At 42.1% G+C, this 72,089-nt stretch overlaps 3 protein-coding genes across 4 annotated transcripts; all 3 read right to left on the bottom strand.

Annotated features, from left to right (window-relative positions):
• Positions 1–17,291: 17,291 nt before the first annotated feature.
• On the bottom strand, positions 17,292–31,619 carry LOC121926228 (acetylserotonin O-methyltransferase-like). Of its 2 annotated transcripts, XM_042459018.1 has the most exons (8): positions 31,440–31,619; positions 26,617–26,791; positions 26,350–26,479; positions 24,713–24,781; positions 24,201–24,319; positions 22,833–22,973; positions 22,293–22,415; positions 17,294–18,593 (listed from the first exon to the last, which is right to left on the bottom strand). In XM_042459018.1, exons 1-8 carry the CDS (start codon positions 31,509–31,511, stop codon positions 18,385–18,387), a joined length of 1,038 nt encoding a protein of 345 aa, XP_042314952.1. In that variant the 5' UTR covers positions 31,512–31,619; the 3' UTR covers positions 17,294–18,384. The 2 variants fall into 2 exon arrangements, with proteins under 2 accessions (XP_042314953.1, XP_042314952.1); XM_042459019.1 differs by lacking the exon at positions 22,833–22,973 and having other exon boundaries at positions 17,292–18,593.
• A 3,305-nt stretch (positions 31,620–34,924) lies between these two features.
• On the bottom strand, positions 34,925–48,527 carry LOC121925834 (acetylserotonin O-methyltransferase-like). Its single transcript, XM_042458410.1, is given in 8 exon segments — positions 34,925–35,133; positions 38,769–38,887; positions 39,977–40,111; positions 43,506–43,625; positions 44,705–44,773; positions 44,899–45,028; positions 46,226–46,353; positions 48,430–48,527. Coding segments are annotated over 8 exon segments (1,008 nt in total).
• Positions 48,528–52,295: 3,768 nt separating this feature from the next.
• Positions 52,296–65,599, bottom strand: LOC121924700 (acetylserotonin O-methyltransferase-like). The gene is made up of 8 exons (XM_042456038.1): positions 65,520–65,599; positions 63,228–63,402; positions 61,348–61,477; positions 60,304–60,372; positions 59,365–59,483; positions 58,026–58,167; positions 55,316–55,434; positions 52,296–53,115 (listed from the first exon to the last, which is right to left on the bottom strand). The coding sequence occupies exons 1-8, from the start codon at positions 65,583–65,585 to the stop codon at positions 52,907–52,909; spliced, it is 1,029 nt and encodes a 342-aa protein (XP_042311972.1). The 5' UTR covers positions 65,586–65,599; the 3' UTR covers positions 52,296–52,906.
• Between the last annotated feature and the right edge of the window lie 6,490 nt (positions 65,600–72,089).

The following is a 72,089-nucleotide window of genomic DNA, read 5'->3' as shown; positions in this document are numbered from 1 at the left end:
CTGACACAAGAAACAGATGCTACAATTCTCTATGCAGTCATTGGTTTGACAGTCCCCTATTATTATTCTGTGCCTAATAAGAGTAGCCCATTTGTTAAAAATGAAATATCAGCTACGTAGCTAAGATGTTTAATGCACATGTCCCTAGTCCAGTGAGAGACTGCCTTTGTATTTGCAAAGATCCATTTAAATGACCCTTCGCACTCTGAATGAGTGAGATGGATGAATCTCAGAACAATTTGCTAGCATATATTAATACTTCTTGAGATCTGGCATGGTCCCCAGAACACTGGCAAATATAGCACCCGTCTTTGACAGAATGAGAAAAAATGGTTTGTAAAGTGAATGATAGGAAGATTTGCAGGGTGCTATGTGACCCCTGTGAACTACATGGATTCTAGCCTATATATTAATAGCATATCCACTCTCCAAATGTGGATCCCTGCACACCATCTGTGTGCAAGGAGGAGGGGGAGAGCTTTGCAGAAGCAGGAAGAGAAAACAGTGGTAGTTTGTGGCTCCCATTTTAGTGCTGTGGTGAATCCACACTGGGTTTTACTCTGAACTCTAAAGGGACTGTCCAAGATGTTGAACATATTTTAGGGAGGGGCTTAACACCTTGGATAACTCCTTTACAATAGACTAACACTTCTCTGCTTCACTAAACAGAAGTCACTAACTACTACCAGAACAAAACAAAGCAGGGAAACAAGATAAGGTAGCAACATAATGAGAAATAAATATGCTGAGTGGTCATAAAATGTTGACTGACTGCTTGAAGAAACAAAGGGTTAGGGGATAGGGTGGATAGGGTGGGGTGGGGATGGAACAGAACATTCTGCGAAAGACCCTGGCTGGCTGGTTTCCTGTCACCTTGAGCTGGAGCAACATTATACTGCAGATTCCACTTGCAAGGTTTGAATTATCAAAGTGTACAGTCATTATGGAAGAAACCTCTGAGTGGAAAAGCTTCACAAACTGGTTAATATTTTACATTACACTGTGGTATTTCAGAAAGGGAAATGATACGGCTGTCATTAAACCAGAATTTGGACTACTGTACAGTACTCAATATATCCTAAGCTTTCACAGCAGTGTTGAAAAGTACAGAAGTAACAGTGTGGCTAGGGAAGCTAGCTCTGCACCCCCCCCCCAACAATCACCACATTGCTCCCAATGGCACCTCAACATTAGTCATGAATGGAAGGCAATGACAGGAAGACCATGAAAGTATTACTTAACCAAGGAAAACGCAACTATCATGAGTGAGAGGGCCACATTTGACCCATCAAAGGCATCTTGGATGGCTTTACATCTCCTCAAAATGTTTCACTGCCCCCCTTATTATTATTATAGTTTATTTCTATAGCACTGTAAATGTACACAGCGCTGTACAGTATATACAAATGATCAAATCATTAAAAATAAAACCTGCCAGTGACGTACAGTCTACAAAATACGTATAAAACAATTGGTAATAATATAAATAGAATTGGTTAAAATGAGCAGGCAACAATTAAAAACTACAACATCAACTATTTTTTTCACCCAAATGCCTCCCAAACTCCCCAGTGGGTATGGGGATCAATTTTACCTTTTCGTCCGCTTCTGCTTCTTTGTCCTCTCTTGGACATTTTAGGCATGCTTTTTGTTCGACAGGAAATACCTAGAAGTCATTGTCCTTGTGCAATGTCTATGCACAAGACAAAGATATGTACAGTGCTAGATAACATTTAGTGTGTTGCCTCTAGTACACAAAGACCATAAGATGGTGGATTGGGAAAATGATACCCAGTGCCTTCGGCCACAAAGATTAGTGTTCCCACAGACAAGAGGACTGATTCCCTGGTAGCAAAAAGGCAGAGGGAAAATAACAGGGTGCATGGATTGTTAAGTCCAGTTATAACTGCTTCTCAACCCTTGGACTTTGAAGAGAAAAAAATGCATCCTCGTGTGAGACTAGTGCTTATATGACGGAAGGAAGCTTCTCACAAAGGGGAGAAAAGGGGAACCCCTTGGGCAAGGAAAAGGAAAAGTTTTGAGCCACCTGGTCCCTTACTGGAAAAAAATAAGGCTGCAGAAAAAATGCAGTTTGGTACATCACTTTAACCGCCATGGCTTTATTCTATGGAATCCTGGGGTTTATAGGGTTTTTTGGCACCAGAGCTCTCTGACAGAGAAGGCTAAATACCTTACAAAACTACAAATCTCAGGATTCCATAGCAATGACCCAAAACAGTGTCAAACTTCATTATTTTTGCAGTGCAGATGCTACCTAAGTCTCTCTCTGTGTGTGTGTGTGTGTGTGTGTGTGTTTTCCCAGCACTGATATTTCAGCTAGTAAAGTAAGTCCCACTACAAGTTGCCTTGACTGTAATGTCCAGAGCTTGGGAAAGTTATTTTTTAATTATAGTTCCTAGAAGAAACTGAATAGCCATGCTCATGGTGGTGTTCTGAGAACTATAATTCAATGTTGCCTTTGTATAGTAGAGCCTATTTTGCCTCTGTGTGTGTGTTTTCCCAACACTAATACTGTAAGATAAGAAAGGGGTACACAATGGGCATGGAACATATGCATGCCCTCTACTTGGAAAGGTGACTATGAAGGAACTAGGTAAGATCCTCAAGTCTAAAGATATGTCATTAAATGTCAAATTCAAGATCGTCTGTACCACAGTACTGACATTTTCTAGATATGGTTGTGAAAGCTGCACAGTGAAGGAAGCTTACAGGAACAAAATGAAGTCACTTTTAACGTGGTGCTGGAGGAAACTTCTACAGATCCCATGGATTTCCCAAAGGACAAATAAATGGATCCAAGAGTAAATCAAATCTGCACTCTCACTAGAAGCCAAAATGACTGAACTGAGGGTATTGTACTTTGGACACATCATGAGATGACATGAATCACTGGAAAGGACAATACCTTGTAAGAAGGCAGTAGGAAAAGAGGAAGACTGTACTACAGATGAACTGATTCAATAAAACAAACCATTGCCCTGAGCTTACAAGACCTGAGCAGGGCTGTTGATGACTGGAGCTTTTTTATTCATAGGATTGGCTTAATTAGTCACAGGAAGAGGCAGGAGATAAATTCATTATGAGCCCTTTGTGGTTTATGAGGAGCCTAACCTAGTGACATGCCCCTTTCTTATGCATGGGGAAATTGCATCTCTTGAGGCAGTATTAGCAAGTGCTCCTACACAGAGCTGTATAAGCACAGCAGTACACTCAGCACTCAGCAGTGAAGCCACTAGATCAGGCGCGTGAAAATTGCAGCCGCTGGGCCTCATGCAGTCTGTGAGAATTTGGGGGTAGCTTGAAACTGGTGTTGTCCCCAACACCAAAAAAATAATTGGGGGAAAAATCCTTTTAATGTTCCTGGAGGCCACAATTTTCAGACTGGCAAAGGCTGGAGGCTCCAAGGCCCAAAAGTGTCCACTCCCACAAACCAAAAAAATATTTCAATTGCTAATTCCAATGTTTGGGCCCAGTATGGCTGTCTCTCTTGTCAGATTTGGAATATTTGCATATACATGGGTCCAAAACACACTGCAGAAAAAATCCAGTTTGAGACTGATTTAACTGCCCTGGCTCAGTGTTAGAGAATCCTGGGAATTTTACTTTATTGTGTCACCAGAGCTCTCTGACAGAGAAGGCTAAAATGTCTCACAAAACTACATTTCCTAGCACTGAGCCAGAGCACAGTCTCAAACTGGATTATTTCTGCAGTGGACCAAAATGAGATACCTTGGGAATGGGACCGATATCAAATCATAAAATTCATTTATGTTTCATATACACCTTATACACATAGCCTTCATGTAATTTTATACATATTTTTAATAATTTTGTGCCTGAACAGTTTGTGCACATGGAACTATCAGAAAGCAAAGGTGTGACTATCTCAGCCATCCATATGGGCAGTTTTAGGTTTTGGAGTATTTTGGATTTTGGCATTCCAGATAAGGGATACTCAGCCTGTAGTAAATGTTGGAGAAGAAAATTGATCTGCATCCATAATTTTTTGTGGGTTTTTCAGGCTATGTGACCATATTCTAGAAGATTTTCGCCAGCATCTGTGGCTGGCATCTTCAGAGAATGCTTGCCTGGAAAAGTGGGTATATATATACTGTGTGAGCCGTATACCCACTTTTTCCAGGCAAGCATTCTCTGAAGATGCCAGCCACAGATGCTGGCGAAACGTCAGGAAGAAAACTTCTAGAACATGGCCATATAGCCCGAAAAACCCACAAAAAACTATGGATGCCAGCCATGAAAGCCTTCGACTTCACATTGATCTGCATCCCTCCAAGAATCTCCCACCTTTCTAAGATTGGAGATTGGAGGGTAAGATAAGGCACACATGCAGATTGGAGGGTAAGATAAGGCACACACTTGAGACAGTGTACCACTGTAACTGAAGTATCAAGTGGCCAATTCCCTTGTTTAGGGAAGGCTATATCAATTATCCCCATTCCCTTTGCTTAGTGTCTACAATACCTTTTTAGAAAAATTAAAATTTAAAGTTTTACCAAGGCTGAGATGGAAAATGCTGACAGAAACGAAGGGAAAAGGAGGATGTGGTCTCCCTGATGTGAGACTCTATCATTAAGTGAGTGCTCTAACATGGATTTCATAATGGCTAAAGTTGGATAATGAAAGAATTTTGAATGTGGAAGGATTTAATTTAAGGTCTGGGTGGCACGGTTACATTTGATACATGAAAGACAAGGAACATAAAGAATTTAATGGCCACTTTATAAGGAGAGCACTACTTAAAGTACAGAAAAGATTATAGACAAATTCGACTTTAGATATCAGCACAGAAAGTTTATTTGGAAGATGGCATAACTCCAACAAATCCTGGATTAGATATAAGGACTTACTATATATTGGTCAGACAAAAATTTTATAATGAGATCAAGAGAAGAATTAAAACCAGTTGGAATTAAATGTAACTGGTTCACTTATAAACAATAGCTGGAAAGATTCAAAATGGATGAAAAATTAGAAAATTTTAAAAAGAAGAATTAGAAATGGAAAAAATATTGTGCAAGAAAGATAAATATATAATGGCTAAATGTTATTAATATTATAAATATCTTTTGAAACATGAAGTAGAAAAGAAAACTATCAAAGAAACAATGATAAAATGGTCCCAGTATACAGGATGAGAGAGATATTTGGTCAATTGGGAGAAAACATGGCAAAAATCTACAGGATATGGTGCAAATGGATAGAATGATTTCTTGGTTTAATAACAAATCATCAGGAGGGAAACGATGATTGGAAGTCAGTCAGAGAATAGTGGAAAAGGTTTTGGACAAAGTTACGCATTTTATGAGAAGACAAAATTAGAGAAGAGGGGAGATAAATGGAGATAAAGAAATAAATAAGATAAAGAAAAGGTGAAATAAGTATATAGAAATAATGGAAGAGAGAATGGAATAAATGCACAGAAAGACAGAAAAATAAGAAAAATTAGGAATATATAGAAATCAATTAATGAATATTAATCAATGAGACTGAAGGAGACGTACATAGAGCATAAATGAATAACCAAGGGCCAAGTCAAATGAAACACAAAGATAATAATTTCAAGAAATGAGATATAGTACCTTTGGACTTAATTCGCATCTTAACTTGTTTGTAATTTTATTTGTATGTGATATGTTGGAAGGAGGGGATGGGTGCAGTGTAAGGTGGTATGGGAATGTTGGAGAGGATAGAGGGATGTGTGAGAAGATAGAAGGAAGTCTCGGATGGAAGAAGATGGAACTGGGAAAAGGGAGTGAAGTAGTGGTTGTGGGAGTGGTGGGAGAGGGTGGTATGAGAAGAAATCAGGTAGCGGAGTTGAACTGAAATCTAAGTAGATGATGAGAATAGGATGGTAATATGACAAACAAAAGGGATTGGTGAGGAGTATATGTATGTGTATAGAGTGTTATATTTAGGCACTGACAAATATTGTTTGTATCAATATTCTTTTCTTTCTTTTGTGTGTTGCATAAGTGTTATTTTTATTATCAATTATATTAAAATTTTGAAAAATAAAAAATAGAAATTTAAAATCTGAAACCTCTCCTTTCTCCTCCTGCCAAGCCTCACCCCACTCACCCCATCTCTTCAGCATTTTAATGGGACACAGGAGAGGGCCACAGCCTATTTTTGCCCAAAAGCAGATGTTAGAGAAGCAGTGGGGTCACCCCCTCTTAGGGTGTCACCAAATGCGCCCCATAGCCCCTGCACCCCCTCAGTCACACCAATGTTCTGGCCACTTCTGGTTGTAAGCTTGAAAACAAACAAGGCCTGTTGGTCTGATGCACTGTAGCTAAGCAGCAGTTACACATGCTTCTCTTTCCTGTACACTGTTTGCATACCCTCCAACATATGAAAAATGGGGCGCATGTGGTCAAGCAACATAAGAGTGTGATCAAGATAACAAAATTACTGTATTTATAATACCACACAAATTAGGAGAGGCCACAGTAGTATGTTTTTACCTGAGTCTGCAGGAACGGGCAAGATTCTGCCCTCTTCTCTCTGCGACAGAGTTAATAGAGTTCAAACTACAGTACTTTTGCACGCTGAATTCAGTTGGTAGCAACTGAAGTAAGCTGGGGGCAAAGAGACACAATGGGAGGAGAAAAGAGAAACCTCTACAGATTCCATCTCTTTCAAAAGCAGCTGAAAAAAAGTGGGATGACAGAGGATTAACCAAGACTGTCCCTACAAAATCAGGACACTTGGAGACACGTATTCGGTGGCAAAGCACATTTCTTTGCAATTAGGAATTTCCTTGTTCAGTCCTCAGCATCTTCAGGTAGGGTTGGAATAGGCTCTGTCTGAACAGTGATTCTTGAACTTTGGTTATCCAAATGTTTTGCATTTCACCACCCTGAATCCCTGGCCTCTGGCCAACGTTTTTGGAATTTTCTGGAAGATGAAATTCAAAACCTCTGGAGGAACAAAGGTTGAGAAGCACTGCTATAATTTTCCTAGCAGTAGCTACATCAGTGGTCTGATTCATTGTACGAAACCTTCCCATCCCTATTTTTAGCTATAGATCTAGTGCTACAAGAATAACTAACTCCCCCTATATAAGGGGGAGTTGAGGAACAAATTGTCCTCCAGATGTTCCCACTATCTATATTGTGTAGGGCTGGGAACAGAAGTCTGCTGTATCTAAAGGAGCCATGTCTGCTGTAGAAAATCAGTGGTCACTTTGATCTACCTTGCACTGGAACCAATATGAAATGAAAGTTCAGGCAAGGGAGATCCAATTGAACCATGACTTCTCAATCTGCATGGTTCAAGTACTATAACCTGTATTACAGGCCTTGCTGCTTTAAAGGATAGGAGCCATAAGAAATCTATACTAATAATGGTGGTAAGACAAGGCTACATTTTATCACAGTATTTGTTCAACTAGTATGCAGAAAATATAAGAAGAACAGGGTTAGACTCAGAAGAAGGAGGAGTGAAGACAAGAGGAAGGAACACCAACAGTCTAAGATAAGTGGATGACCAAATACAACTAGCTGAAAACATCACGGACCTGGAACAACTACTAAAGAAGGTCAAAGATGAAAGTGCAAAGACAGGCTTAATGCTGAATATAAAACAAAAATAATGACCACAGAACAAATACATAAATTCTATGTAAATAATGAAGAGAATGAAATAGTAAAAGAGTTCATGTACCTAGGACCAAACATTGACTAGAATGGCAAGTGCTGTCAAGCAATCAGAATAAGACTAGAATGGGAAGGGCAGCTATGAAAGAACTAGACAAGACCCTAAAGATTAAAGATATACAAATTAACACTAAAGTAGGAATCATTCAAGCCCTCATATTTCCTCATTATCATGTATGGATGAAAAAGCTGGACACTAAAGAAAGCAGTTAGGATGAATATAATCTCATTTGAGATGTGGAACTGGAGAAGAGTGCTGAGGATACCATGGATAGCCAAAAGGACAAACAAATGGGTTCTGGAACAGACCAAACCTAAAATTTCCTTGGAAGCCAAGATGTCCAAATTGAGGCTGTCATACTTGGCCACAACATGAGAAGGGATGGCTCATTAGAAAAGACAATAATGCTTTGTTTAAATGGAACATTTTCTAGCTGGATTGGTACAGAGAGGATGATGGAGGACTGGAGAAACAGAGACTTTCGTCATTGGGTTGTTGCAGTTATTCATTAATAATGTCAATTAATTGATACAGTTATTAAAGTAATAAAAGTTGAGCTAGGAGAGAATGGGATTCTGCTCCAGCCAGTACTACTGTAGTTGTACATTTGTACCTGCCTATTACTAGCAATATAAACAGCCGCTGCCTCCAAAACCCCTTACTAAGCATGCACGAACAGCAAACAAAGAGAAGTCGAAGGCTTTCATGGCTGGCATCCATAGTTTTTTGTGGGTTTTGGGGGCTATGTGGCCATGTTCTAGAAGAGTTTCTTCCTGACGTTTTGCCAGCATCTGTGGCTGGTATCTTCAGAGAATTACATTTTCAACCAGATCATCTTAAACCAAGCTTGTTGAAATTGTTCAAAGGATGTGCACACCCCTCTTTATGAATAAAATAATAATTGGGATGCAGTCTAGAGCCTCCACAGAGTGAATTTGATGTACATAGCATATATTTTAAACTAGAACTTCCCAAATATATTCTCCAGATTAGAAGAAAAACAATGAAAAGACTATTTGGCTGCTTTCAGCTGCTCTCCACCCCTGAATTTCATATACACTACACAGCCTATATTTTAAGACAGACCATTGCAAACATACCCTCCAAATCAGAAGAAAAACCAATGAAAAAATAATAATAGAGGTGCATCCAGGGGTGCATCCAGACTTCCTCAAATGAATTTCATGTACACCACATAGCCTATATTTTAGGTCAGCTAATCCTGACCATCCTCTCCAAATCTGGTGAAAATCCCTCCAGCTGTTTTTGTGTGATGTGATAACACAGAGAAACTTTATTTATATAGATGGGTGTTAAGCTCCTTCTGTTGCTAGAGATGATAGGCCTAAACCAATGGGTTCAAATATGACAGAGAAAAAGAGAAGAACAGTGTAGATTTCATTAGATTAAACTTTAGACATATAGAATATGTATGCAATTGAATTCCTGATTTAGGCTTGCATTGTTAATGAGTCTAAGGTTGCATCTACACTGCAGAATTAATGCAGTTTGACACCACTCTAACTGTGATGGTTCTGTGCTATGTAATTCTGGGATTTGTAGGTTTGTGAGGTATTTAGCTTTCTCTGTCAGGGTGCTCTGGTGTCACAACAAACTGCAAATCCGAAGATTCCATAGGATGGAGCCATGACAATTAAAGTGGTGTCAAGCTACATTAATTCTGCAGTGTGGCAGCAGCCTGTGTGTGTGCATGCACTTTCAAATCACCTGTTCAGTTATGGTGATTCCACAAATTTCATAGAGTTTTCTTGGGCAAGGAATACTCAGAGGTGGTTTTGCCAGTTCCTTTCTGCAACACAAAATGCTTTGAAGGCCAGGAAAACAGGTTGAAAAAGTTACTGCTTTGGACTACAGATCTCAAAATCCTATAAACAGTATATGGATACCGACTGTGGTGGCTAATAGAGTTGTAGTCCCAGAAACCCTATTTCTGGAATATGGCTCTAACAATCCCCAGCAATCCAGTTTACTATGGGATTTTGGAATCAGGCAGGGAAATTGCTCATACATGAGAAAGCAACGTGTGGTCAGAATAGTCCGTTGTCAATAACACCTAAGCCCTATGATTCCACTTTAACTGCCATAGCAACATACTATGGAAACCTGGGGTTTGTAGTTTGGTGAGAATCTAAAGTTCTCTGGCTGGGAATTCTAAATACTCCTCCCTAAACCAATCTCAGGTTTCATAAAAAGTTGCCATGACAATTAAAAGGGGATCGTAGTGCTATAATTCTGCATACAGAATCCATTTGTCATACACAGCATGACAAATGGTAAATATCTTCAAAACAAACACAATATTCCCATGCAGCTCATAGGATATTTCTTAGCAAAATGCACCTGGGATTGCACTAAAATTGGAAAGACAGGACAGAATGGATGCGGAGGGGCCAATGATCACAGAGGCTGTTCCAGCCCCATCCACATCACTTTAAAAAAATCACATCTAGTTGAGGTTTCTCTGCTGTTCTCTTCAGTCCACTGTTCTTCCAAATCCCCATACTTGTACTATCACAGAACTGAATATTGAGCACAGGTTAAATGCAGCCTGGTAGCTCCACCAAGTGGAGAGGAATGAACTTGCTTTGTACTTGTCTTAGCAGCAAATGTCAAAGGACAGAGTAAGTGGCAATGTACGTGTGTGTGAGTGTTTATGTTTTGTTATTGTGTGCCGTCAAGTTGTTTCTGACCTATGGCAACTCTAAGGTAAACCTATTATGGGGTTTTCTTAGCAAAATTTGAAATGAAATGAAAATAAATAAATAAAGATTTATAGTTTTGTGTGGGGTTTTTAGGCGATGTGACCATGCTCTAGAGTCGTTTATACCTGCTGTTTTGCAACAGATGCTGGTGAAACATCAGGAATAAACTCTTCCAGATCACAGCCACATAGCCTGAAAAACCCACAAAATACTATGGCTGCCGACCATGAAAGTCTTCTACTTCACAAATAAAGATGTGTTCAGAGAAGGTTTGCCATTGCCTTCCCCTGAGGCTGAAAGGATGTGACTTGCCCATGGTCACACATTGGGTTTCATGTCTGAGCCAGAATTCAAACTCTGGTCTCCAGAGTTGTAATCAAACACTCAAACCACAACACCAACAAAAAGACCCCAAAGGAACAGTGCTCCTGGACTTAATGTTCCAAATCTTATTGGTAGTACCAAGTAAACTAACTGAATCAAGAGAAGTTATAAATAAATACATTTACAACATTGGACAGCAATACTGATAAGGTCAAGTTGCTAGCAATGTGACAGTCTCTAAGAAGGACAGAATGGGGATGAAGACTATGGCCACACTGCAGAAGTAAAGCAATTTGACACCACTTTAACTGCCATGGCTCCATCCCATGGAATCTTGGGATTTGTAGTTAGGTTAGGGTTGTCATATTCCACTTCTTAAAATCCAGGTAACTAATTTACATATTATAAAACTATTCTAATTATGCAAACAACTCTAATTTACATTCTAAATATGCAAATTCATAATATTAATGTTTGCATCTTTTTTTCTTCCCCTACATTTAACCTTTGTAACATTTTAAAAGTTAGAACTGATCTGACAGAAAAACAGTACAGTGGACCCTTGTTATATGCTGGGGTTTGGTTCCAAGATCTCCTGTGTATAACAAAATCCGTATATGCTCAAGTCCCATTGAATATAATGACATAGCAAAATGGTGTCCCTTATAAAAAATGGAAAATCAAGGTAAATTTATACTTTTTTGGAACATTTTCAAACCGTGTATGCTTAAATCCGTGTATAAAAAATCCGTGTATAAGAAGGGCCAACTGTACAGTACATGTTTAAAATGCTGGAACAGAGAAATCCAAATCTCTATGATAAGTGAACCTATCATAGCGTTTTCTTGGCAGTCTACTGGGGGGGGGATGTTTGCCATTGCTATCCTCTGAGGCTAGTCCTAGCAAACCCAATGGATTTTGCTCCTGAGTAGACCTATTTAGGACTGTGGTGTATTTATTCATTTGTCATTCTGGAAGAAGGCAAACAGCAGATGACAGACCAGACCCTGAACCATTTCCCCCTTCTTGTCTCTATCTCCCTCTCTTGTTGTTGCTGTCGTTAGCTGGCCTCAAGTCAGTTCTGACTCATGGTGACCCATTGGATGAGACATCTCCAAGAATCCCTATCCTCCACTGCCTTGCCCAGATCCTGCAAGCCCTTGTCCATAACCCCCCTGATTGAGTCTATCCATCTGGTTTGTGGTCTTCCTCTCTTCCTTCTACCCTCTACCTTTCCTAACATGGTTGCTTTTTCCAGTGATCCATGCCTTCTCATGATGTGGCCAAAGTATAATAGTCTCAACTTGATCATCTTTGCTTCCAAGGAGAGCCCTGGTCTGATCTGTTCAAGAAGCCATCTGTTTGTTTTCTTGGCTGTCCATGATACCGTAAGTACTCTTCTCCAGCACTACATTCCAAATGAGTTGGTTTTCTTTCTGTCTGCTTCCGTCACTGTCCAGCTCTCAGATCCATACATGGTAACTGGGAATACAATGGCCTAAACGATTCTGACTTTAGTGTGCAGTTTAATGTCTTTGCTCTTCAGTATCTTTTCCAGTTCTTTCATAGCTGCCCTTCCCATTCCTAGTCTTCTTCTTATTTCTTGACTGCAGCCTTCATTCTGGTCAATGTTTGGTCCTAGATATGGGAATTCTTTAATTATTTCAATTTCCTCGTTGTCTATATTGAATTTGTGTATTTCTTCTGTGGTCATTATTTTTGTTTTCTTTATGTTCAGCATCAGACCTGCCTTTGCACCTTCATCTTTGACCTTCCTTATTAGCGGACCCAATTTCTGAATGTCTTCTGCTAATTATGGTGTTGTCTGCATATCTTAGGTTGTTAATGTTGCTTCCTCCTATCTTCACTCCTTTTTCTGATTCTAACTCTGGTTTTCTTATGATATTTTCAGCATATTATTATTATTATTATTATTAACCTTTATTTATGAAGCGCTGTAAATTTACACAGCGCTGTACATGCAATCTTTTTAGTTAGACGGTTCCCTGCCCTCAGGCTTACAATCTAAAAAGACATGACACAGAAGGAGAAGGGAGTGGTGGAGGGAAAGGGTAAGAGGTCCAGCAGTTCCTCTCAACCTCCGAGGTCTGGACCAAGGCAGATGGACTGGAGGGAGGGCAAGGCTTCATAATGGATGGTTAATCATTATCCATATAAATTCAACAAGTAAGGTGATAGGATGAAGCCTCGCCTGATCCCTTTTGCCTATTGGGAACCACTCTGTTTTTCCAAATTTTGTTCTCATGGTGGCCTTCTGTCCTTGGTACAGATTCCTCATCAGGACTATCAGATGTAGTGGCATGCCCATGTCTTTGAGTGCATTCCATAGCTTTACATGATCTATATAATCAAATGCTTTGCTGTAGTAAGTATTTTCAGGATTGTATCCCCACATCTTTAGTCCCTGCATGCCTCCCACCAACCTCACTCACCATCCCTGGCTGCTTATTCGTTCTCCAAAATTCAAACCACCATGCCATAAGTTAAGCTATCTGAATTGGAAACAATACAATGTATTTGCTTATACTGTGTAGTTACTTACACCTCTTTTTCCTTATTCTTTTTCTTTCCTCCCCCCCTTCTTCTCCCTCCTCCCCTCCTATCTCACCTGCCTTTATTTATTTTTAAACCCTCTCTTCTCTGTCTCTTTGAAGCAGAAAGAGTCCAACAGGAGAAGAGGAGAGAAGGCAAAAGTGTCTCTCAAACTCACTGCCCATTCAAGGTTTAAGCCATGACTGCTGGAGGCTATTCCTAACCCCCTTCCCTGACTCCCTTTGCCTCTCTGATGTTAATAGGAACATCATCACCTGCCTTTGATTTTAATGGTTTTATTCCGTTCAGACAAGAATAAGAGAAGGGGGAAGTTTCCTAGTCTCTGACAAAATGCAAAAGAATCTCCAATCTGTGGTTGTTCCAGATTTTAAGCACATATATGGTAAGCTTAAATTAGGTGAGGTAGCCTGGTCTGTCAGAGACTTGTGGTGGTTCAACAAACTACAAATTCTAGCATCCCAGAGGATAGAGCCACAATAGTTAAAGTGGTGTCAAACTGCTTTACTTCTGCAGGATGTCTACACTCTTAAGTTCCAAGTTGTAGCAGTATCTACAACATCTATTCACGCTGTACATTTATAGAATTATCATTCCACTTTAATTGCCATTTAAATGCTATGGAATCCTGGGGTTTGTAGTTTGGTCAGAGGCTCTAGAGCTCCCTGGCTGAGAATTTGCCAATCCCAGGATTACATGGGTTAATGTCATGGCAGTTAAAATAGAATAATAGTGCAATAATTCTGTGGTGTGAATGGGCTCCTGGAATAAATCCAATTTGATTGAGATTTACTTCTGGGCAGAAAAGCATCAGTTGGTGCTGTTTATCATCTTCTGTAATGTCCTGGACATTGGGGTGTAAAATGTTCTTTAATTTACTATTTATATTAAAGTAAGGACCTGTTGGGAGAGGGCGAGAGACTGAAATGTTGAGAATGGTGATTAGTGGAATGTCTGAGCTGGTTTGAATAAAGTGAGAATTGGGATGATGATGGATATAGACTGTTAGAGTAGTTAGTGAGAAAGAAGGATTAGAGTTAAGAGAGTTGGGGTGCTGCTACTACATTGTATAAATAATGCATGTTCGACACCACTTTAATTACCATCGTTCCATCCTACAGAAGCCTTGGATTTGTAGCTTTGTGAGGAAGACCACTCTTTGGCTAAAGACTTTGCAAAACTACAAATCACAGGATTCCATAGGATGTATTTTCTGTTAAGAGAAACGTATTGCCACATTTCACAGGAAAACATTTAACATTGCCTTATCTAAACCTTTTGATCCCACTTTATGTACGATCTGCCCTGAAAGCATTTTAAAGAGGAAAACCTACAGTGTCCACCTAGACTTTCTGGAGCCAGAAAAGTTGCAAATACTTTTGTCATAGTGGTGGTGGATTTTGATGTGTAGGCAGACAGTCCCCAAAGTCATTTCTGAAAAGACAGTCCAAAAATTGCAGCCAGCTGCATTGATCCATATGCATGTGGCTTGCTTTAATGCAGAGGTAGGCAACCTTTCTGAGCTGGGGGCCGGGTTGCTGTCCCTCAGACAACTGGGGGGCCGAAGCCAAAAAATAAATAATTAATTTTTTAAAAAAAAAATTAATTAAATAAATAAACCGGGACAAATGTAGGACAAAATTTTCAAATGGAGGGTACTTTTTAAATAAAAAATGGAGGACACGTGAAAAAAATTGCTGATTTTTTAAAAAATGTTAAGATAAATGAATGTTTCTGAGGCTTCTATAGACAATTGCCCCACCATGCCCCTTGTACGAGACGCCAAAGGCCCCAGCGGCAATCAGCGGCAGGACTGGGCTGGGGCTGGTCCCAAGGCCTCGCTGGGCCGCATCCGGCCCGCGGGCCACAGGTTGCCTACCCCTGCTTTAATGTATATGTGAATATTAAAAGGACATAAGGCAGGGAAAGAGAGCCACCCTGTACTTGGGAGTTAGAGCAGAAAGGAAAGAAAAGGATACATTGTGTTCTGAAATAGAATAGAACTAGTCATGTTGAAGAGGGAGCAAGCTTGTTTTCTGCTGCTCCAGAAAACAGGACCCGGAACAATGGATGCAAGCTTCAGGAAAAGAGATTCCACCTGAACATTAGGAGGAACTTCCTGACAGTTAGGGCTGTTCGACAATGGAATGCACTCCCTCGGAGGGTGATAGAGTCTCCTTCCTTGGAGGTCTTTAAACAGAGGCTGGATGGCCATCTGTCAGGGATGCTTTGATTTGGATTTCCTGCATGGCAGGGGGTTGGACTGGATGGCCCTAGTGGTCTCTTCCAACTCTACGATTCTATGATTCTATGATTCTAGTAGCACAAAGTTTTTGGGAGTTTCTTTTCCCAAAACTAGGGAGAAACATTTTTAGCTCAAAGTCAACAAAACAGTCCTAGAAAGTTATCTCAGCCCCACCATGCCTTTTGTAAACTTAATGAGTCTTAATTGCCTCTTGAAGACCAAGGCCGCATCTGCACTGCAGAAATAATGCAGTTTGACACTTTACCTGCCATAGCCTAATGCTATGGAATTCTGGGATTTGTAGTTTTGTGAGCGATTTAGCCTTCTCTATCAGAACTCTGGTGTGAAAACAAACTACAAATCCCAAGGTCTCATAGCACTGAGCCATGCCAATTAAAGTGGCATCAAATTGCTTTATTTCTGCAGTGCAGATATAGCCCAGATCGCCCCAGAACACTTTGCACTAGAACATGGAAGACTCCTAGCAACATATGGCTGATAGGAAAATTTATTCTCCTGCCACCTAACTACAGATAATCTCAGAGGAAAACAAAAAGCCTGTTCAGGGTGGAAGATGGCATTATCACTCCTGCAAATGCAGGTGTTCTAGCATTTTACCTTCTAAGCCTTACCTCCAATATTACTTGGAAAATCACCAAAATCTCTTCTCTCTCTGCCCCAGCCACATTGTTGCATGCAGCTGAGCATGAGAAGTCATCTATGGATAGGAAATTCCAGATGCTATTAGACTGCAACTCTCATCATCCATGGATATGAGCTGGATTCCAACCACAGTTGGAGGACCATGAGTTCGTCTGCACTGGTACACACTAATAACAAACTCATTCTCCAATTGGTAATCTTTATGGAGCACAAAGGGGAAACCGTGTGTAGAAATTAATGTAGCACTCCCCCCCCCACTCAGCAAGCTCTGTCCCTGTTTGAAACAAACCTAAGTGTGGAGAATGGATGACCAAAATGGATGAACAGGGACAGAGCTTGCTAAACGGGTGGAAAAAAAAGCTAAATTAATGTTCGGGCAAAACTGGGGAAGAGCATGAAGAAGACAAAACAGAATGGAGCAGCCTGGAAAAAGTATGGCAGCAGGCCAGAATCTTGAGCACTCTTTGCAGAAACTTTTTGTTGCAAATTCCGCTTATTAATAACAAAAGTGAATTCAATCTCACTTGCCTATATTTTGCAAACACACAAAAACAAGGCAACATGGGAATTTAGGCTGAAACAGAAATCTTCCTCAGGCTTCTTTCTCACTGGCACTCTTGAGCCTTGCCACATCAGGAGTGTTGAGTCACAACACTTGACATTCAAATTAGCCAGTTGACAATGATTAACCACTACCGGCACTTGGAAAAGTTACATCTTTGGTGTAAAAACTCCCACAATCCCTCAGCCAACATGGCTACTGGGAATTCGTGGAAAGGATACAGTCTGGTTTCCTGTATCAGCAACAAAGTGGTCCAGATCAGAGTGTCAAAGTGAAACTGCATATTCAGTACTGTGGCAACTACAAGAGGGATCATCATGTCAGACAGAGAGACAATTCTAACATATTCAGTCTCAGGCCCTATTCAGACATTGTTGTTTTTTAGCGTGACTATCCAAACAATCCCACTAACTCATTCTGGTTTTGTTGTTCACACTTTTTTTTTAAAAAATCAGAACTGCATCTCTGCACATCTCTGTGAATTCTGTTGCTCCCATGTGTCAGCACTCAAAGATGGAGCTGATGATGTGTATGTATTTGAAGCACATTCAAGGCGCGTAGAGTTTTGTCCCAAGTCTATTCACATCAGTGGTTCACACAGCCAACAATGTGAATCTTTTAGGAAAAACTCGGAGGAAAAACTGAGACCGAGTATCGCGGGTTAAGTGGGGTTTTTTGACAGTCCCCTCCCAATTCAACCCACATTCTACCAGGATTATTTAAACATCTAAACAACCCCTCAGTCAGCCTACTATCTGAGTGTGTTTTTTGTTAGAATAATGTGCATTTCTTTATATGACCTCAAGAGGGAAGTAATGCGCTATGCCTGAGTATCATTCCACATGGTAACAAAGATATTTACAATTTAAAGAATCTAAGGTGAATATATTTGCCTGCAGAGAAGAATAAACAAGAAGAAGAGTTAAAAGCAATTCAGACTCAAACAAGATAACTAAACTGTGTTTGCCCAGTTTCTCCAAAGGCTGACAAAGGATTTTTCAGGGACGTTGCCAGGATTTTGGGAAGGGGGGTCCAGACTAAGTGCCATCATTATAATGGGGCTTGGGTGCGGCAGCGCAGCAGCACACACCATTCATTTTTCTAATGGAAGGAGGGGGTCTGGACCCCAAGAACACCCCCCCCCTTGCCTACATCCCTGGATTTTTGGGAAATAAAGTCATAGCTTCTTAGTTAAAGTCAAATGGTACATAGTCTAAAACAGTGACAGTAATAGAAGGCTATATTATCCCCCTTCCCTCCTTCCCAAAAAAAACAACACTACTGTATGCAGTGATTCCATAGGAAGTGGAAGAAATAGCCAGAGAAATGTCTGAACAGAAATTATTGAGAACAAGAGCTATTTCCTCATCCCTGTACATCTTCAAAATCTACACAAATCTTCAAAAGATTTAGAAAAGTTACAGAGGCTTGTGGGCAGGCAACCTAAGGAATTCTACATGTTGATGAACTTATTTCTTTCATCATCTCTCATCAGGCAGGCTGAGACTGATAGGAACAGGAGTCCAACAACATACGGATAGACATATGTTTACCATCTGTTTTAGGTGCTGAACATGAATAGAGTAGAGACAAGATTATTTTCTTCCCAAAACAGCACTGTAAAAACTTCTTTTCTTGAACTGAATCTCCTTGAAGCCACCTGCACTGAGAAGTGCATTGTACTCAGAGAGAGTCCGTTCTCTTCCTGTAGTAAAAAGCAGCATCATGATGGAACGTATATGGGCTTCCAAAGGTCCACTTCTGTCTTCATTGAGAGCCACTTCCAGTAACAACAGTCCGCCACCTGTTTGAAAACATATTTTGTTGATTTACAAAAAAGAAGATAACCTTATTGTTCTAAGCATATAATCCCTTCCATGGGATGTGGAAATGTGGGTCATCTAAGGAGGCTAACTTGAATAATCCCTACTGGAAGAGTGCACATGTTTTTTAAGACCCAAAGTCTGTATCCCATTTTGGCTGCCCAGTGCACATGTACACACAAACAGTTTGCTACAACAGCCTCAACTGAACAGACAGTAATGGGAAAAAATTAACCTCTTCTCTCTTTCAGTCTCACCATCATTGCAGTGCGACAATGAGGAAAGCCTCTTCAACTACAGTGATCTCCACTCAGACTGCCATTTGTCCTCTGTGTCTAGTGGGCAACCACATTTTCCTGTTTCAGCACAGCTAAGTAACTGGGCTGTGAAGAAGAGTTAATGGAACCCCTCCAGCTTCATGGGCTATATAGGCAACAATTCTGTCCTAGAATAATATTTCAGAAAAAGTGCCCCAAGAGCACAGAGCATGGAAAAGTGACTTATTAGACTACAATTTGCACAGGTCTACAACACAGAGCCAGTGTGGTGTAGTGGCTTGAGTATTGGAATACGACTCTGGAAACCAGAGTTCAGTTCTTTGCTTGGCCATGGAAATCTAATGTGGCCTTAGGCAAGTCACAAACTCTCATCCCCAGAAAACCCCATTATAGGTTCATCTTAGGGACGCCATGAGTCAGAAATTACCTGAAGGCACGAAGAAGAAGAAGAAGAAGAAGAAGAAGAAGAAGAAGAAGAAGAAGATGATGATGATGATGATGATGATAATGGCCATGCTGAATGAGGGATTCAGAATATAACAGCCCCCCAAACCAATTTTTCAAAGCTTGAGATAAGGACTACAGCTCCCCATTCTTCTACATACTCCCCACCCTTACAGTTCAAGTTGTGCCAGTGAATGTATTTAGAACGCATCCATGGTAATGCCAGTGAGTAAATGTGGCATGCACTGCATACACTGCTGAGTTACCAAAGAAAGTCCTCAAATGTCAAACACTAAGAAGAAATGGTACTTCCAGTGGTGCTTCTAGATGAGGGAGGGGATGTTATTGTGTGATGCCTTCTTCATTCATAAGATTTTATAGCCGTTTCAGATATTATTGCTTCCTGTTTCTAACTGCACTATGTGTTTCTCACCAGAAACATTTCCCTGCTCGCTCTCTCTCTCTCACATACACACATACTCCATGATATGTACAACGTCTGTCTCACAGTAGCACCAAGAGCACATTTACACATTAACCAGTGCCAAGTTTTGCCCTTTCACCTCTGGTCGTTTTTCCCACTGTTTCTCTCAATGTATACTAGATATGCCCAGGTCTATCTGCTATAACTTCTCTTGGCCTCTTGGCCATGTCTTGCCAAATGCAGATGAGGAGCTCTGCATCAAATTCTTCATTTTTGGTCTCTCACACGCATTTGTCAATATCTCTTTGCCATTCAGTAAGAACATGGAAAGTTACACTTTTTGATCACAAGTGCCAGAATCCCCCAGCCAGCATGGCCACTTTCTTACAGGAGATCCAAAGAACAGAACATTCCCAGAAACTGCAGTGCCTAGCTGCTTGAGAAAATAACCAATAATATCCCCATAACAAAAAAAAAAGTATTCTGGTAATTAGCCTTTGTTGTTGATGTTAAGTGTCAAGAAGTCAGCAACCCTATGAATTGGAGACCCTGATCAGGGCAATCTAATGTCTAATTAACAATTTGTAAGCCTTTCTTATAGCCTTTTGGCTGAAGAGTGGATTATAAATTAATAATAATAATAATCCTGTGAATGACAATCCGCCGAATTGTCCTATCATCAGCAGCCTTGCTCAGACCTTGCAGACTCAAGGTTGTGGCTATTTATCTACTTGTAATGGGGTCTTCCTCTTCCTACTGCCTTCTATCTACCCAAGCATTATTGCCTTTTCTAGTGAGTTGTGTCTTCTCATGATATGACCAGAGTATGACAGTCTCAGTTTAGTCATCCTGGTTTCTAGGGAGAGTTCAGGTTTGATTTACTCTAGCGCCCATTTATTTGTCTTTTTAGCAGTCAACAGTATTCAAAGAAATCTTCTCCAGACCCACATTTCAAATGAGTTGATTTTCTTTCTATTTGCTTTCTTCACTGTCCAGTTTTCACAACTATACATAGAAATGCCATGGACAATCTTAACTTCAGAATTCAATGATATACCTTTACACTTCAGGATTTTATCTAGTTCCTTCATAGCTGCCCTTCCAAGTCCTAGTCTTCTTCTGATTTCTTGACTGATTCTTCTGATTTATTGACTGCAGTCTACTTTCTGGTTAATGACTGAGCCAAAGATTTCCATAATGTAGGGTAGGCAAGGTGCACCCCCTATGATGATAGATTGCAACTCATAGCATTCCCCACCATTGGCTATGCTGGTTGTAGCTGATGAGAACTGCCACCCAACAACATCTGGAGTGCTATAGTTTGCTCACTCTTATCTTAATTGATTCTCATTGTTAAGGAAAAAGCAACATGGGACATACAGTAAGAGAAATAAAACTTGTATGTGAAAGTCAGAATGACTCAGCAGAAGCCAATAGAGAACCACACAGGTGTGAATGGTAAAGCAATTAACAGGTCCTGAGTGCCAAGGACAAGAAATGCATAGTGGATAATTGGACACACCTGACAATTGTTAAGTGGTCAAGGCTGAGATGATGAAATCATTAATTGTGGGATGAACAAGGAGAACCAATGGGAATAATGTACACGCCTACTGGGTGGAAACAGACCACAGTAGGTGGTGCCATGCTTTGGTTATAATAATGACTATGGATCCCAGTGCATTTTGTGGGTTGTAGTTGTATTGGAGAGTGAGGAGTTGAGTATTGTTTGGAGCTGTGTATATAGTAGATTAAAGTAGATCTTTTATATAAGACTACTGAGTTGTCTGGTGTCTTGGGTGAAGCTACAAGAACCAGCAGGACCCTGGTGAAGAAGGGTGAAGACTTCTGTGGAAGCAAGAGTGAGAAGGCTTGGAGAGTTTGTTGGGGTCTTCAGCCTGATCTCTGCAACTCTTGCAAAGATACAACAACTGGCCAAAACTGGTCAGCGTGGTACACAACCAGGTGGTGAGTTCCAGGCCAGGTGAAGAGCCACAACTCCCATCATCCCTGACACTCATTACATAATAATCTGATCCCACCCCAATTTAGATGATGCAAACTTTCTTCCAAGTATGACTGATTAGCTGATATTGCTGAGACAAGAATGCCCATGACTTAATAATCATCTGACACAAAAAGTCTGAAGAGCCTTGTATTCACTCGAAGCATTAAATATATTAGAAAAATGGAAAGAAGCCTCTGGAGGACAACAACAAAAACAACAAATAATCTATTGGGGATGGAGTAGCTCAGTGGCAGAGTACATATTTGGAATGCAAAAGGTCCCAAGTTCAATTTCTGCTGCCTTCATGTAAGTTTGGGAAATAATTATGCCTAAAACTCTGGATTATTGCTGCTATTTCCGGTGGATACCAGTTTCAACAGAACCTTAATGCATGCTGTTTCTCAAACCTTTATAAGTCCCTTGATGTTCCTGTCAGCACTTTACAAGATAATGCATACAGTAAGCCCAAAAGTGCTTGCTTGTCCAGCTATAAAGACCATATCGCCTATCAACTAAGCACACATACCAGGTTTGCAGGCCTTGTGCACTTTAGTTAGCAGTTGCATACAGGTATTATCATCCCAGTCATGAAAGATCCTAGCCAAAATATAGAGGTCTGCTTCAGGAACTGGATCTTTAAAAAAGTCACCTGCAATGAAATAGGCAAAGATCTGTTTAATTAAGCATTTTGTCTTAATTTCTACCTTTTGGAAATTAGGGTGAGTCCAAACTTTCTTTATGCCTTAGAAGGATGGATCCCTCATGCCATTTCACATACAAAAGCTTGTTGTTTTGCCAAGTGAATGTTACATCAGCACTGTTGAAAGGATAGTGTCCACCTGTGCCCTTAGGGATTCACACAACATGCTATGTGGCACACATGGATTTGCTACTGTTTTCTCCCAGCACCTGTTGCCTCACTCTACCTAACTGGAAGATTTACCTAGGCTATAATAAAATATACATTGCTTTCTACTGGACCTTCATACAGTATTCATGGCTGTCTGGCTTCTGAAGGCAAACATTAACGAAAAAGGTTATGATTTTAGAACAAACCATGTTTTACCATCCTGGAAAGAAATCTTGCATTCTTCTGAACTCACAAACTGCTTCTTTGCTGTTTTCACTACTTTTGGTAAGTCAAAAATGGTCACAGTAGCATTTGGGTACAATGAAATATACTCTTTGGCTAAAGCACCACTTCCTCCTTAAAGAAAGAACAAAATGGAAATGAATACATATAGGAATACACACACACACACACACACTGCATTTGAAATGTTTTCCTAAACAATTTTTTTTGGTAGAAAATTTCAGCAATGCAGAGGAGGTGGTTGCTATGCAATCATTTCACAGTATTGTCAAACCGAGATGTTCACTGTGGCGGGATACAAACCGCCGCTTTGCGGCGCTTCCCCACCGCCGCCATTTGCTCTGTGCAGGAGCCGCAGCAGCCAAACCGCGCGGCTCCCGCGCGGAGCAAAAAAGAAGCTCCATTTCGGAGCTTCTTTTTGCGGCGCCTCTATGACGTCATGAGGCGCCTGGCGCAGACTCGCGACGTCATAGGCGCCGCGACACGTCTGGACGCTATGCGTCCAGTACGTAAAGATGGCGGCGCCCATGTAGAAGGGGCGCCACCATCTTTTACGTATAGGATACGTACTAGGGTTAGGGGGGTGCGGAAGCACCGCCCCTTCCTAACCCTAGTACGTATCCTATACGTACTATATGGCGGTTTGTATCCCGCCTGTGTTAGCATCTGAGGATTTAATAGTGCAAGACTTAGTTTATAGATGATTTGGAGTAAAAACATATAGCTCTACTAGCAGTAGTGACTCTTGAAAAATCCACTAAAGATCATGTTGAGTCTTTATTTCAAAGATCTGCTACCAAGGAATCCATATGCAAACTATCCATATGCAAACTATACCTAGTTGTTGTATACCTTCCAGCTTATGGAGACCCTAAAGTGATCCTATCACAAACCTTATAGCAACCATAAAGAAAACCTTAGAGTATAAACTTAAAAGCTTATTTCGGTTGCTTGTGTTAATTCCAAAAGATGTTTTCTCTTACTAGATTTAATATGGCTGGACTATATTGAAAAAAGTAGTGAAATGGTAAAAAGAAAGTAATTAATTTGTATTTCTCAATACAATCTCAATATTAATAGTGATAAATTAACTCTTTAATAAGATGTTCTAACATGATCACCCTTGAGGGCTTTTCCAGCTCTATGATTCTAGGATCTACCTGATCAATGGAATTTCCTCCATTAATATAATGGAAGAATTTAGAGTAATATTGGGGTGGGTGCATTTACTACTACTATTATGATCACAGAGATGAAAGGCAACCTGAGAGGCCATCCCTCTATTCCATAGGATTTCAAATTTCAAAGAAAGGAAGGTAGCTGAGAATTTCCGGTACATACCTCCCAGATCACAAACGACAGGGAAACAAGAAAGATCAAATGCAGACATCATTTCCTGACCATATAGACTCCAGGCAGAATCCATGGCATTGGAGAATCTTTGCACCCCTTCATCTGAACTAAGAATTAAACATTAAAATGGAAGACAAGCAGAAAGGACAGCTGTGTACAAAGTCTGAAATACAGCTGGCCTTTGCAAAACGGGAATACCATTGACAAATGAGCATGGTTGCTTGCAATCTCATTTCAGACATTAAAGGATGTTCTTTTTTTAAAAAAAGTAAAAAAATTAACTATGTTTGGCCAGTTTGGCATGTTCTAACCCCCCCCCCCCCCCCCCCGTGTCACCACAGAGATCATGGAAAGTGGGAAAACCACATCAAGGAGGGAACACATACTGGAAGTATGACTAAAAAGCATGTGTTTTCAACATCACACAAGAAGTATATCACCTGATAGGAAACATCTTGAGATATATTCAACAAATCCAAAAAATAATAATCCTACAGTACCTGTACATTGACGCAAAAATGTCTTTTGCTGGAGTGACATACGCTGGTTGAACCTGGGGTTTTCCTTCCCTGAAAAAGATCCATGGGCCTGTTACAGACTGCCAAAATAAAGCTGCTTCGGGTCTCTCTGGAGGTATGCTGTTTAAATGATGCATGCATCCTAAGAATCCAGAAGCTGCACCAAAGCTGCAGTCCAGTGCTTAGGAATGGAGTGTGGCTTTGGCACGACCTCCAGACTCTTAGGACCCATGCATCATTTAAATAGCATACCTCCAAAGAGACCTGAAGCAGCTTTATTTTGGCAGTCTGTAACAGGCCTTAGTTTAATTACATGAAAATTATGCCAAATTCCCTTCACCTCACTGATCCAGTAACAAACATGCACAACTATGTGAAAATTATGCAGTTATGTGATCCAGCATACTTCTACACTATTGTAATATTACAATGTACAACCAGTTGACAGGATCTGGGCCATTGTGTAATACTTTACTACTAAGTAGTGCTGAATACTAAGAAGTACAGTCGTCCCTCCACATTTGCAGGGGTTAGGGGAACAAGACCCCCACAAATGTGGAAAATCCACTAATAAGGTGAGATCCTCCAACCTTCCCTCTGATGCATGGGACAGCTGTCCAAAACATGGGAGGGGCCAGAAGGAGCTTGCTCAGTTCTTCCCCTGCTTTTAATTGGCTCTGGGGGACAGTTAAAGGCATGAGATGGGGGAGAAAGGAACTGGTGCACACCTGCTCCCCTCTTTCCCCTGCCCTCCCCTGCCTTTAACTGACTCTGGGGTACAGTTAACGTCATGGGACAGGGGGAAGGAACAGGTGCACACCTACTCTGCTCTTTCCCTTGCCCTTCCCTGCCTTTAACTGGCTTTGGGAAGCCAGCTAAAGGGACGGGAGAGCAGGAGAAAGAGGCACAAGTGCACACTCTTCCTGGCAGCTCCCTCCCTCCCGGGCCTTTTTTTCCCTACAGAGAAAAGCTGGAGGGAAAGGAGGAGGAGTGCATGCCTGTGAGCGTAACATTCATGAATGATCAAAACCGCGAATGTTAAGTCCACGAATGCAGAGGGAGAAGTATATTCCAATTATTTTTAGCATCAGCTTAAGCTAAATAAGGAAATGATTGGCATAAAAGTTAGGCCCCAAATCAGCAATGCTGGTTGTGAATTATGAATATTAGTCTCAGAATGTATGTATTAAAAACTACTTAACAGTACTGAAGGCACTGTTCACACAGAGAGAGCCAGAAAGTATTATTTCATTGATTAAATAATTAACTACAAATTGACTGATATAAAGGGACCCATCAGAGGATGATAGTGAAGATGTTTCCTTTCTTAGATGTTCATTGTTCAATATTTCAATGTCTTTTAGAAGAACAGAGTAGTGCTCAAAACAATTCACATCTGCAGAGACTATGCTACTATTCAGCTTCTTTGCTCACTGACATATTTTCAGTATTTTTTTTTAAAAAGCAGAAGAACCAAAAGATGGGGGACCCAGAAATACAACTTTTTTGATTGAACAAAGTGTGGCAGCTTTAAACCAAATGTGGCAAGACATCCATCTGTTTCAGAAAATAAAATCTACCAGTCCAATCTCCCTGATATGCTTTTGTTTATTCTTTACCTGACAGCATCAGCCAAGTATTGGAAATTTGGATAGGTGAACTCAGAGTAGAACTTCATGTAATAATACTGGGACTTTGGGCTTGATTTGGCAAGGCAGAGGTTGCCAAGATCTGTGTTTCCATAAAAGCCTTAAAATAAAGAAAACAAAACATTCTGTTGTAAAACTGTGAGAGAAATAGGATAACACATAGCTGACAAATCATAATTGAATGCAGCATATTGCTAAGAGGCAACCCAAGTTGTTTCCTCCTTCTGATATGGTTACCTTCATTGCTCTTCCTTTCCATTTTTAGTAACTTTAAACCCACACAGGCTTCCAGTAGCCTCTTCATTCCCATGTGGCTCGTGCCCAGGCGTGCAGCAATAGCTGCAGAGCTCAGAGTGTCTCTGGACTCCAAAAGGAGATCAAATATTCCCAACTCACAGGCAGTAAACATAATCTGGAAACAAAAGTGTAATGTGCAAAAGGTTCAGATAATTTGCAGTTAAGAATATTATTTTTGCTACACTGTAAGACTTAAGCCTGTACTATATCTTCTGCTTTGACTAAGCTATGCCATTTTTGCATTTAGGAACCAATTTTTAGTGTACTAGCTTCTGGAATGTGCTAACTGTTACTACTGTATTGTTAAATTCTGAAAGAGAAGAGGGATGTTACTGATTAGCCCCCCTGGGAGGGAGGAAGATGTGTAACCAGATGTTTCGACCACAAGGATACCTTGTTGTTGCAGGCTGAAGCATGTAAACGAGATAACCCCTTAAATATTAGCAAGTTTAGCAAGGTAAAAGGACCAAAAGTTGATAAGAACTGAAAATCTCTAGCAGAAAATTCTGTTAGGCGCATTACAGACCACCTGAAAGCGTCGGTCTGTCGGCACCGTCATTAGCGCCGCTGAGGAGCCCCAGCAGCTGCAAAAAAGAAGCGCTAAGCGTCCGCGACGTCAAAATGGTGGCGCCCATCTGTATAGGGCGCCGCCATTTTGTACGTGCTCCACGCGTACTAGGCTTAGGGGCGTCCGGAAGTGACGCTCCTTTCTAACCCTAGTATGCACAGAGCACGGACTTTATGCCCATTTGTAACGGGCCTAAGTTAAGGTATGCATAATTAGAATAGTTGTTGAGTAATACTTGGGCTTATATATACTGTATGTTTCTAATAAAGTTTGTCCAATGTCCATCCCTCCTTGCTATGAAGTGACTCAAGGGGCGCGTTCCCACTTGCCTATAAAGCGGATCATGAAGCGAATTAAGAGGTGTTGTTCCCACTGATGCCCGAATTAGTTCCTCAATGCCCGGAATCGTTTCCACTGCGATTCGATTTAAAATTGAATTATATCGTATAATTCGAATTAGACTCCTATAAACCGGTTTAAAAAAATAGTAGTTTATAACGCGGGTTATTTTTGAAAGCGGAGTACGATTCGCGGTATCCAAATGGGAACGAAAGGGTGTCTGATTCAGGAACCTGGAGATGGGAGGAGCAGCGCTTAAGGGGCTGGCCTGGGGGTGTCACCCTCTTTGTTCTCTTTCTGCATTGCCAGCGCCATTTTCATTTCGCATAGACTTTCCCCCAGTGGATTGCAACCTCCCCTCTGCTCCTCATTCATAGAACGATGTATGAGAAGAGCCATTGAACACCATTTTAAACTATTATTTTTTCTTTTTTCACCTCTGCCTGAGTGCCTGAGCAGCAGATGGGCTTTGCAGTACATACCTGCTTGATCGCCCCCCAGACATCCCAGGGAGCAATGGGGGAGGCAAAGCGATTTTGGGGAATGGAGAGCCTGGATGCCCAGGATCGGGGGGGGGATATCGAGCCTTATTTTCTCTCTTCCCCAAAGATTCTCTCCCCAATAATGAAGCCCACTGGCTTCTCCTCCTTGATCTGATTTGCCAAGCCTCCTTCTAGTCTGGGGATACACAACAGAAGAGCCTTGGATGCAGCCAATTTTCATTGGCTGCCCTAAAAATTAAAAAAACCTAGACTTGTGACGTCTGAAGCTTATGCGCTTCGTTGACAGCTTGTGGACACAAATGGGGACGGGGAACAAGTTAATCCATTTTAAAATAAAGCAATTTAAAATAAATGGGAACGAAAACAGGGTCTAAATGAATCGAGGTAATTTGCCCCTTTTGGTAATGGAAACGATGGAAAAAAATTGAATTATTCCCATAATCCGAATCAGAATTGCACCAATATAATCCGTTTTATCTGCCAAGTGGAAACGCCCCCAAAGGACAATGCCTCCTTTGATCCACATCCCTTGTATTTGTGTGTTTCCTTTCTGGCAGTTTCAGGATTTCCCTTATAGCTCCACACCTAAATGTATGTGTTGAGGGGCTAGTCTGAGTTTTCAGCTTCTGCCTTCATGCATTTAAAAATATATATTTTTGGCTTCAAGTGGCATGCAGGGCAAAAATAATCAAATAGGATATTGAAAATACATTTTTAAAGGGATACTTATGAGGCTCAAGAGACACAGAGTCTACAAACACTGCACAACTATTACAGTCTGATGCTACTTAACTATCATTGCTCTGTCTTATAGGATCCTGCTGTTTGTAGTTTGGAAAGTCCTAAGAAGTTTCTGCTAGAGATTTTTAATTCAGTTCTTATCAACTTTTGGTCCTCTAGATGTTTTGAACGTCAGCTCCTAGAAGGCCCATCCAGCATGGCCAATAGTCAGGAACTCTGGGAATTGAAGTCCCAAATATCTGAAGACCATCTTACAAGAAGAACAGCCTGGCCCACTGTCCTCCACAGGCGCTCTCTAATATAGAGTTCTAAGCTCACTTAAATGCAGATTTAAGGTTTCTGAAGAGTTAAGGTCAGAGTTAAGGCCAGAAAGGGACCATAAAGTAAGGTAAAGCCATGCCAAAGGGAAGTCTGCTTTACCATGGATAATGTTATAAGCTCTTAGAATCTCCCAAACTGCAAACAGCAGGGTCCTATTACAGAGAGCAATGGCAGTTAAGTAGTATCAAACATATACAGTGTATTCTGACCATGTCCTCAGATATCTTGACATGTAAGAAATAAGATATTGTTGACAAATCTGTGGGGGTTCCATTTCGCACCCTCACCTCTGCGGATGGCAAAATCCATGGGACCTGAGCCCAAGGAGAAATTACTGTACTGTTTGCTGCTGCTGCTGAAGATGCCAGTTAGAACACCAGTGAGAATTGCAAGGAACTAGTGTGACCTGTACAGTTTAGAAATAGTGCTTGCTCATTATGGGTCATTTTATATGATTGTCATAGCTTTAGGTAAGCCAGCATGGTATAGTGGTTTGAGTGTGACTCGGGGAGACCAGGGTTTGAACTCACTCACCCATGAAAACTCACTGGGTGATCTTGGGAAAGTTAAATCCTCTCTGCTCTAGAGGAAGGCAATGGCAAATTCCCTTGGAACAAATCATACCACAAAACCCTGTGAAAGTTTTGCCTTAGGATTGCCATAGGTTAGAAATGACTTGAAGTCACGCAACAAAGAACAACATAGCATTTTAATTGCTGCTGTATAGTTTTGTGATAATTCTAGGTAACCCTGGTTTCATTGACTGTTGGCTAGTCTGACCAGGAGGGCCAAACTCTGGTCTTGACAGAATCTGTCAGATATGCCTTTAAATGTACTGTCTTCATTCCATAATGTTCCTACTGACTGAGCTATAAAGGTAAAACAGGGTTTGAGGAGTCTTGAAGAGAGGTGGGCTATGTCACTCTGGGCTGTGCAACGGATTAATATCTCTTCTCACTCACTGTCATGTCACCTTCAAGATACTCCTTTAACCTGGACATTTTGTTGAACTTTATGAAAAGTTGACAGGAGAATGGCCAAAGGTGCAATATTAGTTTGAGATGCCCCTGAACCTTTCATTCACTACTATGCAGTGCACCCATCCATGAAGATACACTGGTTACTCCACACAGCTATTCTGGAATATGGGTTTTCTTCTTGCTGCCATATAAGTCAAATAAATAATGGGGACATCCAGAGCTCAATGGGTGTCATTATAGATGCCAAATTCTCCATTTTTATGATGGAGATTAACAACCATAACTCATTCTTATTTGTAGAATGCACACACCAATTTTACACATCCCAAGAATACACTTTTTCTCACTGGGAAGGAATGGGGCCTTTTCCCTGGCCACTCCCAACAGCTAGTTCTTCTCTCTGGAAGAACCAACTGTTCAAAGTTGGCAGGAATTGCATCTCATTTTCATTGATTGAATTTCTTTATCAGAATAGGAAAGGGGAAGCAATAGCCTTTAAATATGCCTATCATGAAGAAGTGAGAAAAATTTAAGTGGGATGCATATTTTGTAAAATCTTTATAAAGTGCAGTTTAATATAACTGGCTCATTTGTGATGTTGCTTGCATCATTCCCATATTACTTGTCAAAACAAAAACAGAGGCCCGTTACAGATGGGCTAGAAAGTACACGCAGAGCGCATACTAGGGTTAGAAAGGGGCGGTGCTTCTCTGCACGCACAAAATGGCGGCGGCCGTTCCACACGGCTGCCGCCATGAGGACATCACGGCCGCGCCGCCTTTATATATTTATATTTATATATTTATATTTAGTGCGCCCTTAGCGCGGAGCAGGAAGGAGCTCCGTTTCGGAGCTCCTTCCTGGTTTGGTCCACTGGGGGCAGCCTTCACACGGCTGCGCCCAGCAGACCAAAGAAGAAAGGGACCAATCGTCCCCTTCCTCCTCCTCCCTGCCGCCGCGGGGTGTCCTTGGGGCTTGAAGCCCCAGGGACACCCCTTTTCAGGCTGAGGGGAAGGGGCATTTTGCCACTTCCCCACAGCCCGAAAAGCAGTGGATCGGGGCCTCAGCAGCTGCCGCTCTGGACACTGAGGCCCCGATACAGCGGGGAAAGGGGTGGTTGCAGCCCACCCCAAACAGGCGATTTGTAACCTGCCATATTCAAAACTATCACAGATTACAATGAGAGATAATCTGCTATTAATGCAAACAAAAAAGACAGGCAATTTTGATACCACTTGTTCATTAGAAGGGTGAAGGTTTGAAAGTTGTTGAAGGTTTAATATTTGAATTAATATGATATATTGATCTCACCTTTGATATGATAAATCCATGCTGATACTGAAATAAGAGTTTAAGCATTTCATTCTCTTCTGCAGAATCCATTCTTCTTCACTACTCTAATAGGCAAATTCTCCTTTGCTGAATTTCAAGGATACTTCTAGAAGCAGAGGATTTCTCTTCAGTGCCCCAAGGAAGACTGATCTTATCCTATCACTAAGCAGTATTTGCGAAATGTTGCTTTTGCAACATTTTTAGTGACATTTTGCAAAACACAGAGGGCTTTTAAGTTAACTATTAACTATTTAATAGTGAGTTAACTATTTGATTTTGGATCTGCTAACTCATCCAAAGATAACTTATCAACACAAATAACTCATCCAAGCATTTCAGTAGTTTACCTGCTCAGACCTAATGAGATAGGGAGAGGGCAACAGCACACATTAACCCAGTACCATCCAATTCCGTCTCTTTCTTGCCCTTTTCTCTAAAGTTATATGAGATTATCGCACCTAGAAATCCCACTGGGATAGACGCAGGATTGAAAAGTCAAACATGGGTGTTATTGCACTCAGCCGCGGCTGGGGAGTGCAACCCATATGCAGCCTGGACCCCATCTGTGCTTATCCAGTGGCTTTTCAAAAATGGGATCTTGTCATAACTCTCTTTTCTTGAAGGGAGTAATGGAGAAAGAGAGCACAGGCCCACAAACCTGTCTGGGCAGGTTTCCTCTTCTTTCTTGGTTCTGCAGCTTCCAAGTCTATTCAGTCACTCTTAGCACCAACATGGAGCCAGGGGGAGGGAGTAAGAAAATGTTTTTCTTTTAAGTTCTTTAATTTTTCAGATCTTCCGCTATGCTATCCAAACAGCTCAGAACAATGTTTTAACATCACAAGAACCCAGTTTATATATAAATATATTTGCTATTAGCACAGCTTTAGAAGAAGACACCCACGGTAGATTGCTAATGAATAATTTCATATTCTAAGCAGCAGAACAGTAGTGCGTGTAAACTATTTTCTCTAAGTGCCCCTTCATAAAGAGATGAAAGAAAATGTACTGTATAGAATATAATGTTTTTAACTTTGCCTGTAATATACCCTCCAACTGTCCAAATTTGGCAGGGACAGTCCTAATTAATTTTTTCATCCCACTTTTTCATATGCTTTTAAAAATACCCAAGTTTTTCTCTCCTTGTCCACTTTCCCTCTTTGTGCTCAGGTTATTTCAGTTGCTGCAAACTCATAGAATCATAGAGTTGGAAGAGATGGCCATCCTGACAGATGGCCATCCAGCCTCTGTATAAAAACCTCCAAAGGAGGAGACTCCACCACAGACTGAAGGAGCTTGTTTCACTGTTGAACAGCTCTTGTCATCAGGAAGTTCTTCCTATTATTGAGGTGGAATCTCCTTTCCTGTAGTTTGCATCCATTGCTCCTGGTCCTAGTCTCTGGAGCAGCATAAAACAAGATTACTCCCTCCTCAACATGACATCCCTTCAAATATTTAAACAGGGCTATCATATTTATTTATTTATTTATTTACGGTATTTATACTCCATATATCACCTCATAGCCATCTCTTCTCCATGCTAAACCAACCCAGCTCCCTAAATCACTTTTTCTAGGGTATGGTTTCCAGACTGAATTCAAAGTGCCAGAGTAGATGGCACTGTATTACCTTAGCAGTGGGAGGGGAGAGAAGAGAAGAGAAGAGAAGAGAAGAGGAGGGAGAATCTTGCTCTTTCCCATAGACCCAGGCAATTGCAAACCTCTTCACTTGTGTATTTTTCCTCATGAGTAACTTTTGCCATCTTGACCACATTTTGATGTTGCCTGACACCACATGCCCAAGTTTTCATCTGTAAAATGTTGGCAGCTGAGCTATAGCTATTTTAAAAACATTGCAGGACATTCAAAACAGACTTTTGGTTGGAACAATATTCAGAATACCAGAACTTCAGGCACTGGATTCAAACCAAACGCATTTACAAACTTTTAATTGGAACACAACACACCAAATTTAATAGACTACAATAGTAAAATCACACTGATAGTAACAAGGCTCCATATATGAGAAAAGCACAAAAAATAGTTTGTTAAAGATGCAAACCTAAACATATTCTGTGTATATGCCTTCAAGTTATCTGTCGTATGGTGACCCCATGAATTTCATAAGCTTTTCTTAAGCAAAGACTAGTGAGAAGTGGTTTTTCCAGTTCCTTCCTCTGAAATATAGCCTGCAATATCTGGTATTCATTGGTGGGCTCCTTTCCAAATACTAAACAGGGGTGATCCTGCTTAGCTTCCAAGATCAGATGGGATCTGGTACCTTTAGGTTATTTGGACACCCCCTCACACTTAGTAAATCTGTTTCTATTGAGTAATACTTACTTATGCATCCATTTGTGCTGACTGTTGTCTTGCTACAGGTTTTAGGTTATACATCCTGGAAATACTACTACTACTACTACTACTAATATTTATTTATAGTTTTTTGTGGGTTTTTCGAGCTATGTGGCCATGTTCTAGAAGAGTTTCTTCCTGACATTTCGCCAACATCTAACATCAGGAAGAAACTCGAGAACATGCCCACATAGCCCGAAAAACCCACAAAAAACTATGGATGCCAGCCATGAAAGCCTTCGACTTCACAATTTTAATTTATATTTCCCACCTCTCCCAAGGATCAAAGCAGGATTACATCATTAAAATAATACAATACAAATACAAAGAGCCAATCTATAAAATACTAATACTGAATTACAGCATTCCTATTAGTTCTTTAAAATATCAAATCATCAGGTGATCATACAATCGAGGGTGGAGCATTTACCATAAGCTCTTATATGGAATCAGTTGGATAAGCCTGCCGGAAGAGATCTGTCTGAATGCCTTCTTAAAGGCATTTAAGGTGGTAATAAGACGGATCTCTTCCGGCAGACTATTCCACAATTTATGGGCCACAGCAGTGAATGCTCTATGGGAAGTTGTAGTTAGTCTAGTGTTATAATATTCCAGTAAATTCTTCCCAGATGTTCTGAGTGTGTGGGGCAGATTGTGTAAGGAGAGGTGTTCCTGCAAGTAACTTGGGCCTGAGCCATGTAGGGCTTTAAAGGTAATAACCAACACCTTGTACTGTGTCCAGAAGCTGATAATACTAGTACTGTACTCAGTGACAATAAAAAAAAAAAAAAACTAAGGTGATCTTTCCCCCTGGCCTTTTTTTGTGCTGACTATTTTGTTGCTATTGGGATTAGATTATACATCCTTGAAAAATGATTTGTTAAGAATAACTGGTATTTCGAGGTTGTGGGAGAGGCCACCATGCAATGTTGACTTCTCACAATCAATAATTCAATTCTTTATTATTCTAGTTTCCTGTAGGCTATGGGTCAGGAATCAATGATGATGAAGAAAGGGGGAGAATACGAGTAAAAGGAGTCCAACAACATCCAAAGAGCCAAGAGTTTCCCATCCCTCTTTAAGGGCATGAATAAGAATGAAGAAGAGATCACTTTATTTTCTTCCAAAAATAACATCAAATACTCTTCTTTTCTTGAACTGCATGTCCTTGAAGCCAGCTGCACCAAGGAGTGCATTGTATTCAGATGGGGTCCGTTCTTTTCCTTCAGCATGAAGCAGCATCAGTATGGAGTAGATGTGGGCTTCCCAAGGCCCACTTCTATCTTCATTGAGAACTGTGCCCACTACAAAGACACCACCACCTGTGAATTGATTTGGGAAAGAGAAATTTTAATTACTTATTTCTGTACCTTTGTTAAGAGTTTTGAGCATGGTCCTTTGCATGAGAAATACTTGGAAATGTGTGCCAGCATACAAAGAAAGAAGATATATTTACTGGAACATATTTACTGGAGGGATACACATGGTTTTTGCCCCACGCTTACTTTTACATATATACATGCACACCTCAGTACACATGAATGGGAAAGCTTAATTCTTCCATCTCAGTCTAGTGAGATCTACTGTATATACTCATGTATAAGTCTAGAAATTTTATTCAAAAAATTGACCCACAAATCCCAGGTCGACTTATCTATTGGTCAAATGTAAATATTATACTTTAACTCTTATTAAAAAGCTAACGATCCCCTGGTATAAGGCAAGAGTATAATCTGTCCTAGAAGCACTAACCTCCCTCTACTCTCTCTTCCATCCAGCCTTTAGTATGAGTTAAACAGTTATGCCTGCCATAATTTTTGCAGGTTCCTTGGCATTGTTTTCCTTTGCTTCATCATTTAGATCCTTTGTTACATGTCCCTAAGTTTTACCCTCGACTTATCCAAGGGTCATATCAAAATTCATAATTTTGCCTCCAAAACCTGACCTCGACTTATACATGAGGTTGACTTATAGTCGAGTATATACGTAATGATTATTTGGGGTGGGGGGGTGACTTGGAATTTGAGATGGGAACTGCAAGGAACTAGAGATTGCCATTTCCCATGGTGTCTAGTAGGCAGTGGTTTTTCTCTGCAGCCCAGGCCAGCGGGTTATCTCCAACTTTGGGGCCCACACAGGCACAAGTTGTATACCCCTCCTCTATAGCGATATCTTATACATAGTGTTCCCAATCTCATTTTTAAAATCCTATAATTTCCATAGCTTTACTAAAAACCCACATGCCGGCCAAATTCCAAGCATATTAAGAAAGGATATTTGCTTATGAAAATAATACCTTCCCAAGAATAGAACAGCCCCAGAGGTTGTCTGGGAAAGGGCCCAAGATGGCCCATAAGACACAGTGAGTTTGATAACCACTTGCAGGATTTTATACTGGCTCTGATAGTTACTCAGGCCCTCATACTGTTAGATTGGAACTGTTACATTCCTCACCATTAGATGCGCCCATGAGGAATGATAGAAAATTCAGTTCAACGATATATGGAGAACAGCACTTTGCCTATCTCTGTTTTAATCAATTCTTTTAACATAATAATTTAATTCCTACTCCAAATTAGATGATGAAAGCTTTCTTTCCAATATAACCCCTTTAACTGCTGATGTTAAGGCAGAGCAGCTCATGGGTTAATGAGCCTGTGCAGATAATGGTGTATTTATTTAATAATAATAAATAATAATAAAATTTTTATTTATATCCCGCCCTTCTTATAATCAGGGCGGCTTACAGCAGGTTAAAATACAATTCATACAACAAAAGGACAAGAAGAATTAAAATACAAATGCAGCAAATCATACAAAAAATAACAAGCAAAAAGCCCCATAGCCCAACCTCTTGGCCACGGAAGAGGAGGGAGGCCCACAGGGTTTTATTCGGGGAATGCCTGTTGGAACAGGAAGGTTTTCAAGTCCTTCCTGAATTGGGCCAGGGTGGTGGACGAGCGGAGCTCAGTGGGCAGCGTATTCCAAAGGGCTGGGGCAGCCGTGGAGAATGTCCTCCGTGTAGTGGGGGCTAACCTAGCCCCAGGCACCTTCAGTAATTGCTGCCCAGACGTTCTGAGGGTGCGAGGCGGAGTGTACGGGGAGAGGCGGTCCTTTAGGTATCCTGGGCCCAAGCCATTTAGGGCTTTATAGGTAATTACCAATGCCTTATATTGAGCTCGGAAGCGGATGGGCAGCCAATGAAGGTCTTTCAAAACCGGTGTTATATGGCTGGTACTGGAAGCACCAGTGACCAGCCGGGCTGCCATGTTCTGCACCATTTGCAGCTTCCGAGTTTGGTATAAGGGTTGCCCCATGTAGAGTACGTTGCAGAAATCCAGTCTCGAAGTTACCAGAGCATGTACAACAGTTTCTAGGTCCCTCTGGGCCAGGTATGGGCGCAGCTGGCGAATAAGCCGAAGCTGATAACAGGTGCTCTTGACCGTCGCATTCACCTGAGCTGTCAGGTGAAGCGACGAGTCAAGAAGCACCCCCAGACTGCGCACGGAGTTCTTCACAGGGAGCGTGACCCTGTTCAGGACAGGTGGAACCACCGCCATTCCTGGACCAGGAGAACCTATCACTAGTACCTCCGTTTTCTCTGGATTCAATTTGAGTCGGTTTTCCCTCATCCAGCCCATTACTGACTCTAGACAGGCCACGAGAGGAGAGACCCCATCCCCAGTCACTGCATCAGTCGGAGACATAGAGAAAATGATTTGGGTGTCATCAGCGTACTGATAACCCCGCGCCCCATGTCTCCGGATGATCTCTCCCAGCGGTTTCATGTAAATGTTAAATAGCATGGGAGACAGAATGGCTCCTTGAGGGACCCCGGTTTTAAAGGGCCTCTCGTCGGAGCACACGTCTCCCAGCTGCACCATCTGGGACCTCCCGGAGAGGTAGGAGCGGAACCACTGGAGCGCAGTGCCCCCGATCCCCACCTCTGCCAGGCGTCCCAGAAGGATACCATGGTCTATGGTATCGAAAGCCGCTGAGATGTCCAAGAGCACCAACAGTGACACGCTTCCCCTGTCGATGCTCAGACGGAGATCATCGACCAAGGCGACCATGGCCGTCTCAACCCCGTAACCCGCCCGGAAGCCAGTTTGAAATGGGTCCAGATAATCCGTTTCGCCTGAAGCTGGATCGCAACCACTCTCTCGATCACCTTACCCAAGAATGGTAGCAGCGAAACAGGCCGATAATTATTATATACCAGGGGGTCAAGGGAGGGCTTTTTTAAAATAGGTTTTACAATGGCCAATTTAAGTTGAGATGGAAATAGCCCATCCCTCAGAGATGTATTAACTATCCGGCGTAACAATGATGTTACCGCCGGTCCCCCCTGGGCCGCTAACCATTGCAACACACTGGACAGATGAAGAATACCTCCAGAGAATAATAAAGATGAAGATTTTAGAGAGAATGGCATAGCTCAGTGGTAGAGCACATGTATGGAATGCAAAAGGCCCAGGTACGATCCCTGGTCTCTCCATAGAAGAGTTTAGACAGCAGAACTGATGCAGTCTGAAACCACTGTAACTGTCATGACTCAATATTATGGAATTCTGAGATTTGTAAATTTCATTTTGTGAACTATTCAGTCTTCTCTGTCAGAAAGCACTGGTACAACAACAAACTACAAATCCCAGGATTCCATAGGATGGAGCTATGACAGTTAAAGTGGTGTCAAATTACATTACATCTGTAGTGTGGTAGCAGCTTAAGGCTGGAAAAGAATCATGCCCCAAAACCTGGATTATTGCCACTAGTTGCTGTGGATACCAGTCTGGACAGAATCTTAATGCATGCTGTTTCTGAACATTCAAGAAACTGAAGCATCTGCAAGCAAATTAAAGACAATGCATATTGTGAGCCTAGGAGTGTTCATTTGTTCATCAAAGTTTGTAAAGAGCTGTCTTGTCCCCATCTTGTCCTATCTAAGCACACGTACCAGGCTTACAAGCCTTATGTAGTTTAGTTAGTAGAGACAAACACTTTTCATCATCCCAGGTATTAAGAATTCTAGCCAAGATATAAAGATCAGCTTCAGGAACTGGATCATTAAAAAAAATCACCTGTAATATATGAAGAAGATATCTGTTTACTTGACAATATTATTTTGCACATAAAACAATTATTTCTACCTTCTGAAAATATTATTTATATTTAAGACTATAAACCAAGAGCGTTTATTGCCTGTAGCAAAAGATAAGAGTATAGAAGTATGCTGTTTTGAGAGCAGACTTTTATTTTACTACTGTTGAAGTGCTTCTCCTTCCCCTGTGCCTGAAGTCCACAGGTTATTTTAGACCAGTTTTAGTTTGCACTATAAGCTGTGAGGAACACATAGATCTGTCCTGAAGCAGTGGAGAGAGTTGAGGGGAGGACTGGTTAGAGAGCTCCAAATGCTTTCTCCAAGTAACTGCTGCCTGAGGTAATTGCCTCACTAGGACTAATGGAAAGCCTTGTGCAAGTGACACCTGCAGGAATATACAGGGTTTGTATTGTGTAGAGCAGGGGTAGGCAACCTGCGGCCTGTGGGCCGGATGCAGCCCAACGAGGCCTTGGGACCGGCCCCAGCCTGGTCCTGGCACCGATTGCCGCTGGGGCCTTTGGGGGGCAATTGTCTATAGAAGCCTCAGAAACATGCATTTATATTAACATTTTTTAAAAAATCAGCAAATTTTTTCACGTGTCCTCCATTTTTTTTTTAAAAAGTGTCTTCCATTTGAAAATTTTGTCCTACATTTGTCCTGGTTTATTTATATATTTGATTTTTTAAAAAAATTATTTAATTATTTATTTTTTAGCTTCGGCCCCCCAGTTGTCTGAGGGCAACCCGGCCCCCGGCTCAAAAAGATTGCCTACCCCTGATGTAGAGTATAGTGGGACTAGTATAATATGATCTTATAGTAGGGACAGGAGTACTCTGGATATATGGTACTGAAAAGAGAAAGTTACATTGCCACAGGAAAACCATATTTTGTCTTAACTATTTCCCAGTTGCCTCCTCTTCCACTGATCACTCTATACAATGCTTCTTTACTTCCAAAATTTATAAAGTATGCACTGCTGAACCCTGCTGCTTTTTATACATGCCTTGTAGAGGGAAATCATTACCCACAGTTTAAATCTAGGTATGACAGCAGAAACCATAACTTACCACTCTGAAAAGTAATCCGGTGATCCTCTGAGGACACAAAACACTTAGCTCTTTCCACCACTTCAGGTAGGTCAAAAATGGTCACAGTAGAATTTGGGTACAATGAAACATATTTTTTCACAAAGGCATCACTACATCCTTTTTAAAAAGAACAGAGTGGAAAGCAAACAAACAAACAAACAAAAATTATTTTGTGTCTTTAGAACTTCTTCCTAAATTTTAAGTATGAAATTTCATTCAGTAATTTTAATGTATTTCAAGACTAGAGCCACAGATTATTAGAGGGTAAAAGGACATATAAGAAGTCAGAATAGACAATAATGCTCATTAAGACAGAAGGCAGTAGGAAAAGAGAAACATTGTATTATAGATGGATAGACTCAATGAAGGAAGCCATGGCCCTGCATCTGAGTTGATGATAGGATGATTTGGTAATCTCTCATTCATAGGGTTTCCTTAAATTGTAGTCAGCTTGTAGGAAGTTAACAATCATGAAAGAACATGGCTGTGCTACTTCTAGGTATGCTAGAGAAATTTATTGCAGAGTCCTTCTTTCAAAATTCTGTCACTACTGAATTTCAGCACACTTGGCTAATATCAGGTTGGGCTTATCTGTTTGTGGAACTTTGACAGAATTAGGGATGGAAAAAATATTATAAAAATATTTGACAAATGGTTGAAAAATGTGTTCCTTAATACTGTACGTTCTTAGGAGATGATCACATTGACATAAAATCCGACTGCTCTAACGGGATATAGTCAGGTTATGGGTTGCTGGCTGCTACTGGGTATTATCAGAAGTAATTTGCTGTTGCTGGCCAATTGCAAACTGGCTGCATCTCATGTTGCAGGCATGCTTCGGAGGTCACTTTTCCAAAACGGCAAGCTCCCAGTTTAGAAAAGCTGCCTCCAAAGTGCACCTGGGACCTAGGATGCAGCCGGGTTGCAGTCGCCCAGTGGCAGTGGTGGCAAATTACATCTGATAATACCCAGTAGTAACCCACAATCTGACTGTGGAGCAGTCAGATTTTATGTCAATGTGATCATCTCCTTAATATCTGCTAGTTTGCTAGCAAGACCTCTCTGTAGATACAAAAATCCATGGATACACAAGTACCATAACATACTCTCTCTCTCTCTCTCTCTCTCTCTGGCTTTCCTTTGTGAACAAAGATTCAGGAAGGACTCATCCCGCGCTTTGTACAAGCGCGTTGGTGACTAAAAAGGCCAATTTGGGATAAACAGGTCCGGTTGCAGAAAGCACAGCAGAAAGTCTCCTTGGGTGATGTTTCCAGGTTGCGGTTCTTTCTGCGTTGTCGTTTCTCTTCGAGGCTCGTTCGGCGTGAGCTTTCGAAGAAGGCTGCAGTGTCATGGATAGTGCGTCTCCATGCCTCCCGATGCGAGGCCAGGGAGGACTATTGTTGGTGATCTATCTGGCCAAGCCTGAGATGTTGTTTCAGGGAGTCCTTGTATCTCTTCTTTGGGGCGCCCCTCTTACGCTGACCCGTGACGAGTTCACCGTAGAGTACTATTTTGGAGAGGCGATGGTCCATCCTAGAAACATGTCCTGCCCAGCGCAGCTGCGTCCTCAATAGCATGGCCTCAATGCTGGTGATCCCTGCTTGCTCAAGGACAGCAACATTTGTCACATAGTCAGTCCAGTGTATATTTAGAATTGTGCGTAAACAGCGCTGATGAAAGCCTTCAAGGAGTCGTAGGTGTTGGCGATAGGTGACCCATGTTTCAGACCCATAGAGGAGAATAGACAGTACAATGGCTCTATACACACTAATTTTTGTACGTTGCCTCAAGTGTTTGTTACTCCAGACTCTTTTGTGAAGCCTTCCGAATGCGCTATATGCCTTTGCCAGTCTGTGATCGATCTCTTTATCAATCTTGGTGTCTGAGGAGATGATGCTTCCCAGGTAGGTGAACTGCTGGACGGACTTAAGCACAGATGTGCCTACGGTGATGTGGGGATGGTAGTGTTGTGGTGCCGGCTGGTAGAGAATTTCTATTTTCTTCAGACTGACTTCCAGCCCAAAGAGCTCTGCAGCTGTTGCAAAACAAGATGTGAGGCGCTGCAGAGCTGCTTCCATATGGGCAATGAGGGCAGCATCATCAGCAAAAAGCAGCTCATAACATACAGTGGTGTAGTAAAACAGTGTCCCTTATATAAAATGGAAAAATCAAGCTTTGTGTTTTGGGATTTTTGCTGTGTGTATGTGTGAATATTTTCAAGTCATGGATAGCTGAATATGTGAAAGCAGAATACGGTGGGCCAACTGTCAAGGGAGGAGGCACCTTCTGTATTTAAAAAAAACCTGATTTACAAATGCCTAGATTCTGGAAGGCTAAGAGTAGTCCCAAGATACTTCCAAAGCTTACTCTGATTGGCCTCAGTTTGACTTCATCCTTCAAATGGAGGTTTACATGGAAACTCCTTGGTGACACCATATCCATAGAATGAAGTGAGGCAATAGCAGACATGTGTTCGTCTCCAAAATGACTCCCTACTTTTAGAACAGTTTCCAGCTATCTCCTAGTCTAGTTATAGTGATAGAACCCTTTAACAATGGGATGTTGTTTTTGTGTGACTTCAAGTCATTTCAAATCCTGTTTGCCACAGTAGCCCCAAAAGGTGTTTCAGAGAAAGGCAGAATGAGGCTGCCTTTTGCAAACTCCTAAAACCACACACAAAGGCGCACACACACACACACAAGAAGGCTGGTTCCATAAACCTGCCTGATTCCTTGCCCTTCTTTTCAAGGGCATGTCCTCCACTTCTCCCTTCTGTCCAGGAGAACTTCCAAAATGTCCTCCCTCTGTCTTCTCCCAGCAGCTGTGACCTTAATTAGAGGAGGAAAAGCACCCAGGGAGCCTAAAGAGAGGAGCATGTGTGTATCCCTTTAATTCTCCCTCTTTGGCATTCTCCCTCTTTGGCACAGCAAGACACCCTGGGGTCAACTGAGGCTTGCTTTCCACATGGCTGGCATTATGTGAAGGGAGTCAATTCGCAAGCAAAATGGAAACGTAAATCCGGTAGTTTTGTGAATTTACTTATTTTCTGATTGACCTCACATTCTCCCTGGATTCTCTTCTGATTGCCTGCTGTGGGTTTGTTCCTAAGCCCTAGATGACCCTGCATTGGTCCCACTTTAAACTTCAAATTTTGTCCCATGTGATAACATCCACAGGAGTTTCTTAGCAAGATTTGCTCAGAAAGTCTTCCTCTGAGACCAAGAGAGTATGATTTGCTCAAGATCACACAGTGGATTTCCATAGCTGAGTGGGGATACAAACACTGGTCTCCAGAGTCCTGGTCCAACATGCTGGCTCTTGAATGAAGGAAATATTATGTATTAAAGTAATGATATAATGTACAATGGTATGGAGGTGGGGTTACTACAACTTTTACTATCAAAGAATCACAAGGATAAAAAGCAACCTAAGAGGTCATCTCTCAACTCAATAGGGATTCAAACGCCAAATAAAGAAAGGCAGCTAAGAATGTCTGCTACTTACCCCCCCAAATCACAAACAACATGGAAACAAGAAAGATCCAATGCAGACATTACTTCCTCACCATAAAGATTCCAAGCATCCTCCATGGCATTGGAGAATCTTTGCTGTTGTTCCTCTGAACTAGGAAATGAAAATCAGAACAGAAGATTAGAAGAAAGAATGGCTGCATACAAAGCCCGACATACAGCTGCAAAGATAGGATACCCCTTGCAATAAGTAAATTAGGAATATCCTTAATGGGATGTTTGCTGGGCTATTCGGATTCTGGTTTTACACACACACACACACACACACACACACACACACACACACACACCAATAAATTAAGCCCATTTGGCATGTTTTAAAAAGTTACTCAGTACTATAACAGAGAGCCACGAGTGGACAAAAACAATGAAGACAAAGAAAAATAGACAAGACACAGGAAATGTGGCTGGAAATCAAGGTGGGCCTACTGCTATTCATATGTAACTTCCCTTAAAAAGTGGTGGGACATTTTTGTCTGATATGGAAATATGTATTCAGTTGAAGTTTGCAGAAACAGAGTTGTATATATGATACAACTGTGCTATTGTACATACAGATGTGCAAAACGCCTTACAACATGCACTATCTTTGTGAATCCAGTTGTAGTGTGTTACATTCCACTAATGCACAATCATGTGAGTGAAAAATTAGACTCTGCCTCCTTGTGCTAGGATCATATATTTTACATATTTGTACAAGGATTACATCACTCTACAAAAAGTATCTTCAGGCAGCAGACATAGAAACTACTGTATATACTCATGTATAAATCTAGAAGTTTTAGTCAAATAATAGACCACAAAAACCGGAGTCGGCTTATCCACGGGTCAATGTAAGTACTGTAACTCATATATTATATAATGAAAGAATGAACCATCCTCTGGTGAAAGGCAATAATGAATTCTGCCCTGGAAGCAATGACCCCCTTCTATTCTCTTATCCATCCATCCTTTAATGTGAGCACAAATAGTTATGCCTGCTGGAATTTTATAGGTTCCTTGCCATTGTTTTTCTTTGTTTAATCCTTTAGATCTTTTATTACATGTCTCTAAGTTTTTCCCTCGACTTATCCATGGGTCATATCAAAATCCATAATTTTGGTCCCCATACCTGCCTTCAACTTATACATGAGATCAATTTATAGTTGAGTATAAACACGGTACTACTCTTACCTGTTCAAGGCCTTAAAACAATCTTTTTCTGAAGTACCATATATTGATTGAATTTGGTTTTTTCCTTCCCTGAAATAGAACAAGAATAATAACTGGGCCACCTGGATATCTTTCATTCATACAGTTGTAAATCAAAATCAACTTGACAGCTCATAATAAAGTTCCCACCCTTGACAGTTGTGTTAACTCCTTACCTCACAGCATCTGCTAAATACTGCATACTTGGGTAGACAAATTCAGAGTGGAACTTCATGTATTGATACTGGGACTTTGGGCTTGATTTGCCAAGGCAGAGGTTGGCAAGGTCTGTGTTTCCATAAAATCCTTAAAATAAAGGAAACAAAACATTCTGTTTTTAAAAATCTGAGAGAAGTATGATAACAGATAGGTGATAAGTAGGGAGAGCCAGAATAATAGAAAGGTGATAGGTATGGAGAACTCTGGAGACTAGGGTTCCAATCCCTGCTCATTCATGGAAACCCACTAGGTGACATTGAGTTGGTTACACATTCTTTTAAACAACAACAACAATATTTATATTCTGCTTTTTTCCAAGTTGGAACTTAAAGGAGACTATAATTTTTAAAAATACAATTAAATTAAAAACATACAAAACATCCACTCATCCTCAGAGAAAGGCAAAGCCAAACCCTCTGAACAAATGTTGCCAAGAAAACCCCATTATAGGTTCACCTTGGGCTTGTCATAAGTCAGATTTGACTTGAAGGCACATAACAACAAAGGTATGCTCCTGACTCTCCAGTTTTCATGGTCATCTCCAGACAAGAGACAAGGGTGCATATACTTCAGTTTTGGGTTGCTCAGCTCTAGGCAAGAGGATATTTGTAAGGATTAATGGACTGGTTGCTGCAACTTGCAAACACACTCCAGGGGTATTGATAATTTACTTTCTCAGTTGTTTCGTTGCCTTCCAGTCATTGTGGCAGAGGGCCCCAGGCTCTACTCTTCATCCACCTTCTGGCTAGAAGCCAGTAGGCTAGATTTAAAAGTTCCTTATCCTCTCTCCCTAAGGAAAGGAGAAGGAAGAGTCCTATACAGTTGGCCATCCGTTTGCATGGAGGATTGGTTCTGGAACACCCCCCCACACACACACACAAAATGGAGGCTCAAACATATTCAATCCTCATATGCTTGAATAGGGCACGCCCCAAGGCACACGCACCATGAGAATTAATGGATGTCGCCCCTCCATGCATAATCAAGGTCATGGATCTGAGATCAGCAAGTTAGGAGGGGCGACTGTAATTTCATCTTAATCTGGGAACAGCTCCTTTAGCTAAATCTTAATTTACAAATGAGAAAATATGTTCTCTTTCTGTATATGTGTGTCCTTGAATGACAACCTGTGGTCTAATACCTGATGCATAACTGGGGGCCTTAAACAGGATGCAAGTTTTGACCCAGAAACCTCGAGGCCTGAGAAGATCCTGAACTGGCAACCCTACAGTGTATTGCCATCAAGGGACAACCGAAGTTCCTTACTTCTTCTAATATGGTTACCTTCATTGTTCTTCATTCTCCATTCTTAGTAAATTTAAACCACACAGGCCTCCCGCAGCCTCTCCATTCCCATGTGGGTGTGGCCCAGGCGTTCAGCGATAGCTGCGGAGGTCAAAGTGTCTCCGACTCTAAAAGGAGATCAAATACTCCCCCACTCACAGGCAGTAAACCTAATCTGGAAACAAACCAAGCGGGGGGGGGGGGAGGATCAGATACTTGGCAGTAATATAGGTTAACTCTGTTGTTGCTGCTTGCTGTTATGGCCCATTTTTAAATTTCTAAGGAATTAACAAAGCAAAAATGGCCAAATACAGTACTAGCATATGAACACTTTTGAGGAAGACGTTTTTGTTATAAAAACTACTACTTTATCAAGCAGGTACTGGAAGATCCTAATCAAAGCTCTGCAGTTGCTGTCAACCACTTGTTAATATACCAATGAATGTGAAGATCTACTTGAATTTAAGGCTGTCTGTGGGAAGCTCTGAAGGCAGAAGATGTTCCTTGAAAAAAAAATATGCAAAGTTGTACAAGACATAAAACATGTAGGCAGAGTAAAAAAAAGGCATTAGTATAGGACAAGGGGCTCTCTCCCTTCCTAATTTGTTCATATTTCAAGCCTAAGAACAACTTCTGCACTGTGCTGAATGGGAAGTGTTTGGGGGTTGAGATGGGCTGTGTCCCATCTATCCAAACAGTGGGACCAACCCTGCTCCACCTGATGATTTGAGAATCCTTTATTTGCATTAACAACTGCACAGAAAGGCATGCTGTAAGCACCCAGGAGTATTCCTAGTGCAAGTACAAGAAAAATAGTTGTGGAATGCCTGGTTAGAAGCAGGCATTGTGAGAGCAAGCTTCAAGCTGTTGCAATATGAATGCCATTGCAACAGTATAACTATGAGGGTGCTGGGGTATGTGGATCACACTGGGTAACACCTCAAAGGGGTGTGTGTGAAACCAAGTGCACTAGTAGGAAGGAGCGCTGAATTTCCAAGTCTGGTAGCTTTGCTGGTCAGGTAGGAAAGGGAGGGTCCTCCCTTTCCCACGTGGTCCAGCAGTCCCATCAGACCAAGAAAGGCTTGGGGGTGACAGAAGAAGGTGTTGAATTCTGGGTCTTGTTGCTTTGCTAGTGAGCAGCGAAAAGGGATCTCTTCTCCCTCACTCACTCGGCCAGCTCCTCCTCCTCTAGCTCTTCGGCAGCACACGGAAGGCCTATGGGGAAAGGAGCCAGCTGCTCTTCCACAGTGAACTACTGCTAAAAGCCCATCTTTTGGGAGGCTGCAGTGCCCCAAAGACTGAGCATTAGCAGCAGTGGTATCATAGGAATGTGGAGGACTTGGGCCACAGCCACCAATGCCTCTGGCAAATGGGAGATGAGAGCAGCGAGCACAATATTTCCCAAAGAAGCACCTTGGATTCCTGCTAGTTCTCACGTGTGGCTTCATTTCTTGGTTGTGGCAATAATTTAGAGATGAGATCCTGAACATTTTGGGTGCCTTGGATTCATTTGACATTAAACAAAAAAAGAAACCCAGTGAGTACAATTGGCTGCCCCAATTCGGCAGGGACAGTGCCTGTTAGGATTTATGTTGTATGAACTTTAAAACCACCTCAAGCCTCCCCGACTGCTGAATTGCCACCCTAATTGCTGGCTGCCATCAGCTTGGGCCCTAGCTACGCTCTGCCAGCATTTTTAGAAGTGGGAAAGCTTCTAGCAGATGGTCTAGCAGAGCACAGACTGGGACCCGGCTTGACTCAGGTTGATGCAGCCTGCTGATTAGGTCGAGTGATTTAGCATGTGAATGATCCCCACCTCCATCCCATGACCTGGTTGCAGTCTGGGAGGTTGAGCCAGTTTTAAAGTTCATGCAATAAGCTCTTTAATCTGTTTCAATTTTAAAGCTGCTTTGAAAATGCCCAATTTCCTCTCCTATTTCACTTTTTATCTTCAGCTTATTTCAAATGAGTTCAAAGTATTTGCACTAACGTGGGGGGGGTGTGAGGAGAGGAAGAAGCAAAACCATGCCCTCCCCCGTAGACTCAGACAAAAGCCATCTGCTCATCATCTCCTAGCTTGTCTCTTTTCCTCATTAGTAACTTTTGCCATCTTGACCATGCTCTGATATTTGCTTTCTTTACATGCCCCAGTTTTCATTTGTGAAATGTTTCAACGGGATGGTAGGAAAACAAGGGAGACTTGCCTCTGGTGGACAACATCATTTGGAGCTCTGTAGCTACTGCTGGCAACTGCTGAGCCTCTCCTGCTTGTGCATTCTTCTTCATTAATAGTTTTTACCATCTTGACCACACTCTTACTGTAAAATGTTAGAGTATATGGAAATGCTGCCATAAAAGGCATGGCTATTCACGCGAAATAGTGGTTAGGTAGAATAGTCATAAAACACTGGGAATGAATGTGCATATTTGCATGATTTTCTGTGTTCTCCCTTTTCTTACACAGCAGATCAGAATAGACATAACACAGAGAGGTAGAAAACAAAGGAGGAGGGGAAGAAAGCAGATTGACTCTGAGCAGCCATTTTGTGCTTTCTCACTCAGTCCAGCCAGACAGCTTCCTTCCAGGCTCTGAACCTCTGCTGGGTCCAAGATTTATAGCAAATTAATACTTCTTCTCTCTCACCGTCCTGTCAGCCTAGGGAGACATTTTATCACGGTAAATCAGGCACTTTAACTGAATTTTGCATGAAAGTCTGGAAGAAGAATGGCCCAAGGCACAATTTAGTTGAATGCCCCACCTAGTTACCATTGCACAGTGTACCTATCCATAGAGACACATTGCTACATACATGACAGTTCTTTCAGAGCAGGGGTAGGCAGCCTTTTTAAGCCGGGGACCGGGTTGCTGTCCCTCAGGACAACTGGGGGCCGAAGCCAAAAAAATAAATAAAATAATTTTTAAAAAAAATAAATATAATAAACGCGGACAAATGTAGGACAAATTTTTCAAATGGATAGGATTTAAAAAATATGGAGATCACGTGAAAAAAAATTACTGATTTTTTAAAAGTATAATAAATGCGTTTCTGAGGCTTCTATAGACAATTGCCCCCAAAAAGGCCCTGGCAGCAATCGGTGGCAGGACTGGGGCTGGGCCGGTCCCAAGGCCTCGCCGGGCTGCATTTCGCCCATGGGCCGTAGGTTGCCTACCCCGTTTCAGACCATGTTCCTTTCCCATCCCCACGCAAGTGAAGAATGGTGAGGACATCAAGAGAGAGGTATGGGTGCTATTAAAACTGTATCACACTCTCATTTGCTCAAGGTGGGGTACACCAATCCTTTCAATAATGTATGTGTGTGTATGCCCTTTTTGCCAAAGGGCAAAACGGGACAATCCAGGAAGAAACAATAAAACAAACACTCTATACAAAAGGTAAATCCCCACCACCCCACCAGTTTTCACCCCTAGAGTTGCCTGCCTGATACTGATCTGAGGAATATATACTGTATGTACATCATGAAAGTCAGTCTGAGGGTTGGACTAGAAACTGGAGACCAGGGGTTGAAGCCAGCCCTCAACCCAGCCCCAGAGAAACAGTTGAAGTGCAAACCTGTGGGTGGGAAATGCAGTGATAATAGATCAAGGGTCCCAGGTAAGGCATTAATGCACATGGCCCCCCCCTCATTCCACATTGTACATATTTGGTTAATAAAGGCATGTAAATGCAGTGCTATTGATGTTCTAGAACTGGAAGGTGAGCGCTAGTACTGAAAAAGACATCCATTGTTGTTGTTCCAATTCCTACTAGTTGTTGTTCCAATTCCTACCCAAGTAGGTCGTCAAAACTAACACTTAAGATAGGAAGAAAATATCAGGTTCACCAGACAGATGTGGGCTTCAGATCAAATATTCAGATGCAATTTGATGAAATCTTTATAAAGAATTTATAATTCTTTATTTGTGGCGTTCCTATCAACTTATCCCCACCTCACTTGTTTTCATAATAAAAAAATAAATAAAAAGTGGGATTCCAACAATATCAGTTACTTTTAATGAAGCAAGAGGGGTTTTTTATGCTATGCATTCATTGAAAAATAAAGCTTTGATAGTTATTAATGCTTCAACATTTGCACCGATCCTACCTTTGAAATTAAAAATCCATGTTGTTGTTGAAATAGATTTTTAAGTGTCTGTTCTGCAGAATCCCATCCTTCTTCACTATTTTCTGGCACAAGTCCTCCTCTGATGATTGTGTGGTTTCGTCACGTATCAAGGGAAGAAAACTCTTTGGTTCCACAAGTACGACCTTCTTCTTTTCTTGCTGTGCTGTGCTTGCTTAATGTCTGTATTGCGAACCAAAATAACCTTTAAAAATGGTTAACTACTTGATGCCAAGTTGTGAATTGTATTTGTCCAGAAAATCGCCATCTAAACTGAATATTGAAAGGAAAGAAGAACAAGAGTTAGTTCACTACTTTGGGAAATGCGCAATAGTGATGTTCAAGTACCAAGGAAGGTGGGAAATGTGTACAAAAGAGGAATTTGAAAAGCATAAGTAAAATGACAATCTGTCGCTTTCTTAAAAAGGAAAGGAAACAGAAGAGTTTCAAAGAATTTGAAAAAGTGAAGCACCCAACTTCACGTGTAGTGAGAGTCAAACTAGACATATATGAGAGAAAATCACTACTTTGCCACATGGCCAACACATCATCCTGGATTGTTTTTGTGGGAATGAAGAAACTACATTTTGCCACATTAGGGGAAATCTAAAGAGAGGTACAATGGACTGGGACTTGACTATTTGAGATGTCTATGTCCAACAAAGGTGAAACATTTTTCTAAAACATTTGAACTACATGTGACATGTTTTACCAAAACAGAACCTTAAAAAATGCTTCTTAATGCAAAGACCTTAGAAGACTTCTTTAGAAATTCAGTGTCCTCTCCCTAACAAGGATCCTGTGGATGTGAGGCAACTTGGATCTCAGCAGGTGCATCTCTTTTTGTTTTGTGAATGGAACTTAAAATTTATTTATTTCCTGCAGTATCCACATGGACAGAAGGAGGAGGGGGCCACATGCATGAATTTCCCTTAGGAACCATCTGAACATGGCCTGCACATCCTGGAGATTCAGAGGGCACCACCTCAATCCCCCAGAGCCTCCAAGTCCTGTGAGGTAGCTGCCATGCAGGGTTGCAAGGGAACCCTCATCCCTCCAGATCTTGCTGTGGCCCGAAGAAGTCAACCCAATTCTAATTTTTGCCTCTACCTGCTACTAGGTTTTGCAAGTCTGATCTGAACTGAGAATATCTGGACAAAGTGCAGGTTTGGGACTAACACTGTTGTAATTTTGATAGATACAGATAGATAGCAACCACATTAAAACATGAGCTGTACTAGAACATCAAGTCTGTTGAATAAATACCATGCCACCAGAGCATGGTACTGTGGCATTTGTGGCATGCGGCGTATAAATACCATGCCACCAGAGCACTGCAAAGCTGCCTGCCATTTGGTCAAATTTGCAGTGTGACGATGGCTTGGGAATGGTATCTGAGTGTGCAGCGTCTAAATGACATGCTCTGATGCCATCACAAACTGGCACAAAAGTGCAGTCTATTTCACACCATAGTTTGGAGGTTAGAAGTGGTTCTTCTTACACCCATAAGACTTACCCAGGGCTGAAATTTAGAGTAATTGTCTGAGGGAGAAGCTAATGGGGAATGAAGAGGGATTGACCCTGCTTAACTTCTATTATTAGATGGGATCTGGTGCCTTGAAGGTATTTACGCCCTCCTTACAGTAAATCTGCTTCTACCAAGTCATGCTTACTTATGTATCGACAGACATCAGTTTGTGTTGAAAATTGTCTTGGAAGATGAATAAGGTTATACATCCTTGATAAATAATTTGTGAAGAACAAATGATACTCAGAGGTTGGAGGATGGAATTCTCTTCATGCAATGTTGACTACTGCCCACAGTCAATAATTCAAAACACAACATAACAACAGACAAGGGAAGCTCAGCTATAGAGATTAGAGAAAATAAGTTTTATTTAGAGTTATGTAAATTTCAGCATAGGCCAGAAACAACTTGAAGGCACACAACAACAGCAAACGATTACGATCATGTGATTTAAAGAGTGTATAAATGGTTTCTGAAACTAGAAACAGAAGATAAGCCCATAAAAGAGTACATGGTAAAGTGGGCTGGCAATTTTAGAGTCAATATTCATATAGCTATATTGGGGGTGGTGGGGTGGGAATGTGGTCCATAGATACAAAAATTATATATATATCTAAGATTTATATGTTCATCCAAAAAAAGTTAGAACTAGCCAGAAATAACTGTTAGGGGCCAGTTAAAGCTAGCCAGAAATAATTAGTTGGGTCTGTACTAGTAGAATAATATTTTTTTCTCTTAATTTTTATTTTCATTACAGTCAGGATTGAGGGTCAAATCCCTACTGTGTATTAGTTGTGTGTCTTTTTTTCTTACTCTTTTTTCTCTCGCTTGTTTTTTTTTTATTATTCCTTCCCCCTTTACCCATCATTTTCTCTTCTTCTATCCCCTCACCTAGTTTCTTCATTTTTGACTGAACTTCTACTCTCATCATATAGTAAAATAGGCTGGGTCTGATAGGAATCAGAATCCAACAACATCCAATGAGCTGAAACTTTCCCACCGCTAAGGTCTGGAATAAAATGAAGAAGAGATTATTTTCTTCCAAAAACAACATCCAAGAATTTTCTTTTCTTGAACTGAATCTCATTGAAACCAGCTGCACCAAGAAGGCCACTATACTCAGATAGGGTCCGTTCTTTTCCTTCAGTATAAAGCAGCATCCTCATGGAGTAGATGTGGGCTTCTATAGGCCCACTTCTGTCTTCATTGAGAACTGTTTCCACTATTAATACACCACCACCTGTTAATTGGAAAAAGAAGATAGCATTACCTAATTTTGCAAATATTTTGAATTGGTCCCTCTCATGAAAAATACTGTATATATTCATGTATAAGTCTAGAAATTTAGGTCAAAAATTGACCCAAAAAACCTGATTTGACTTATCCATGTGTTAATGTAAGTAATGTACCTTAACTCTTATTTAAAAGAAGAAACCATCCCCTGGTGAAAAGCAAGAGTATAATCTGTCCTGGAAGCACTGACTCTCTCTACTCTCTCATCCATCCAGCCTTAAGACTGAGCACAAAGAGTTATGCTGGAATATTGTAAATTCTTTGACATGGTTTTGCTTTGCTTCATCCTTTAGATCCTTTGCTATATTCCCCTAAGTCTTACCCTCGACTTATCCACGGGTCATATCAAAATCCATAATTTTGCCCCTCAAACTTACCCTCGACTTATACATGAGGTCGACTTATAGTCGAGTACATACGGTGTCAGTGTACAAATGTGTGTCAGTGTACAAAGAAAGAAGAAATGTTTGGACGATATCTACTCAAGATATGCTCAAGGTGTTTGGCTCACACTGACCTCTCCACAGACATGATTACACACCTCAGCACATATAAATGGGAAATCGTAATCCTCCTGCTTCTACCCAGGGAGATCTAATGATCATTGGAGGGATTATTTGGAGGGTGAGATGGGAATAGCAAGGAACTATGGTCAGCCCCCCACATTCACAGGCACAGCCCCCCTTCACAAAAGTAGAATACCACAAATATAGGTGAATATAAATAAAAACTACAAATGCTATTTTATTCTTTAAGAATTTCTAGGTCCTCCAGCATGGCTCTATGATGGAAGATGACCAAAGAATCATGGTGGAGGACTTAGAGATTCCTAGAGAGAACATGCTAATCAAATCCACAGATCATCAAATCTGCAAAAGGGAAAACAGTGAATGTGGGGAGCTGACTGTATACTGAGACTGCCATTTCCCACGGTGTCTAGTTAGCAATGGTTATTCCCCTGCAGTCCAGATTAGTGGCTTCCCTCCAACTTTGGAGTGCATACAGGAAAAAGTTACAGGAAGTGTACCCCTCTTCTACAAGAGCTCATATAGAATGTTCCCACTTTTGCAAATAAACACACACAAACACATAAACATGCACTGTGCAGGTTCTAGATGTCTGGGAAAGGGCCTAAGATTGCCTTTAAGACATGATGGCTCTGATAACCACTTAGGAACAAAATTCTTACAATGCACACTCTGATAGTTACCCAGGCCGAGATGCTGTTTGACTGCAACTCCAGCATTCTTCACCATTAGCTGTGCTCATGAAGGATGACAGAAGGTATGACTACTGCACATGGAGTAATGCAGTTTGCCCAAACCTACTTTAACTGATTCTCATAACAGAAAAATTTGATCCCACCTCAAATTAGATGTTGAAAACTTTCTATCCATTAGGACTCATTAACTGCTGCTTCTGGGGAAAATGCAGATAATGGGCCTGAGAATGTTGCATTCACATGATACTTGAAGAATGAAGGATACCTCTAGAGAACCCAAAGAAGATTTCAAGGGGGGAAATAGAGTAGCTCAGTTGTAGAGCTCATGCTTGGAATGCAAAAAGCCGAAGGTTGAACCTCTGTCCCCTCCATATAAGGCTGGAAAAGAATCATACCTCAAACCCTGGATTATTGCTGTGGATAACAGTCTGGACAGCATGTTGTTTCTCAACATTTGAGAAACTAAGACTCTAGCAAACAAATTAAAGACAATGCATATAGCGAGACCTTGTCCATCAGACAAGGGAGATTACCGCACTAGGGTAAAAGCGTTCCCCAATGTGTTCTCACGGGTGTGAGCCTGGAACGTGATGAGGGCCAGAACGCTAGTTTACCGCACAGCGGAATGCCGCCGTCGCCGCCGGCCGTTCCAAATGTGTTCCAAATGTGTTCCCAATGTGTTCCAGGGAGGCAATGGCCTCCCTGGAACACATTTGGAACGCCCAGCGGCGACGGCGGCGTTCCGCTGTGCGGTAAACTAGCGTTCTGGCCCTCATCACGTTCCAGGCTCACGCCCGTGAGAACACATTGGGGAACGCTTTTACCCTAGTGCGGTAATCTCCAAGGAGTGAGGAGTGCTCACTTCTTCATCAGAGTATGCAAAGAGAAGCCTTGTCCTCATCTTATACTATCTAAGCACACATACCAGGTTTACAGGCCTTGTGTAGTTTAGTTAGTAGAGTCAAACATTTCTCATCATCCCAGTCATGGAGAACTCTAGCCAATATATACAGATCAGCTTCAGGGAATGGATCATTAAAAAAAATCACCTGTAATATAGGAAGAGACAAATTATTTCTACCTTTTGTAATATGCTTTTTTATTTAGCAGTACAATGTGTTCTCAGTATCAGTGCGGGGTTGATTCCAGGATTCTCTGAGGATACCAAAAAGTGAGGATGCTCAAGTCAACATTTAAAACTTTAAATTACTTGCACTCGACAGTAGCCAGGCTAAGAAACAGTCCTAGGGCAGTTGAAGAGCTATAGTGGCAAGTCCTGGGTAACAGGCATGCATTATATCTGCTGAAACAGGAAGAATGTTCACCTGGTGTCCAGGCCTCCCCACCACAACTTCCTCTACTGCCCTGGTATAGTTTCTTGGCCTGGCTGCAATCAATCCAGGTTTAAAGAGAAGTTTCTTCATTTCAATCTGTTGCTGCTCAAATCTACAGATAGTCACAGATATTGTATAAACCAAGAAGATTTATTGCCTGTAGGAAAGGATAAAAGTCCTAATGACATTCCATGTACAGAAGCATGTTGGTTTGAGAGCAGAAATTTACTTTACCATTGTTGAAAGGGCACTGTCTTCCCCTGGGCTGAGGTCAGCAGGTTATTTTAGACCAATTTAGAGGGTGGAGTAAAAACTGTGAGGCACACATAGATTTAGGGTTGCCATAACCCGGCGGTGGGTGGGTATTTCCCGCTTTTGGACCATCTGCACGGTCACAGTACGCTTTGTTGTTTGCCCCCCAGCTTTGTTATTGCGCCACTATGGCGGTGCCTTTGGCTGCTCTTGTGGCCGCCACCGCCGCCACCACCATTGCAGCCGTCGCTGTGTGGCCTGCTGTGGCTGCTCCTCTGGCCGCTGCCACTGCCGCCGCCGCTGCTGCCGCCACGGTTCGCCTCCGCAAGCTGGGCCTGCTGCCTGTGCTGAGCCCCGCACCTCCAAGCGCCCACACTCACATTTAATCTTCCCGGGCGCACTGGAGTGCCACCTACTATTGGCTGGCAGGCTGGGCCTGGCTGGCCAATAGCGGAACAGCCCGCCCCCTGCTTCAGTAGTCTATGACTGCTGACAGGGGCGGGGCTGTTCCAGCTCTCTGCCCCCATTGGCCGCCCAGGTTAAAGAGGATGAGCTCTCCTCTGCTTACTTCCTGGGCCGGCAAAGGACTGGAGCGGAGGGCAGCCCCAGCTGCAACAAAAGCAGCAGCAGCAGCAGCAAAAGGGAAAGGAGAGGACCAAAGGTAGGCCTCTCTGGGCCAGGGTGTGTGTGTTTTTGGCTTCCACGTTTATCATCATCATCATCATCCAAAGTCCTAGCTGTGTGAGTGTGAGTGAGTTTGCAAAGGGACCTTCCACGTTTATTATTATTATTATTATTATCATCATCATCATCATCCAAAGTCCTAGCTGTGTGAGTGTGAGTCAGTTTGCAAAGGGACCTTCCACGTTTATTATTATTATCATCATCATCATGATCATCATCATCATCATCATCATCCAAAGTCCTAACTGTGTGAGTGTGAGTCAGTTTGCAAAGGGACCACCATTCCCAGAATTCCATAGCATTCAGCCGAGGCAGTTAAAGTTGTCTCAAACCAGATGATTTCTCCAGTGTAGACGCAGCCCAAGCCTTTTGCCTCTCTTATGTCTGAGATTTCAAAGCCCAGCCCTGGCACCACAACAAACTACAAATCCCAGGATTCCATAGGATGGAGTGATGAGAGTGAAAGCAGTGTGGCAGCAGCCTAAGTGTGCTTAATGCAGTTCTTAACATGGTGCACCTCTTGCCTACAGAGTCTCCCAGGCCCCAGCGGGGCCTTAGAGTCCTCCAAGGCCTCACTGGGGCTTGGGAGAGGCTGTCTCCCAGGCCCAGCAAGGTTCCTTGGAGAAGGTTTAAAAATGTAGGACCTTTTTTTTTTTTGGTTAATTTCCTGGCCAGGAAATTTTAAAAAAAAGTCCTACATTTTTAAACATTGTCCTACATTTTTCCTGGTTTTGAGGTCCTCTGGGATGGCAACCCTACATAGATCTGTCCTAAGGGCTCAGGACAACTGGCCAGAGAGCTCCCACTGCTTTCTCCCAGCAACTGCCACCTGAGGAAAAAGCCTTCTGCAGGTGACAACTATAGGAATGTACAAGATTTGTTTTGTGCACAGTACAATGGGACTAGTACAATATAGGCTGATGGTAGGGACAGGAGTACTCAGGATGTTCTGGGTATTAAAAAGGTAAAGTTGCATTGATAGTATCAGGAAATCCACCTTGGTATAGGAGAGCAGATAACCAGAAGGAGTTGAACAATAGATTACAAGAAAGCTGTCTGTCATGCATGTTCGGGTAAATTGCCAACCATTCCTGAAGCTAGACAAAGAAGGTAAAAGAAACAACCCAAAGGTAGTGAGCTCAAAATCCAAGAAAGTGGCAACAGGCCTAAAAACAGAAAGTGAGGGGAAATGGAAGGGACCATTTAGTGCCCAATTACCTCCACATCCACTGCTCACTTTAAGTAAGTGTTCATGCTTCTCTGGTACTCAGAATATTTAAGTAAATACTATGGGTCCCTTATACATGGATTGTAGAGGGAAGCATTTTCTAAATTTTAACCTACGTATGACTACAGAAATATATCTTACCGCCCTGGAAAGTAATCCGCTGTTCTTCTGAGGACACAAGATTCTTTGCTCTTTCCACCACTTCAGGAAGGTCAAAAATAGTCACCTTGGAATTTGGGTACAATGAAATATATTTTTTTGCAAGGGCATCACTACTTCCTTAAAAAAAAGAACAGAATGGGAAATAAAACAAACAAAACTACACACAATTATTTTATGTCTTTTGAACTTCTTCCTAAACTTTCTGCATGAAATTTCATTCAATAAATTCAATTTCTTTCAAGACTAGAGTCACAGATTATTAAAACGTAAAGAGAAGATGCGACTTACTAGAAAAGACAAAAATGCTCTGTAAGATAGAAGGCAGTAGGAAAAGAAGTACATTGCATCACAGATGGATAGACCTGATGAAGGAAGTCATAGTCTCTAATTCTTGAGGTTGTCTTAAATTCTAGTCAGCTCGTTAACAATAAAGAAAGAACATGGCTTGCTACCACTAGGTATGCTAGAGAAATTTATCACAGAGTCCTTATTTCAAAGGTCTGTCACTGCTGAGTTCAGCACATGTGGCTAATATCAGGTTCGGTTTATCCATTGGTGGAAGTTTTCCAGAATTAGAGATAGAAAGAATATTATAAAAAATATTTGGCAAATGGTTGAAAAATGTGCTTCTCAATTGTCAGGAAACCCTGACAAGGTGAATCCTGGATAGACAAGAATCTTTACAGTCCAGGACCTATACCACACAAAATATGCATTTTTTGTTCAAAAAGAGAAAGCAAGGGAGAGAGAGAGAGGAAAACTTCATGTAAAGATAAGGCAGATTTGAGCAGGCAGAGGGAAGGCAAATAATCTGTTAATAAATGAATAGTTTTTGAAGATTTATTTTTCCACTGAGAAGAAATTCCTAAAAATACTAATTGCTTCCTTACAGAATGAAATTAGTGAAGAATTGAATCTATAGCCAGAGGAGGAAATGTCAGAAACCCTAAGATAAACGGAACCCATAACAGGATCTTCTTGGCAATATTTGTTCAGAGATCTGCCTTTTGCTTCCTCTGATGCTGGGAGTGTATGACTTGCCCAAGGTCTAACAGTAGTTCAGCAGTGAATTGAACCCTACTGTCCAGAGTTATAGTCCAATGCTCTAACCACTACAACATGCTGAATCTTGAATAAAGAAAATACTGTGTATTAAAGTAATTATAGAATGTACAGTGGTATGGGGGTTACTACCACTTTTAATGTCAAAGAATCACAGGAATGAAAGGCAACCTGAGAGGTCACCCCTCAAGTCAATAGGGATTCAAACTCCAAAGAAAGAAAGAAAGGCAGCTGAGAATTTCTGCTACTTACCTCCCAAATCACAAACCACATGGAAACAAGACAGATCCAATGCAGACATTACATCCTCACCATACAGACTCCAAGCATCCTCCATGGCACTGGAGAATCTTTGCAGCTCTTCCTTTGAACTAGAAAATCAAAATCAGAATGGAAAATAAAACAGAAAAAATGACTGCATACAAATTCTGATATACAACTGCAGATTCACAGAATCAGAAAATCATAGAGTTGGAAGACACCTAAAGGATATCAAGTCCAACTCCCTACCAAGCAGGAATACCATTAAAAGCACCCCCAACAGATGGCCACCCAGCCTCTGTTTAAAAAACATTGTGCTGGCCTGTGGGCATGGTGAAGGCTTAGCATCCGCATGCTCCACACCCTAATGGCTTTGGTGCACACCCTTCTAGATGGTGTGCGCCATGATGACGTACTTCTGGTGCAGCACTCAAACAGTGCAGCACGACAGGGGCATCAGAAGGGCCCACCAGCACGCCCATGATGCCCATTCCAAGACGCAAAAAGATCGATTGCCGTTGCCCCAATCCAGGGCAAAAAGGTGCGGCATCCCACCCCCGTCTGTACAGCCCCTCTGTCTCCTTGAGGTAGAGTGTATTCCTGGTCCCTATATTTTGCATATTTTATATATTGTATTATAAAATATAATATTTTATATTATGTTTTGCACCAGGAGCCACTCACAAATCACAAGGTTGCAAGTGCAATACCAGCCAAGGGCTCAACCCTGACTCAGCCTAGCATCTTTCCCGAGATCACTAAAATGAGTACCCAGCTTGTTGGGGGTAATTAGCTTACACATTGTAAACTGCTTATGAGGTGCTGATATGCGGTATAGAAATTTACTTCCTACTGCAATATGTACACAAGAATTATATCACTTTGCAGAAAATATCTTCAGGCAGCAAACACAAAACAAACTACTTTTACCTGCAGTTGACCTTAAACCAATCTTTTTCTGAAGTGCCAAACACTGATTGAATCTGGTTTTTTCCTTCCCTGAAATATAACACTATTTCAATTACTTGAAAATTAGATAGCATAAATATCAAACCCAATGTCATATTCTCACATTATATTGACTCTGATGTGATGTGTAACACCAGAGTTCAAGAAACATGGGCAGGAAGCATTGTGAGGGCATGAGGGGAGGGAATTGATTGGAAAGGAGGGGAGGGAGTGGGAGATTTTACCATACACAAAGTAACAAATGATAGATATTCAAGCTAGAGTTTGAAAGAGAAGTACTAGGAGTCATATTGCAAAAATAGGTTGGCTAATCAAGCATAACAAAGTATTTCAGAAGAAAATCACCCTGTGCTTATTGATTATATCAAAGCCTTTGACTGCACAGATCATGAAAAAGTATGGCTCTGTCTGAAAGATAGTTGTGCCACATCATTTGATTGTCCTGATGTTCAACCTACTCTCTGGGCAAGAGGCCACTCCTGGGATGCAGCAGAATAGATTCTGGTAAAAGTATTAGGGGCATTTCATCACCCTACACCAGGGGTAGACAACCTGTGGCCCGCGGGCCAGATGCGGCCCAGCGAGGCCTTGGGACCGGCCCCAGCCCGGTCCTGCCGCCGATTGCCGCCGGGGCCTTTGGCCTCTCGCGCGCAGGGGCAATTGTCTATAGAAGCCTCAGAAACATGCATTTATATTAACATTTTTTAAAAAATCAGCTAATTTTTTCGCGTGTCCTCCACTTTTTTAAAAAAAAGTGTCCACAATTTGAAAATTTTGTCCTACATTTGTCCCGGTTTATTTATTTATTTAAACATTTAAAACATTATTTATTTATTTATTTATTGGCTTTGGCCCCCCCAGTTGTTTGAGGGACAGCAACCTGGCCCCCGGTTCAAAAAGGTTGCCTACCCCTGCCCTACACTCATACATATTGCTATGAGACAAAATTAACTTCACAGCACATAGCAAAGTTCCCACCCTTGAGAGGCTGTGTTTATTCCTCACCTTACAGCTTCTGCCAAGTATTGCAAACTTGGATAGGAGATATCAGAGAGTAACTTCATGTATTGATACTGGGACTTTGGGCTTGATTTAGCAAGGCAGAGATTAGCAAGTTCAGTGTTTCCATAAAGACCTTAAAATAAACAAGACAAAACATTATGTTGTAAAATCCTGATAGAAGGAAAATAACAGATAGGTAACAAGTAGGGAGAGCCAGTGTGGTGTAGTGGTTTGAGCACTGTGAACCCAGACAGGTGTGGGGGGGGGGGGGAGCGGCTTTCAGCTACTTTGTGGGTGTGACATTTAAACGATGCACACTCCCAATGCAGCCCAAAGCCACTCTTATGCCGCACTCTAGTCTTTAGGACCAAAGCAAAAATGAGCCAGGATAATCCTGCTCCTGATGATGCAGCTTTGGCAGTAGGCCATGCAGTCGCCGTGATCCCAGCCTGATAGTGGCCAGAGCAGCCTTGAGCCGCTCCTTCCCAGCTGTCTGCTCTTCCACTGAATTACCACTCAGGGTATCAGGGTTCAAATGCCTGCTCAGTCATGGAAACCCACTGGGAGATCTAGGGAAAGTCATACTCTTTCAGCTTCATAGGAAGGCACAGCCAAATCCCTTTGAACGTATTTTCCCCAGAAAATCCCATGTCATAAATAACCTGAAGATAACAAAGGGTTGCCAGATCTCAAGGCCTTGTTCTGAGACTCCAGTTTTCAGTGATCATCTCCAGTCTAGGCAAGGGGAAATTTGCAAGGATTAAATCATAGGTTGCTGAAACCTGCCAACATGCTTTAGGTGGATCATGATTTACTTACATAGGGGCTGAACAGATGGGTGGCGAAATGCTGCCCCTGTTTGGCCCGGATTGTTGCCGCATCACCCAAATGGTACAGCAATGATTCACTCCCCCTCAGGAGCAAAAAGAAGCTGCTGAAAGCAGCTTCCTGGATCGGGCGTGATTGGTGCGTTCACTTGCTGTGAATGCACCCCTTCCAGCCAGCATTGTTTGGGCACTGCACCATGCTCACATAATCATGGCACCCCTACCATGTGGACAGGGGTGACTCATGATGGCAGCATGCCACCAGACTGTAAATGCCCAGCCTCATCTAGCCCTAGTTCATCATCAGAACGGTGCAAATCGCCCATCTGTACTGTCCCTTAGTTTCCTCCTTTCATTCCAGTCATTGTATCAGAATGGCTCAGCCTCTGAGCCCATCTGAATCCAGCATTTGGCTAGGAGCAAGTGGGCTAGATTTAAAGGTTCCTTATCTTGTCTCCCTAAGGAGAGGAGAGGGAAGAATCCCCTCATATCATATTGATCTGTGAACGGCTCCTTTAACTAAGGCTTAATATCCAAATGGGAAAATATATGTTATCTCTTTGTGTGTTTGAATGGCAAGCTGTGAGCAACTGTGGCTAGTACTTGATGATCATCCCAGAACCTGAGGATGATCATCCCAGTCCCTGAAGATAACCAGGGGCTTCCCTAGGTAACAAAGTTTGGCCTAGTAGCCTCAGGGCCTAGGTGATCGTGAACTGACAATCCTACTACTAATGAATGTAGCATATGGTCACCAAGGGCCAGTCTACACAATGAAAATTCTCCTGGTAGAAAGCAAATAGCCATACTTTTACTGTAGCATTATCAGCTGTGTGGATGTCCTTGCATGGCAGAGGGCAAGCGGGTGGTCGGCCAGATGGGCAGATGGCTGTTACTGGGGGGGATACGTGATAATGGAATCAGGAGTGCATTTGTCTACATCTGTTTTTTTAAATACTGTGTGACTGACCGAAATTGCAAATTTGCATAAAATACACAAATATAGACTGGCCCCAAGAGGCAACCCAAGTTGCTTCCTTCCTCTGATATGGTTACCTTCATTGTCCTTCTTCTCAATTCTTAGTAACTTTAAACCCACACAGGCCTCCAGCAGCCTCTCCATTCCTACATGGCTGGTGCCCAGGCGTTCAGCGATAACTGTGGAGGTCAGGGTTTCTTCAGACTCCAACAGCAGATCAAATACTCCCAATTCACAGGCAGTAAACATAATCTGCAAACAAAAGGAATAATGTGTTCAGATACTTGGCAGTTATAAAGGTTCATTTTCTTTCTGTTGCTGCTGATAAGACCCATTTTAAAATTTGTAACAGACTAACAAACATTCTTTGTTTATAGAGTAACAGTGACCAAATACAATACAGTACTAAAATATGGACACCTTTAAGGAAGACAGGAGATGCTTTTGTTACACAAAAACTACTGCTAAATCAAGAGGATGGTGGAAGGTCCTATTCAAATCTCTGCAGTTCCCATCAGCCACTTTTTAATATGTCATTTAAAATGTCCCAGTTTCTCTCTCCCCTCCACTTTTGTTCTTTATCCTCAGTTTACTGAGGTTGCTGTAAACTGAGTTCAAAGTGATGTGGTTTCTTCGCTCAGTACTGCAACCCAGAGAGAGAGAGGATAAAAGCAGAGGGTGCAGGTACTTGACCTTCCCAGTGGGCTCAGGAAAAAGCAAACTACTGCAGCTCCCCATAGCTTGTGCATTCTTCCTCATTAGTAACTTTTGCTATTATTACCATGTTCTGCTGTTGTATGGCCCCATGTTCCCCAGTTTTCATTTGTAAAATGTTGCAATGTATGGTTGGAATAAAGAGGAAGACCTGCAATGGGAGAAGGTCTTCATCAAGAGCCCTGTAAATTCCATGAATGAGGCAGAAACACAAACTTTTTGAACTCCTCTAAGAGAGGATTGTCAAAGTAGAAAAACAGTTTGTGAGAGAAGTAATATTTGGATTCAACAGAGAGAGAGGGAGAGAGAGTTAATAACACACATGCATATATAAAAAGAATTAGTTAGCAATGTTAGAAAGAAAACGTTTGAACTCCATGTGAACTCTAAAGGGGTTTGGACTTCATATGAACTGTAGGGGTAATAGAATTGCTCATTAAGACATGGAAGAGATGAATGGTGTTATCTTTTGGCAAAAGGAAATTCTCCAGTTGATATGTGTGCCATCCCGAGCTGTGTGCCAAAAATAGATGGAATAGCATCCATAATCAAGGACAAAACAATAAAACAAAACAATATCATATACTAAAGATAAAATCCTTGCAACCCCACCAGTTTTGAGCTCACAGAGGTGCCTGCTTGCCTATTATACAGTGGACCCTTATTATCCACTGGGTTTGGTTCCAGGAACCCCGTGAATAACAAAATCCGTGTATGCTCAAGTCCCATTAAATAGAATGGCATAGCAAAATGGTGTCCCTTATATAAAATGGAAAAAAATCAAGATTTGATACTTGAAATTTTTACTTTTTTGGAATATTTTCAAGTCGTGGATGCTTGAATCCGTGTATAAAAAAATCTGTGTATAAGGAGGGCCAACTGTACTGACTTGATGGATATATATGAGCATCATGAGAGTTAGTGTGATACATATATATCCATCATGAGAGTTAGTGTGATTGGTCTGAGTGCTGGACTAGGACTTCTGGAGACCAGAGTTTGAATCTCAGCCATGAAAACCTACTGGGTGACTTTGGGCAAGTCCTGCCAACCAACGTGCTAGCAACTTCCCTCTGAACAAATCATGCCAAGATAACCCCATGATAGATTTGCTTTGAGATATCATATGTAGGAGCAATTTGAAGACACACAACGACAACTGTACCTACAAACATGCACATACTCCTTCCTTTGGGTGGGGATTTCACACACAAAGTTACACTTCCGAGTAATGCTCTTTACCGAGAGAGAGTCACCAGAAAGCCTTTTATTTCCTCCCTGCCAGCCCTAATGTACCTGGCTCTTTTCTCTGGCAGCCCCAGCAGCAGCTTTAGAACAACCCTGTGGGAAGTGAATCAAGGAATCCTATGAGTTAACAAGTAAAGCATGGGATGCACATGTGACCCTCTGGGCTCCAAGATGTATCAGCAGCGTAACAAAAAATGTGAATTTTTGAATTTATTGAGAGTTTACATATCTTATCTGTGAGTCACCTTCGGTCCTTAAAGGGAGGAAGGCAGCATAGAAATCAAATAACTAACTAAATATGAAGCAAAAGGCAGATTATTTTTCTACCACACATTCACTAAAAAAAGTGAAGCTTTGATCATTTTTAATGCTCTAACATTTTCATGGACATTATCTACTGATCTTACCTTTGAAATTAAAAATCCATGTTGTTGCTGAAATAAGCTTTTAAGCATTTCTTCTTCAGAATCCATCCTTTTCCACTGCTTTCTCACACAAGTCCTGCTTGATGATTGTGTGGTTTTAAACGTATCAAGGCAGAAACCTTTCTTTAGTGTCACAAGGAAGACCCTTTTATCTTCTTGCTGTGCTGTACTTGCTCAATGTCTCTATTACGAAACATAGGAGCCTTTAAGAAATGGTTAACTGATTGATGGCAAAAAATGGTGAACCAGATTTGCAAAAATGTGCCACAGTTGTCCAGAAAATCCCCATTTAAACTGAAATATGAGAAAAGAAAGAAGGGCACGCGCCCCAGGCACACGCACCATTAGAATTAATGGATGTCGCTCCTCCATGCACAATCAAGGTCATGGATCTGAGATCCTTTAGCTAAATCTTAATTTCCAAATGAGAAAATATGTTCTCTTTCTGTATATGTGTGTGCTTGAATGATAAACTGTGACCTAATACCTGATGCATAACGGTCGCTTTCCAGCTTCAATCAATCTTGGATGAAATGGATTTTCTAGACCCATTTCAAACCGGCTTCCGGGCGGGCTATGGAGTTGAGACTGCCATGGTCGCCTTAGTTGATGATCTCCGTCTGGGCATGGACAGGGGAAGCGTGTCCCTGTTAGTGCTTTTGGATATCTCAGCGGCTTTCGATACCATTGACCATGGTATCCTTCTGGAACGCCTGAGGAAGTTGGGTATCAAGGGCACTGCGCTCCAGTGGTTCCACTCCTACCTCTCGGGTAGATTCCAGATGGTGCAGCTGGGGGACGTCTGCTCCGATAAGAGGGAACTGACATCTGGTGTCCCTCAAGGAGCCATTCTGTCTCCCATGCTATTTAACATTTACATGAAACCGTTGGGAGAGATCATCCGGAGATACGGGGAGCGGTGTTATCAGTACGCTGATGACACCCAAATTTGTTTCTCTGTGTCTCCGACTGATGTAGTGAATAGGGATGGCGTCTCTCCTCTAAATGCCTGCTTGGAGTCGGTAATGGGCTGGATGAGGGAAACAAACTCAGTTTGAATCCAGAAAAAATGAAGGTACTGGTGATAGGTTCCCAGGGTCTGAGTGGTGAGATTTGCCATCCTGTCCTGAACGGGGTCATGCTCCCCTTGAAGGACTCGATTCGCAGCTTGGGAGTGCTCCTGGACTCGTTGCTCCAGCTGTCATCTCAGGTGGATGCTGCAGTCAGGAGCGCTTGTTATCAGCTTCGGCTGATACGCCAGCTGCGCTCCTACCTGGACCGGAGGGACCTTGAAACTGTAGTACATGCTCTGGTAACCTCTCGATTGGATTTCTGCAACGTGCTCTACATAGGGCAACCCTTGTACCAAACCTGGAAGCTACAGTTAATGCAAAATATGGCAGCAAGACTGGTCGCTGGGTGTTCCAGGTCAGATCATATAACACCAATCCTGAAAGATCTTCATTGGCTGCCTATACGCTTCCGGGCTCAATACAAGGTGTCGGTTATGACCTATAAAGCCCTAAATGGCTTGGGCCCAGGGTACTTAGAGGACCACCTCTCCCCATATAATTCGCCCCGCTTACTCAGATCAGCAGAGAAGAATCTGCTAGAGGTCCCAACTGCACATTATGCAAGGACCTCGCAACGGGCCTTTTCCATCTCGGCCCCAAGATTATGGAATAATCTTCCAGATGAGCTCCGCTCCACCACATCTTTAGATACTTTTAAGAAGAACCTTAAGACCTTCTTCTTTTCTGAAGCCTTCCCCCCATGAGATGTTACTTCATGTTTCACCCTCTCAGTTTGACAACCTTGTAATGTTTATGGATTTCCCGACTCAGCTGAACCTTTTGCTTTTATTGTTATTGTGACTGTTTTTAGATACTGTTTTAATTGTTTTTATCTTGATTTTTTTTACTTAAACTTGTACGCCACTTTGATCAAAAATTGGAAAAGCGGGATATAAATAAACTATTTATTATTATTATTATTATTATTATTGAGGGCCTTAAATAGGATGCAAGTTTTGATCCAGAAACCTCGAGGCCTGAGAAGATCCTGAACTGGCAACCCTACAGTGTATTGTCATCAAGGGACAACTGAAGTTTTTTACTTCTTCTAATATGGTTACCTTCATTGTTCTTCCTCTCCATTCTTAGTAACTTTAAACCCACACAGGCCTCCAGCAGCCTCTCCATTCCCATGTGGTTGGTGCCCAGACGTTCAGCGATAGCTGCGGAGGTCAAAGTGTCTCCTGACTCTAAAAGGAGATCAAATACTCCCAACTCACAGGCAGTAAACATAATCTGGAAACAAACAAGCGGGGGGGGGGGGGGGAGATCAGATACTTGGCAGTAATATAGGTTAACTCTGTTGTTGCTGCTGCTGTTATGACCCATTTTTAAATTTCTAAGGAATTAACAAAGCAAAAATGGCCAAATACAGTACTAGTAATATGAACACTTTTGAGGAAGACGTTTTTGTTATATAAAAACTACTGCTGTATCAAGCAGGTACTGGAAGATCCTAATCAAAGCTCTGCAGTTGCTGTCAACCACTTGTTAATATACCAATGAAATGTGAAGATCTACTTGAATTCAAGGCTGTTCTGTGCAAAGCTCTTGAAGGCAGAAGATGAGTTCCTTGAAAAAAATATGCAAAGTTGTACAAGACAGAGTCAAAAAAGGCAATAGTAAAGGGCAATGGGCTCTGTCCCCTTCCTAACTTGTTTCATTTTCAAGGCCTAAGTACAACTTTTGCACCTGTGCTGAATGGGAACTGTCTGGGGGTTGCTGTGGGCTGTGTCCCATCTATCCAAACAGTGAGACCACCCTGCTCCACCTGATAATTTGAGAATCCTGTATTTGCTTCCCCCAATTTCCCATTAACAACTGCACAGAAAGGCATGCTGTAAGCACCCAGGAGTATTCCTAGTTCACAAGAAAATAGTTGTGGACTGCCTGTGTTAGAAGCAGGTCATTGTGAGAGCAAGCTTCAAGCTGTTGCAAATATGAAATGCCATTGCAAACAGGGTATAACTATGAGGGTGTGGGGTATGTGGATCACACTGGGTAACACCTCAGAGGGGGATGGGGTGAAACCAAGTGCACTGGTGGGAAGGAGTGCTGAAGTTCCAGGTCTGGTTGCTTTGCTGGTAAGGTAGGAAAGGGAGTCTCCTCCCTTTCCCATGTGTCCAGCAGGCTGTGGGGTGACAGAAGAGGGTGTTGAATTCTGGGTCTTGTGGCTTTACTGGTGAGGCAGAAAAGGGAGTCTTCTCCCTCACTCACTCGGCCAGCTCCTCCTCCTCTAGCTCTTCGGCAGTAGCAGTAACTTGGTGGCTCAGTCAGGCAGCACACAGGAAGGCATATGGGGAAAGGAGCCAGGCTGCTCGTCCACAGTGAACTGCTGCTAATAGCCCATCTTGTTGAGAGGCTGCAGTGCCCCAAAGAACTGAGCATTAGCAGCAGTGGTATCAATAGGAATGTGAAGGACTTGGGCCACAGCCACCAATGCACTGGCAAATTGAGAGATGAGAGCAGCGGGCACAATATTTTCCCAAAGAAGCACCTTTGGATTCTGCTAGTTCTCACTGTGGCTTTCATTTCTTGGTTGTGGCAATAATTTAGAGATGAGATCCTGAACATTTTGGTTGCCTTTGCATAAATTTGAAATTAAACAAAAAACGAAACCCAGTGAGTACAATCCTCTGGCTGCCCCAATTCGGCAGGAACAGTGCCTGTTAGGGGTTTATTGTATGAACTTTAAAACCACCTCAAGCCTCCCCGACTGCAGTCAGGACACAGGATGGAGGAGGGGATTATCACATGCTAAATTGCCACTAATTGCTGGCTGCCATCAGCCTGGGCCCTAGCTGCGCTCTGCCAGCATTTTTTAGAAGTGAGAAAGCTTCCAACTTCAAAAAAGTTCTAGCAGAGCATGGCTGAGACCCGGCTTGGACTCATGTTGATGGCAGCCGGCGATTAGGCGGTGATTTCGCATGTGATAATCCCCACCTCCATCCTGTGTCCTGGTTGCAGTCCGGGAGGTTTGAGCCAGTTTTAAAGTTCATACAATAAGCTCTTTAATCTGTTTCACTTTTTAAGCTGCTTTTAAAATGCCCCAATTTCTTTTTCCTCTTTCCCTTTTTATCTTCAGCTTATTTCAAAGTGAGTTCAAAGTATTTGCACTAACTTGAGGGGGGGGGTGTTGTAGAGAGGAAGGAGCAAAACCATGCCCTTCCCAGTAGACTCAGACAAAAAGCCATCTGCTCCATCATCTCCTAGCTTGTCTCTTATTCCTCATTAGTAACTTTTGCCATCTTGACCATGCTCTGATATTTGCTTGTCTTTACATGCCCCAGTTTTCATTTGTGAAATGTTTCAATGGGATGGTAGGAAAACAAGGGAGACTTGCCTCTGGTGGACAACATCATTTGGAGCCCTGTAGCTACTGCTGAGCAACTGCTGAGCCTCTCCTATAGGGTTGCCATACCGCCGGGCCGCCAAACCGGGAAAAGTGTAGGACAAAATTTTCAAATGTAGGACACACAAAACGTGTCCTACATTTGAAAATTTTGTCCTACATTTTCCCTCGCGATCGCGGCGGGGAGCGGAGGCCAAGCGGCGAGGGAAAGCCTCCACTTAAGGAGGCTTTCCCTCCCCGCCTGGACCCCTGGCCTCACCGCGATCGGAGGCCAAGATCAGGGCTTCGCCTCCTTCTTGGCCCCCGCAGGGACCAGGAACAAGGCGAGGAGACTGCTGGCAATTGCCAGGGCTTCACCTGCTTCTTGGCCCCCGCAGGGACCAGGAACGAGGTGAGGAGACCACTGGCGATCACCAGGGCCTTGCCTCCTTCCTGGCCCCCGCAGGGACCAGGAAGGAGGCGAGGAGGCTGCAGGGAGGCGGGGAGGTTGGCGCGGCTGCACCCAAGAGGCGCCGCCTCCCTGCAGCCTCCTCCGCCCCAGGCCTCGCTGCACTCCTCTTCCTCCGCGTGGCCATGCGCAGTGGAGGAGGAGGAGGGCAGCGAGGCCCCGAGGGTTGCCTAGCAACCCCGCTGCAACCGGGCTTTTCCTGGTTTGTGGCGGCACCCATGCCATGACCGAGCAGGTGCCGCCAAAACCGGGAAAAACCCGGTTGCAGCTGGGTTATGGCAACCCTACTCTCCTAGTGTGTGCATTCTTCTTCATTAATAGTTTTTGCCATCTTGACCGCACCCTTAGGTCACTTGGTTACATGTGTCCTGGCTTTTATCTGTAAAATGTTAGAGTATATGAAAATGGCTGCCATAACAGGCATGGCTATTCACAAAATCGTGGTTAGGGTAGAATAGTCATAAAACACTGGGAATGTGTGTGCATATTTGCATGTTTTTCTGTGTCTCCCTCTTTTCTTACACAGGCAGGATAGACATAACACAGAGAGGTAGAAAACAAAGGAGAGGGGGAAGAAAGCAGATTGACTCTGAGCAGCCATTTTGTGCTTCCTTCACTCAGTCCAGCCAGACAGCTTCCTTCCAGGCCTCTGAACCTCTGCTGGGTCCAAGATTTATAGCAAATTAATACTTATTCTTTCTCACCGTCCTGTCATCCTAGGGAGACATTTTAATCATGGCATAATCAGGCACTTTAACTGAACTTTGCATGAAAGTCTGGAAGAAGAATGACTCAAGGTGCAATAATAGTCTGAGGTGCCCCATTTAGTTACCATTGCACAATGCACCTATCCATAGAGACACATTGCTACCATACATTGTCAAGGAAAAAGCCACATGGGTTATACAGTAAGAGAAATAAAACTTGTATGTGAGAGTCAGAGTGACTCAGCAGAAGCCAGTTGAGAACCACACAGGTGTGAATGGTAAGACAATTAACAGGTCCTGAGTGCCAAGGACAAGAAATGCATAGTGGATAATTGGACACACTTGACAATTGTTAAGTGGTCAAGGCTGAGATGATGAAATCATTAATTGTGGGATGAACAAGGAGAACCAATGGGAATGTTGTACACGCCTACTGGGTGGAAACAGACAACAGTAGGTGGTGCCATAATTTGGCTATAATAATGACTATAGATCCCAATGCATTTTGTGGGTAGTAGTGGATTGTTGTGTGGGTTGTAGTTGTGGGTAGTAGAGTATTGTTTGGAGCTGTGTATATAGTAGAATAAAGTAGATCTTTTATATAAGACTACTGAGTTGTCTGGTGTCTTGGGTGAAGCTACAAGAACCAGCAGGACCCTGGTGAAGAAGGGTGAAGACTTCTGTGGAAGCAAGAGTGAGAAGGCTTGGAGAGTTTGTCGGGGTCTTCAGCCAGTTCTCTGCAACTCTTGCAAAGATACAACAACTGGCCAAAACTGGTCAGTGTGGTGCACAACCAGGTGGTGAGTTCCAGGCCAGGTGAAGAGCCACAACTCCCATCATCCCTGACATACATGACAGTTCTTTCAGACCATGTCTCCTTTCCCATCCCCACGCAAGTCAAAGGAGTGGTGAGGACATCCAGAGAGAGGTGTGGGTGCTATAAAAACTGTACCACACTCTCCTTTGCTCAAT

The sequence above is a fragment of the Sceloporus undulatus genome, chromosome 3 (assembly GCF_019175285.1).
Source record: "Sceloporus undulatus isolate JIND9_A2432 ecotype Alabama chromosome 3, SceUnd_v1.1, whole genome shotgun sequence".
Classification (NCBI taxonomy): Eukaryota; Metazoa; Chordata; class Lepidosauria; order Squamata; family Phrynosomatidae; genus Sceloporus; species Sceloporus undulatus.
Note: the sequence above shows the minus strand (reverse complement) of the source record. Positions and strands in the feature narration are given on the sequence as shown.

Coding starts and splice junctions, on each gene's coding strand:
- LOC121926228 (XM_042459018.1), bottom strand. CDS start 31,511: ATGGATTCTGCAGAAGAGAATGAAATGCTTAAACTCTTATTTCAGTAT. Junction 26,792..31,439: donor ATGGATTTATCATATCAAAG/GTGAGATCAATA, acceptor TTTTGTTTCCAG/ATTATGTTTACTGCCTGTGA. Junction 24,320..24,712: donor ATTTTTGCGTCAATGTACAG/GTACTGTAGGAT, acceptor TTTAATTCTTAG/TTCAGATGAAGGGGTGCAAA.
- LOC121924700 (XM_042456038.1), bottom strand. CDS start 65,585: ATGGATTCTGAAGAAGAAATGCTTAAAAGCTTATTTCAGCAACAACAT. Junction 61,478..63,227: donor TGAGAAGAAGGACAATGAAG/GTAACCATATCA, acceptor GTTTATTTTAAG/GTCTTTATGGAAACACTGAA. Junction 55,435..58,025: donor ATTACTTTCCAGGGCGGTAA/GATATATTTCTG, acceptor ATTACAGGTGAT/TTTTTTTAATGATCCATTCC.